The sequence below is a fragment of the Lupinus angustifolius genome, chromosome LG11 (genome assembly GCF_001865875.1).
Source record: "Lupinus angustifolius cultivar Tanjil chromosome LG11, LupAngTanjil_v1.0, whole genome shotgun sequence".
In the NCBI taxonomy this organism is placed as follows: Eukaryota; Viridiplantae; Streptophyta; class Magnoliopsida; order Fabales; family Fabaceae; genus Lupinus; species Lupinus angustifolius.
In genome coordinates, this window is record NC_032019.1 from 14,080,248 (window position 1) to 14,152,336 (window position 72,089).

Genomic DNA, 72,089 nt, shown 5'->3' on the forward strand with positions numbered 1-72,089 from the left:
TTGTGTCAGAGACAATAATACATGATAATATTATTCTTGCACAAGAACTAGTGAGAGGCTATAGACGAAAGGGGATATCTCCTAGGTGCATGATACAAATGGATATCCAAAAAGTCTATGATACAGTTGAATGGGATGCTTTGGAAAGTATAATGATTGAGTTGGGATTCCCACATCAGTTTGTGAGGTGGATTATGACCTGCATGAAAACCATATCCTACAGATACTCTATCAATGGGATACCTTTTGATATACTACAAGCCAAGAGAAGATTGAGGCAGGGAGACCCCCTATCACCTATGCTCTTTGTTATGGTAATGGAATACCTACATAGAGTACTCCAAGAATTGAAATATGATCACAACTTCAACTACCACCCAAAATGTGAACAAATTGGGATAACTAACCTCTGCTTTGCTGATGACTTGTTGTTGTTTTGCAGAGGTGAAGCTTCTCATGAAAAAATTCAATCACTTCTCAGAAAGTACAGGTTTGAAGGCTAGTCCCACAAAATGCAAAGTCTACTTTGGGGGGATTGGCCTACAACTCCAAGAAGCAATCCAACATGCTACATGATTCACAACGGGGACACTCCCCTTCAAATACCTTGGTGTTCCCCTCGACAGTAAGAAATTGACATTGAATATATGCTCTCCTTTAATTGAAAAATCACAGCAAGACTGAAGCAATGGAGCACAAGGCTTCTCAACTATGCAGGTAGACTGCAATTGATAAGGAGTGTACTTTTCTCCATAGCAAACTACTGGATGCAAGTTTTCCCTAGCAAAGAAAGTCCTTTCACACTTAGAAACCAAGTGTAGGATTTTTCTGTGGAGTGGCAGGGATGATAATAGCAGAAAAGCTCCTCTAGCTTGGAGTAAGGATTGTAACCCCAAGCAAGCTGAGGGATTTAACATCATATCTCTCATGGACTAGAATAAGGCCACCATAGCTAAATTGCTTTAGCACCTAGCTTCTAATTAGATAAACTTTGGATCAAATGGGTTCATACCTACTACGTGAAGGATGCAGATCTCAAAACATATAGAATAAGTTCAAACTGCTCCTAGATTCTAAAATCCATACTTAAGAAAATGACTAATATAATGCAATCCATGAGCTGGCTTGAAGCTACTGTGAATGGAATTTTAGCACTAAAAAGATGTACATGGAACTTAGGGGCCCAAAACAACAGGTGAGTTGGAAGAAGATTTTCTACGGCAATACTACAAGACCACAGGCTCACTTCACATTATGGATGGGGTGCCATGACAAGTTACCCACCAAAGATAGACTGCACAAATTTGGGATTTAGACAGATGGTAAATGTGCTTTTTGTGACCTCATGGAGTCAACTGAACATCTATTCTTTCTATGTGCCCACACGTCAAGAATATGGACATATGTGCTAAGATGGATGGAAAATAACCACACACCGGGATGATGGAAGGCTGGACTTCAGTGGGTTGAACAACAAACAAGAGGGAAGAGCATGAAATGCAAACTGATGAAGATCTCCATTACTAAAACTGTGTATGCAATCTGGAATCTGAGGAATGTTTATCTCTTTCATAAACAAAATAACAATTTAGACATTCGGCCTAGTGTTATTAGAGCAATTTGTGATAGAGATACGTTGCATAATGAGCTGAAATTGTACTGTGATAAACTCAACTCTAGTTGATTATAGGGATTATTCTAGTCATTTGGTCTAATAGCCTGGATTGATTGATCGGCTTGTACTTAACCGTTTTGGTAATAGAATTTTCTTCTTGTTCCATTTTTTCAATAATGGGGAAGGACATTTTATTGAAGCTTTTAAAACTTTTGTTGCACCAATGGTTTAATATCTTTTGATGTTTTAACTTTCCCATTTTATTCCAAATCTTTTGATATTTTTGAAGCCCAATATACATTTATATTTTATTTTTCAATTATACCCTTATTTATTAGTCTTATTTTCAACATATATTTCTTCATTTATTTTTAATCTTATTTTTAATATGCATCAAATGTGGCTATTTAGTCCAATTGTACTGAATTTTATATCGTTTAATAAATTTTTAAATGATGTATAACCTGAAATATCAAAAGATATGGAATGAAAGAATATATTTTTCAATTACTCTATCAACTAATAAAAAACACCAAAATCAATCGATGAGTGTGTCCTCATCCAAACCATCATACACCTTCATAATAGAATTTATTTTTTATCTATTAACGTAACAATTTTTCTTCACATCTCATATGATATTGTTGAAATAGTTTGATGATGGATATGATAATATACGATTTTGGGATGAAAGTTGATGTACTTGAATTTAATATAACCTTAATTAAATATAGAACATTTGTATGTTACTATTTTATTTCCACTTTAACTTTTTTGGAGAGTATCTACAACTGCATAATGTTCGTTATGACATTTCTCACGTATTTGTGATAACTAATGACCAACTCCAACAATTAAAAAAATTCAATATATGGATAACATAAAAAATTTTGAAATAATTGACTTTACTTCTTTAGTGATTAAAATTTAGAATTGAATTAATTGCAAGAATGTCCTAAATTGTGAAGTCTACAGTGAATGATTTTGAAAACGAAAATGATAATAACAAATATATTTTTGAGGAAATGAAAACATAAAAATAGAAATTATTTTTTTAAAATGGAAATAAGAAATAGAAATAGAAAACATTTCTTGAAACCAAACACATTCTTACTGTGTGGGTTTGGATTGAGCGTTCAAATAATATTTTCATATTAAGATATTACTTACCATAATAACAAATTGACTTATTTTTCTAGTTTATCAACAATTTGAGAAATAGGATATAACTTTTTTTGTCAGTATTCAACCATTTCTAGCTCAAAAAAAGGATCCTTACATCAAAGTAACATAAAGCATAAATTATTTATTGCAAAAAGCATCATATCTAGACGAGTGGTCATGATAACTTAGTATTTTAGGATCTAATTTCCTGTAATATAGTTACTTATAGTGATATCCTAATTTGCCTACTTCCTTACTCGCCAAGGCAGAACATAAGAAACAACACTATTGCCAAGGCTTTGAACACGACCAAGGCTTCGAAGAGGTTTGACTGTTGAGATGGCTTCTTTCATAATGGGATCCAATTTGATTACCCAATAGGAAAATCAACCTAATCTAAGTAAGAACAATAGTGGAATGACAAAAGGACCAATAATGATTGGTTATAGTCATATGACGTAGTTTATGATATTGCACATGCTCGCCTAAACCAATGGAAGTCCAAAGTACACGCAACTAGCAATGTGAAACTGGAGTCTTTCTATTAAACATCAGGGCTTTGAGTTCTATTCTAAAAGTGATCTCTTTCAAGGGGCATAGACATAACAACATTGGAGAAGAAGGTTACTATAAGAGTTTGAAAGAAAGCTAGGGTTAAAGGGCTTGATCCAATTTAACACTAGAATAAAATTAAATACTAAGAGGGTTAAGTACACAGTGTATGTAGCTAGTCCTATAGAATACGAGTTCAATACCATACTTGGTACGAGATAGAGAATGAGTGTAAGACTCTTTGCAAGAAAGGTAAAGGGGACAACTAAATCTGAAATGAAAGTTATAAATCATCCGGTGCCGAAAGAAAATGCTTTATAAGAAAAAATCCACTACTTACACTTATCTTTATAAACTAACTTGAGTTTGCCAAGGGACTACCAAACAAACCCTTAATGTCATGCTTTGTCAGCTCTTCGTTGGTTGGGCTACCCCCTTTGGTAAATGAATTTCAGGTACTTCCATTCGTAAGTTTGAAAGCATTATATAACTTTCACTATTTCAAAAGGAACCATTATAAGGGGAATTTGTGTTTTTTATACTTATTTTATTTTTAGACCGCTTGTGGAAAAGTGCTAAAAAACATGTCATCGATTGAGTTGAAGGAAAAGTACTTTTATTTATGACTTATAAAGTGCTCATATTTTATATTTTACAACTATTTTAAACCACTTTAAATTTGTTTTCTCTAAATGTTTCTTCTAATATACCTATTGTCATAAGGCAATAATTTTATTTCAATTCTTGATTATATCAAAGTTCTAATACAAAAGAAATACTAAAAGATGAGAACTTAGTTTAAGGCAACCAATGTGCTAATCGATTCATACGTTTATACATTCGCAACTATTATAAGTTTCATGCCTTTTTCAAAATGATTTCATACATTGGCATATCACTTCCTTGATATGCTAAATGAATTTTGGACAAGATTAGTTGCAAAAAATTTACACATAAACTTATAAATTAACTATTAGTAAATATTGTCGTAGTAACATAGATTAGGATAATCTTATCTTCTATTAGTACTCATTTTAGTTGGGAATTCTAGTACTTCCACATGATTTACACATTAAATATTTCTCGAAACATATAATTATTATCAAGTTAGTTATTGAAGGAATGAAAAATAATTACTAAGTTTTGAAAGCTTAAATCATTAAAGAACAACCACTTTAAATTTGGAGAGATTCTAATTATTTTCTTTAGTCTCCATGTCATGCTAAATAATTTTCTAGATGAGTAATATTCGATTTTATATTTGCAATTTTTTCATTTACTAATTTGATTCACAAAAAGTAAAAATCTAAATAGTACTTAAATACTATAAATAATATTCATTAATAAATTTTAAAGTGTCCAAAAAATTTATCCATAAAAATATTAAAACAACTAATTTATTTTATATTTAATATTTTTGTGTTTTTCCAATGTTTTATAAATCTTTTAGAGTCCAAAATAGAATGAAAAGTTTGATATAATAGTAAATAGTTTTTTCCACGAAGGACGGAAAGGTAAAAGTACCCAGTTTTTGTTGAGTTCAAAATTGAAGCAGAACAGTGAGATTCAGAGCAAAGTGAAAACGCAAGAGTGAGTCCTCTTCACTGTGTATTTCCAAATCATAGAGATTACAGTTACTACCCTTAGCAATGGGACCACCACCCAAGACGGCGGCGCGTGCGATTTCGCAAGAAGCATTCGACGAAGTTGTGAAGGAGAACATCGACGATCTCGGTATGGACCCCACCGAGGCTCTCCAAGACGCCATTGAAACCCTCACTCTCCAAGGCGTCGATCTCTCCGGTTTCTCTCTTTTCCTTTTTCCTTTCAAATGTTCAATGAATGCATTTGTTTCTGATTTCGTTGTTCATTTCGATGTTAAGATAAGTCCATATCGGATGAGAATATGACCGCACCCATGCTTATAAGGCGACAACGCTCACTTATGAGCTCACTTTTGGAATTGAGTTAGGTCTAGCAATTCTAATATATTGAATGAGTGCATTTCGTTGTCCATTTCTTTATTAAGATAAGTCCATATCGGATGAAAATATGATCGAACCAATGCATATAATGCTTAGACAACACTCATCCTAAGAGCTTTCTTTTGGATTTGAGTTAGGCCTAGAAATTGTAATATATTGAATGAGTACATCTGATTATGATTTCGTTGTTCATTTCTATTGTCATTCATAATAATGTTTTAGGTATTGTCACATGCGTTCCTGGTGACGGCAACGTGAAGGACAACCCTGTCATACAGAGTTTGGATAGATTGAAGCAAATTGACTCTGAATCCGAGGTTCCGATTGGTGGTGAGGTTTTGGATGAGGTGGTGGAGTTGTTTAATAAGTTGAATGAGTTGTGTGCTGCCCAAGGATCTGGTAATGTGAATGCCAATGTGGCTATTGCGACGAAGAATGGTGCGGTCGAGTTGGTTTGCTCTCTTTGTTCCAAGATAGTTAGTGGTAGTGAGGTTGCTCTTGTTTCGAGTTTAAATGTTGTGGCATTATTGCTTCATGGTGAGATTTTTGTATCAAAGTTATTTGGGTGTGTGGTAAACGAAAATATACCCTCTCATGTGCTTTTACATTATAAGGTCATGTACCATAGAGAATGGACAACGGTTAGCATTTGTGAAACATTTCAAAACTTGATGAAATAACAGTTAGGTTATTTGAAAGTTTCAAATTGCAGTTGAGTTGCGATTGCAGAAATTGCAAGCATCGTGTTGTGGATTGTGACCGTAGCTGTTCGAAATTGTGATTTAAAATTTGTTTTATAACCTGGTGCAGTGTAATGTGGTCTGATGTGCCCTCAATGCAGTGTGATGTAGTTGCAGTGGCCACCACAACCACAATATTGTGGCTGCATTAAACGATGTTGTCCGCAATTTGAAACTTGTCATATGTTTGACGTTCTTTATAAATAGAAGAGGATATCGTCTGTAAAAATGGGACACTTGTTCTATCTTGCTCTATTTGCCTCACAAATGCTACCAGAAGTTATAAAATAATTCACAAATCATGACTAGATCCACTATTCAATCCATGTCTATCTCTTCTCACATGACCGTTATGTTAGAAAGCACATGTGAGGATGCTTTTCCATGTCAAATACAATTTTGTGAGCTGACTTTTGAGTTTATATGTTTTTCTTTCTTTATATAATTGTCTTGCAGATCTTCACAGTACAGGGACTTTTCAGACTTGTAACGGACCACAGATTGTAATTCGTTTCCTTAATGATAACAAGCAGAACTTATACATCTTAAATAGTGGATTTGGGGTTGTGGCTTCAGCTGCAACTGGTAATGAGATTGTCAAGGAGTCATTCATGGAGTTGAAAGTTGGTGAGCTAATTATGGAGATAATGTCCATACATAAAAACATGGGAATTCAGAGTTTATATGATGCTATTCGTGTACTATTAACACCGGATGACAATCGAGTTGTAGCTTCTCAAGTAAGTTAAGGGTTCTTGAATATGCATGTCAGCATGTGTTTATATAAATTGAAAAAATAAAAGTGTAACCCACACAGGGAGAAGTAAAGGATGTGGATTTGGAAACTTAGTTTTGTTAATACTGAAGAGGATTTTCCCCAAATCTAAATGTGGTCTTTCTAAAATTGTAGAATTAAATTTTTCAGCTATGTGTACATCATCATTGCAAGAATGGATGTATTCCATTTTCAGGTATATGGTTATGCACGGAAATTTGCAAAGATTGGAATTGCAGAAGCCCTTGTGGAATCTCTGCATTTAGGACTCAGCTCACCTGACCTAGTTTCAGCATGCATCTCTTTAAAGGCCATTGCTGTAAATGTAAGTGAACTAAAACCTTATCCTACATCAAGTATATGCAATAGAGTTTGATAAAATCATGGGAAATGACCATTGGATCAAAAATAATTTAGTCAGATAGTTTCATGGGAAATAACCATTGAAAGTCCAAATGTTTTTATGCTGCATTTCTCTGTATGATGCCAAAGGTAGACATGCTGCAGTGGTTGCTACTTGCCATTCCTTTTCTTGATTCCAATTTCAGATGACCTTGGTGGCAACTTTTTGGAGGCATCCTTCTGAGATATCCTTCTCCCTGTAGAGAAAATGGTTGACCATAACAGTGGAGTAGTGGACACATTAGTGGGAAAATAACCGTAGGACAATGTTGTGATACTTTCCTATGTATCTTTATATAGGACAATGTCATGCAATTTGCAAGATTCGTCAATGAGAATGGCTCAACCTCTAGCTTTTATTTTTGTTTCCTGTAGATTTTTAATGTTTTTCAAGATTTAGAGTTGGTATGTTGTGCCAGGCTTACTAGCATCAATGAATTGAAAAACAAATGAACACATTGTCTTGTGTTTTCTCATTTGAGTATTTATACTATATATTTCAGGATGAAATATGTAAATCAATTGCTGAAAAGGGTGGTATAGATGCGATACTTAGATGCATAGATGACAGTGGTGAGCAAGGCAACAAAGCTGTGGCCAAAGTTTGTTGCTCATTACTTTCAAAGGTATGAGTTGAAAATATTTCTCTAAACAGCAGCACAGGCCTCCTGGAGACCTTTACTATTTAACTTCTCTAAGCGAATTATACGGTTTTCAGCTGTTAGTGGTTCTCTGTCAGGATTGAGTTCTCTTTTTCTGCCATTTTGATGGTTGTTATTCTACCCTTTTATTTAGGCTGATGTTTTCTCTGAATATGATAGTATTTTTAAATAAAAAGTATGACTAGGACCTGACTGCTGTATTCATGTCCTAGACGTCCCTGCATCTTTTACTGTTCCATTTAAGATTAAATGTTCAAGTCTTGTTAGTTTATTACCCACTTGCTAAGCAAAATGTAGCTGATGAAAATTTCTGAGCTGCCATAAAATCTGGAATAAGCAGGGAAACATTTCATATATTTTCCATCTATCCATTATTACCTTTCTTGTGACTTGAACAATTTGGTCGCCACTACTAAGTTGGCTTTAACTTTCTCATTGTTGTCTTCCAATGCATAATTGTTTCATGTATTTCCAATCCAACCAATATTACCTTTCTCATGACTTGAACAATTTGACATCCAATACTACTTTGACTTCCATTTCTCATTCTTGTCCTACAGTACATAAATGTAAATATTTATAATATGATGTGAATCATTTCATACTTCAGTATCGTGGGTAAATATGAAATAACCTTCAACAATTGCTTGAAGGTTCAAACAGAGACTGTTCTCCACTATATTTGCCTTCAAACTAAAAAGATATTGTCAGCCTAAGCATGGCATCATTTTTTAGATTTTTTTAAAGTTGAATGACCCCTTTGGTATGTTTCATTGATCAGGTTGCAGGAAGTGATGCGAACAAGAGTGCAATTGTTGAGACGGGTGGTATGGATAAGCTAATCAAACTTTCCGCCAGATTTTCTGATGACCCTTCTGTTATACAGGAGGTGAGAACCTTTAATTATGTGTGGGCTTGTAAAGTAGTTCAAACTATCTTTCTAAAACATCTTGTTCCAGGGAAAGTGATTTTCATTTCCAAATTGATTTCATGATTTTTTATTCAATTATGACTTATTAGGATTACCATTTGTTCTAGTAATTCAAATGATGGCATTAACTAATCTGACAAAAGAGCGGTCTGATGCACAAGGCTCCCACCTAGTGGGGTTTAAAGAGAGCAAATGTATGCAACCTTACCCTTACAAGTGAAGAGGTTGTTCTAAGATTTGAGCCAATGACCTCCAAGTTACAAGACAAACAATCTTACTGTCCATTAACTAATTTGTCACTTGCATTTAAAATTTAGGAATGCCAATGACCTTGTTAGTAAAGTTGTTACACAAGATGAGATTAGAAATGAATGTATTAGGGGAAAAGTCGGAGTAGCTCGCTTTAGGTGGTTTGGACATGTGTAGAATAGATCGTTAGAGGCCACTCTAAGAAGAATAGATCAAATTGAAGTTAGTACTTAATACAATTCCTAGAGGAAGGAGGCCAGGAAAAACTATAAGCTAAATAACGCATATGTAGGTGGCTCAACATTAGGATTGGGTTAGGTCTGATATCATAATAGAATAATTGGACCTAACTTCACCCCAAAAGTTAGTCTCTTGCTGATATATTCATATGATGTTGGACTTAACACCCCCTTTAGGACCAAAACTAGATATTTGGAGAGGAAAGTTTCTATAACTAATCATATACCATATTAGAACAAATTACTTAGCTCCACCCTAAAAGCTGAAGCTGTTAGATGAAGGTACACACATGGCTCTACATCTCTAACATGTGCAAGAGCCTCTTGGGATTGAAGCATGGATAAGACATAGGCCTACCCACCTTGTGCTGAAATTCAAGTTTTTGTTGTATCCAGGATTTACCTATTAAATTATTGATATGCTTGTTTTCCGTTCAGTTTTGTATTCGTGCATCTTGTACCCTGTACCTGTTCTCATTTTATTGGTTTTATTTGTGGGTCAGGTTATGGCTATTATTTCTGTGCTTTCATTAAGATCCCCAGAAAATGCAGCCCGTGCCATTGAAGCTGGTGCTGGTGACCTTGCTATTCGAGCTATGCAGAAATTTCCTGCAGCACACCAGATGCAAAGAAACTCCTGTCTCATGATCAGAAATCTCGTAGCGAGAAATCCAGAGAACAGGTAAGTTTATATTTTGTGGTGAAACACTAGAAGTTTAGTCAAACAATGCAAGGCATTCCCACTTTCATTTTCTTTTTGTAGTTTTTGGATCTTTACCTTCTTGCATATATTTTAGAGTAAAAATCTATTTTGGTCCCTCAAAAAAATTTATGTGACAATTTTGTCCCTGAAAATTGAAAAACACAAAATGGTCTCCAAAAATATCAAACGTGAGTCAAATTAGTCATTTTTAACATATTTTATGACCCTTGACCGAAACTATTTTGACTCACATTCGTAATTTTTAAGTACTAGTTTGGAGTTTTAATTTTCTGAGGATCAAATTGGTATGCAAGAAATTTTACCCACTTATACACTTTGTATTGGACAGAACTATTCTGCTTAATAATGGAATTGAGAAATACATAAGGAAGGCCAAGCAAACACATGGAAACTGTAAGGAAGCTGCCACAGATGCACTGAGGGATTTGGGTGTTGATGGTTACAACTTGTAGCTGATTTTTGACTTGTGATGTTTTTCAATGTAATCAATGTTCTTTGGTTTCTTCACAATATTGAGTGAGTCTATAACCTAAGTACACTTTCATCATCTCTAGTAGAACAATGGCTCTGCTGATTTCGTTGTAAAAACTGAGGCTAAACCCAAGAATATTGAGTGTCATTGCTGCGTCAGATATCCAATATTTATAACTTATAAGCCAGAAATATTATTTATGTTGCATGTAAATTTCATATTACTTTCTCTTTATCATGGGCACCCAAGCCACGTAAGATTATTCGAACAGAAAGGGAAATAAAAGTATGCATATATTTATTATTTAATTCTTTAAAAAGTTGATGTGCTAATCATAAATGATGATGTTCTGAATCATCCGAGCTTTAAATAGGATAGGGATGTATATGGATATCTCCTAACACTCAATTTCCTAGGGTGCTAATACTAAAATCACTTAAATTATAGCATCAAATTTTATATCCAATGGGTTATATAAATTACTGGGAAAATTATTTGGATGCTAGTGCTGATTGACATTAGGTGCTAAGAAGGCTATATAAGTTCATATGATTTAGAAGTGCTTCTCACCAAACACTAGGCAGTGCAAGATTAAAAAGATCTTAAGGGATAAAAGTGACAGCATTGATGCTCTTTTTTTCTAGTTCTTTCATCCTTGAGTCAGACTAAGTTTGACAATGTCATCAATAGAAAGTTCTATATCTTAAGAGACTTGGGATTCGTTTTCAGTATGAAGATTTAGTATCATAAGACAAATGCTTGAGCAATAAAAAATCTTTCAACATTTCCATCAGCAAATTTTCAATCCCTTTGGACCCCCTTCAGCTCAGTCTTGTTCTGAATGAGTCATTAGAAACTATTGCTGAGTCACCTGAAATAGATTATAGATGATTCTATAGATGTATTCTGATTAAACAATGCCATCAATCAGCAGAGCAACACAAATATGATAGAATATCTTTGACTTTGTTGTTTGTACAAATTATTTTCCCTAGGCAAGAGAGATGAGGAAGACTGCAGCTTTTCTATGAATGTTTTTTTATATTTTATTTTAGATGGTTAAGATTTTAAGTGTCATCACTTGTAGTGGATAATTCACAGTTCCCATTTAAAGAAATAAACTGCTGAAAAGAACAATCACCAGGATCACAGAATGTAGAATAGTGTGCAGAGTAATCACAAGTTATAAAGAACAGGGAAATTAGGTTGTACACATTATCAGTCATTCATGGAGTAATAATAGTTATTGACTATTAAGTAAAAGTACTTCATATAAATGATGGATAATGTGTCGTAAGTGTAAAAAAGTTTACACTGTCAATGCAAAGTGTTAAAACTAGAAAATTTTAACTTAATAAGCTGAACAACATTATTTTTAATATCTTTTTGCACATTAACCGGATAATACAATAAAGTCCCTACTCTCTCATTCTCTATGCATTGGAAATTTAAAATGAACAACTGGGGTATTTCATAGGGATGGTTACCACTTACCACATAATATTCAAGAAACCTTCATTTGCACCCATAGTAGCCACTTCAGCAAAAAGAACCACTGTAGTACAGAAATCAAACTTGTTCTCCAGCCAGAGGTGTAAAAGCATAATCTAGTCAGGCAAGCGCACCTAAGATAAGCTTCTCCAAACCATGGCCATCAACATGGTATCACCCCTTTTTTCGTCAATCTGAATCACTATTGAAGCTAATGTTTTCAGTTTCTCTTGAATCCTGCTCCAATGTTTGATCACCGACTTCAGGAAAATCATTTACATCTAAAATATACGGTTCAACCAGTTTCCAGAACCGAGCCGAATTGCTTCCCAGAATACCAATCCAAAATAGCTTCCCTTTCCTCTTGACTTTACAATCCATGGACATGTCTTTAAACTTTTTTACAATGCTCTCCACACCCTCAGGACTTCCCTTTATCTTCAGCAAAATATCCCCAGATGAACTTCGACGCCCCCCATACATATACCAGTATGCAAGAACACACGGTGACAACCACCTGTGGACAAGTTTTGGAATTGTAGGTTGGCCTTTTGACCAAAACTGATCTGCATAAAAGCCAAAAGTAGAGCTTGCAATGGTACAAAACTTATCTGGTATGTTCTCACTGTCATTGCTTGGCTTACAAGTAGGATGCAGCCACTCATAAAACTGGCGATGTACATTACTTTTAAGGACATTATGGGTGTCAGAATTACTATCAAATTCAAATCGGATACTATGATTCTTCCTTCGGTCATCAGAATCAATATTCAATCCACCTAAAAGCAACCCAATTAAGATTTCCCTCTGCTCCTTGGTTAGCTTCAGGCTTATTGGTTTTTTAATAATTTTCCTGCTCAAGCTCAGGATGAGGTCAAGCTTTTCCATTAATGGGGTTTCAATTTCATACTTTTTTTGGCACATAAAGTTATAGATCTTCTCTGCCTTTAAGTGATTTCCAGAAGACAGGTATCCACTTAAGATGATGTTACACGTTCGAGCACTAACACCAATAGTCCCATCCCGATTCATTTGGTTAAAGATATCCTCAGCCTTGTCAAGGTTACCAACTTTCACCAAAGAATCCAAATATATACTATATACAGTACTATTAGGACGAAATTTCTCAAGGCACTGGGAGAACGCTTCTTCCAATTTATCATGTAATTCCAAATTGAAGTACATGTTTAGTAAATAAACATACGATGGTCTAAGGGGCTGCAGACCACTCTTGACAAAATCTGTCATGATTGATTCTGCAAATTCCAATTCTCGTGCTTTGCATAGTACCTCTATAATTTGATTATATGCTGCAGCATTTGCTTGCCCTAGTTTCTCCTCCATCTCCCTAAATATCTCTAAAGACTTCATAGGCATGCCAACCTTCGAGTAGACATCCATTCTATACACAAAAGCCTGCGATGGGGGATCACTTTCAAACCGGAGAAGTTTGAACCAAATTTTCTCTGCTTCCTCCACATCCCCCTCCCTTGCACAAGCTCTCAAGATGGATACTAGCACCTCTCTGCCCTCCCGAATTCCAGCACGTAGCATCTCTTCCCTCAATTCTGCAATCCTTTCTTTATCTATGGAATCCTGATAGCTATGTAGCCAAATGAGCCCCCCATAAATATCTTTATGTACATCAAGTCCAGTTGTAACCAGATGATGATATATAAATTCAGCTTGCTTAAGGTAATGCTTTGATGAGATCCCTGGGTTGCTGACAATAGCTTTGAAGAGGGAATTATGCAAGCTAAGACGGGGCTGGTAACCACCCAACTGAATCATACGATTGTAAATGCTGCATGCTTCATCCAAACATCCTTGAACAGGAGCACTAAGATAAGCAACAATTAATATATGGAATGTTGACTCACTAGGAACACGACCTTGATTGATAATATCATCAAATACCTCACGGCACTTTGAAAACTTCCTCTCTTTCCCCATGTAATCTGCTAGCTTTGTAGCAAGAGCAAAATCAAAACGATACCAACTTTGTTGCATCATCCACTTGTATACCTTCAGAGAGTACAAGAATAAATTTATTTGAGAACAAAATCCAGCTTATGGTAATATTTTGTAGAATGTGCTACTTAAGTAACCAAGCAAATAAATAATTACAGCCAAATGCCAATTCCAAGTAGTAGACAATACATGGAGTAAACAACCAAACCTTAGGACGGAGGTAGTACTGATTTGATAACACAACATTTCTAGGTAAAAAAGAAACTCCAGGGTCGATAACAGTGTGTAACTATCAAAACAGTAGCTTTATGTCATCCACTATTCCCCATCCAAGTTTATAATATCCATTACAAGAACATATTAAGTTTCCATGCTATTATGCCTCCATTCATGAAGCTTAAAAATTACAGGCAATCAACTAATAAATATTACTAAAAGTATTATGTGAAGCTGATTCTATACTTTGTAAGGTATGAACTGTTTTGTATGAAATGTAATCATATAAAATTGAGTGATCAAAGAACTGCGATCAACCCTTAGTTTCATAGGACTGCCACTTAATTAAAAATGTGTGTTTCATGAAATTTTCAATCAACATTGTCAATTAACAATCCACACTATTCCATTTCCATTGGCTCCCTTTCTTCCATCCACATTAAAGCATTTCATACATGACAAAATGTAGATTCCTTATGGCTATTCCATAACTATGAAGATGGACACTTCAAAATTTTCTTTGTATGAATGACACATATCTATATCAGGCACTTTTGAATACTCCTAACTGTATGTTACACTTTTTTACTTTTACTTATCAAATTTTTAAGATTATAGATGGAAATGACACAAATGTTAGAGTTAGATTAAAATGACTCTTATTAAAACATCATTTCTCTTCTAAATTCAAATATTCAATATTTATACTCCTAACTTTCCATCAAATATCATAGCTGTGTCGTGCCCTGTAATTGTGAAAATTTCCTCACTTCCCTGTATCCACGTCGAATGATATTCGTGTTGTTCCATATCGTATCAACGCTTCCTAGTTCTAAAATTTTCCAACAATTAAAGCCTAGGACTCTTATCAAGCAAAAACAATCATAATCAGTCAAATAACAATAACAACAACAAGATGAAATAACCACAATACTAACCCTAAAACCAGACTCATTCTCGCGAATCCGCAAGCAATGAACAACAACATAAGTAGCATCATCCTGCCTCATCCACTTCTTCTGTGCATTGAGTATCCTCACCAGAGTCCCTCCCTTATGTGCCGGCAACTCCTTACACAGCCACGCCACCTTCGACCTCCGCCACTGCTCCGGAAGCTCGCTCAACTCCTTCACCTCCATCTCCGGACTCGGCAGCTTCCTCATTTCCGCCACCGTAGAAACAGAAGACCGGTCAAATTGGAACGCCGCATTATCCTCCGGCAGCTCTAGTTCTTCGAAATCCCAGGCCGGCTGTTCGACTCTGAGAGAGGCGGAGAGTCGGGGGAAATGGAGGAGCGGCGGTGACAGAGTGAGGTGGCGGCGGTTGCGGTTGTGGAAAGTGGAGAGAGAGAGTGTGAGGGAGTGGAAGAGGGTGAATGTTGAAGTGCGCATAGAGAAGGATGAGTTGAAATTAGGAGTTGAGTTTGGGAAAGGATTGGGAGAAAGAAGAAGAACAAAGTCTTCAGTTTTCACTCTTACCTTCATCTTTTGTGCCTATCTCTTTCTTTGGCCTTGGATTTGTGATTCTTAGTTCTATATTATATGAATTTTGTTTTTGTTAATATTAATAAATTGAGTTACCATCATCTGTGTTATTATTGAAATGAAATAATAATAATAATAATAATATAGTAGACATTTTTATCATTTTATATATAATGGAATAACACTTTTATTATTGAAAATATAAGTAAAATCAATTCTCTATGTTAATAAATGGGATCAGTGGTCATAAAAAACAACATAAAAATACAAGAATGTGACATTTTTATCTTTTAGATATAATGATATGATATTTTTATTCTTTATTGCAAATATAAAATCAAGAACTTAGGAGAAAATCCTGATTCTAATAAATTAATATTGTGTTTTAGTCTGGATTCATATTTATAAGATACTTTTTAGAAAGTTTTTTATCCAGATTTAAGTTATTTTATAATATTTGTAATAAATGTATATCTAATTAGTGGAACACCCTCATAATTAGTGAGGCAACAATTCCTGCAGGAACTCAGTTGTCTCTCAACTTGTAATGAATTGAGTAAATTATACGAACACCTCTGAGTTTTAGTGAAATTACACAAACCATTCCTCACTTTTCTACACCTACGCAAAACTCCCCTAGTTTTTTATACTTTTATTACACTGACCGTTCTTGAATAATAAATAAGTGAAACTTTTTAAATAAAAAATGTGATAAATGCAATTAAGTTAAACAAAACATGATATATTGTGTAGACAAGTCTAAATAATATATAAATCAATGTACCTTTATAATTTTTGGTTCGTTACACTATATTATAAGAGTAATTTAAACAACATTTCTTTATAATTGTTGATGCATTTTGTAACAAAAAAATAATAAAGATCTATTGATTTATATATTATTTAGACTTGTCTACACAATATATCATGTTTTGTTTAACTTAATTGCATTTATCACATTTTTTGTTTAAAATATTACACTTATTTCTTATATAGGGGTGGTCAGTGTAATGGAAGTACAAAACTATGGGAGGTTTGTGTAAATTTAGAAAAGTGAGGAGTGATTTATGTAATTTCACTAAAACTCATGGGATGTCAATATAATTTACTCTAATGAATTTGGTTTCGAATTTTTTTATGAATTTCGAATTTTTTTATGAATGTATGTCCACTATAGGATACATAAACATATTTCTTCACGTTTAACATTGTCAAATCCTTTAATTGGTAAAATTCTTTAAATTGATAAAATAAAATTTCAATTGGAATATCATAAAATTAATAACTGGAGCTAATGCTAGAAGAGTATTATGTTGACAACTAATTATTGATTCACTAATTAAGAGGTTGGCAGTATGGAAAGGAAAGCATTTATCTTTGGGAGGTAGAATTACTTTAGTAAACTTCGTTTTTAATGGTTTACCAAATTATTTTTTATCTTTCTATAGGCTACCAAAATGTGCTACGAAAATTATTGTTTCTATTCAAATGAACTTTTTGTGGGATGGGAGTGAAGATCATAGGAAAATTGCATGGGTTAAGTGGTAGCAATTGTGTAAGAGTAAAGAGGAGGGTGGTTTAGGGATTTGACTTGGGATAGGGAGCTCTTTGATTGGGAAACAGATTCAATGCATGATTTTTTTTCCTATTTTGTTGCCTGATATAGTTCTTACGGAAGGAATGATGGATGCTTGGAGGTGGAGGGTGGATGTTCTCAACAAAGTCTTCATATTCTTGATTGTTATCAAATCTTCAAGTTTGTTTTTTGCACCTTGATAATGGAGGAACTACTATTTTCAAGCATATGTGAAATATTAAAGCACCAACAAAGTTATTAGTTTTTAATTGACTGCTTCTTTTGAATAGATTATCCACAAAAAGATAAGCTTATAAAAAAATGGTGTTCAAGCCAATTTGATGGGTACCTTTTATGGCCTGGTACCTTAAAATGTTGGTCATGTCTTTTTTTATTGTACTCAGTCAATGATTATTTGGAATTCAGTGTTGAGTCTCCAATTCATAAATATAGTGTCTTCGTTAAAAACTTATATATTTCAAGTGTTTATTTCAAAATAAAAAGTAATACATGTTTGGGATGATGATATGACTTTCGGTAACATTATCATTATGGTTAGCTCGAAATGTTTCTACTTTAGGAATGAGAATTTAAATATGTTACATGTATTTAATTAAAATTTTCATGTTATTGTATTATATGTATATGTTAACTCTTTTATATGTGGGTTGAATACCCTTTATTATTCTCTTCTAATTCATTCTGGCTTATAAAAAAACCTAAATAAAATATGAATATTGGCTACTAAATAAACACCATAAGGTGTTGCTGTAGTGGAGATTTTACTTTGGTTGTATTCATATAATTGAGGCATGATTCTGTAAGCTTGTGGTGCATATTGATGTCAACATGGGCTTATTAAGAATGTAGTCCAACTAACAAAGAAAACAAATGTATACATTTATGGTGTATCAATTTTATACAATATGGTTACTTCATTCATTATTTATGTTTAATTATTATTGATTTTTCAAATTTAAATAAATGATGAATAATATAATAATTGTATATAAATATTTACATTAACATTGAATAAATATTACACTCATATAAGAATTTTGATAATATTGGATTCAGAAACTGAAATTATTTATGTGGCAGTAAGTCTTTATTCAATATATACATCATTGTGATGAGCATTACTTGCAGTTTAACTAGATAAAGCATAGCATAACTTTCATATAGGGTTATTTCAAAATGCTCATTCTAAACCCTGAAATGATATATCTGAACATTTTCTACATCAAGTTTCACAAAATTACTACGCTTTCTAGTAGTAAAAAAATTGCCCCAATTATAGGGTCTATATTTGGCAGGGTTTTGCTCATTTGTTAGCTCCTCTAAGGGCTCCACCATGGTGTAGTGTGCAGGATTGAGAAAGAATGGAATTGAAAACCTTTCTCTCTCAGAATTCACCATAACTCTGTGCTCAACACTTTCATATGCTTCATTACTCCAAACCTGTGCAAAATCCCATGGTTAGTGTTACATAAACGGGGGACACCTTTTGAGTACTTAGCTTAATTAATCACTTATTCATCAAGTACCAACAATGTGATGGTTTAGTAATAGAGAGTCTCACTAGATTCTCAAAAAAGATCAAAAGGTTTAAGGCTCGATTCCTAGGAGTACTAAAAATATAATCACTAAGTTTTATTTATTTATTTATTTATAATAAATTTAAAAGAACTTATTTTTATAAGCTTTTCTAACAAACTTATTGAATTGAAATAAAGTTAAAAAGAGCTTACAAATGATCTTTGCTATTTTCATAAGCTATTCTCCATAGTTTAAGTAATTTTCTATAAACTATTCTAAATCATTCATTGATTTAACTTTACGTCCGAAACTAATTTATTAAAAGGAGATTGTCTAAATCATATCGAAGATCCACCTATTTCTTTTATTTTTCCTTTTCATTTATGAAATGTTATAGTTGAAAGATGGAATACTCGCAAATTATTTATCAATGAAGTCTCCATATAGACTATAGGACTCGAACTAGGTTAGTATAATACCTGAATTATGTCTCCAACATTGATAATATAAGCATGAGGTGTAGGGTTGACCCGAACCCATTGACCATCAGATTTTCTCTTCACTTCAAGGCCACCAACATCATCTTGAGCAAGGATGGTTAAAACACCAGCATCTTTGTGACGACCAACTCCTAAAGCTAGGTGAGGTGAGGGACAAGGTGGATAATGATTGAACCTTATAAAGCTTGTTTGGTCTTTGAAGAACTCATCAAACCTTTTTGCTGGTAACTTTAAGCTTAGTGCTATAAGCTCCATTAATTTTAGTGCTAGTTTTAGCACGTCTTGAGCATATTCTTCGCATAACTCTCTGTATAATAAAAATGTCATGTCATAATAATATATATGAATCCACTAAAATTCAAGTTTAACTAAGATGATATGATTTGTAACAACGATGAAGAGAAAAATTGGAAACCATGAAAACCTTGATTGAATAGAAAGAATAAAGTTTTTCTGGAAGTGGGAGAATACATTTATATAATTAAAATTATTGAAAAACTGTTTAATCACTCTGTTCAATAACAAAATTAAATATCTGAATTAATTAGTAAATAATGATTATGATTTATGAATAGGCAATCCCGACAACAATGACATTTGCCTGAACTAAAAATATTGACTATAATATATAATTGAAGGAAACTAATATTATAAAAAAAAATAGTTTTATATTTTCACCAAATTTAATCAATATGATTGTTATAATTAATATATTATACAGATATAGGAACTGATTCACCAATTTACCAATTACATATGTCAGAAAAGATATGGTTTTGATAACAAGCCCAAGAAAATTGCACATGATAACTAAATAGGAAAAGCAATCCCCAAAAATCTTTCATTATGAAGAGTTTAAATTCTGCATCTAACTTATTCCCAAAATTAAATACTAATATACTAATATGAATTGTGCATACTCAAACTTATAATGATGAGAAATCTCAATATACATAAATGACTTACTTGAACTGAGGTGGATACTGAGGCCACTGATTGAACCAATGAGTAAGTTCCTTATCATTAAGGTCACATGAAGCAGGAACCAAAATAGGATCCTCCACACCAAAATCAAACACTTCTTTCCAATCTCTAACATTCTTAGTATGTTCTGTATCATAATATCCCAACACTTGCACACCATCTCTTCTCACCTTATTCTTCTCTTCCAAGTTCTGAGCAAAAAACTCTCTTGCAACAGTTTCAATCTTCTGCCTTAGATCAATAGAAGCACCATGATTGATCACTTGAAAGAAGCCCCACTCTTTGCTTGCACTGCCTATTTCTCTAACAAGGCCTTCAATGGAAGATGGGTCATTGTTGGTTTTTGATAAAGAGGAGAGGTCTATTAGAGGGATTCCTTTGGCTTCTATGGTGTGGAGGTTTGGTCTGTGTTCTGGTGCTTGAATGAAAGCTGGATCTACCTCTCCCATGGTTAATTATGGTTTATGATGTGTTCACAAATGGAAGTGTTGGATATCTATGGCTGTTGTAGGTTCAATTATATAGAGAGAAGTTCTTAATACATTTTCATAATAAAATAAATAAAACTTGTTATATAAAATCAATTTATTTGTCTTTTTATACTATAATCAATCATTTTAAGAGTGAAGAAAGGAAGAAAACAGGTGTTTGGAAGCTATATCATAAATATAGGGGTGACTTGTAATTAAATATATTAATTATATTTTTTATTCTTTGCCGGTAGTTATTATCTACTTTATTATTATTTAATAATAAATTTTGCAATAATCGGCACATATAAACATTACTAGCATCTATCTAATCTTATTTATTCTTATACAAAATGTATTTCATAATTCAAAAGGCTTCCTTCTAACATAAAACCAACTTATAAACCAATAGTAACAGTTAATTATTACATTATATGACAATAATAATAATAATAATTAATATAGTAATTCGTTATCTAAATCATATGTGTACATTGAACCTGGACACTCTTTTTGTTAGGATGTGGGGATATTGTTAGAGGTTCTATTTTTTTTATAAACTTATAAGAAGTACTATTACTGGGTGAAAATCCGGAGGTTAAACAAAAGAGGAAGTGATAAAGATGAAAGAATAAAAATGATTTATTATCCAACAAAATCAATCTATAGATCTTTTTACATATGTGACAAAAGTACTTTCCTTATTAATAATTTAGTTTACAAGTAATATATCTTATTTTTTAGTAAAATTTATAAGTTAATTTTGTTGAGCGGATTGAAAATTTGGAAGGGGCATGACGTGTGCTCTTGCATGGCAAACGTTGTCGCTTGTTGAATATTGTAAGTCTGGTGGCAAATAATGATGATTTACTTTATCACTTTATTATCTTTTAGGAGAAGTATATGACATTTCTTTGGGGGATGTTGTTGTTTGTTTCTTGTACGATTTAACTTCTACCCATGTTTTTTTCATTGCAAAATAATTCTCTTATTAACTCATCATACCTTACTAATCATTTTAATCACAAGAAAATTACATATATTATATGATTATAATTTATTTATTAATAATTAGTTTATAAGTTATATTTTCACTTTCTTAATTAGTACGATGATAAAAAACTTGAGAAGTTGATATCCATAAAATACATATAACAAGTACCTGCAATAATTATTTATGAATAAGAACGAGTTTTATAATATCTGTCTCATAAATATATGTATATTATAAATTTATTTTTTAATATAACTTATATATATTATATTTTTTATTATTATTTTGTGATTATATATTATCTATTTAATCATCACTTTTATAATAAATTGAGTGATTTGACTAAAAACATAAATTTATTCTATAAATATCTTATTATTTATATAATATATATTTTTATATATTAATTACTATAAAATATATAAATATATACTAAAATTACTGGATACTTTTTAATATATGGATTGGAAACATACTCTACCCCTTTGCCATCCTATACATATGTCTTACTAAAAATTGAAATATGTTCCTAGCCATAAAAAAGGGGGTGTGACTAAATAGTTGAATGTACAAAAAATCCTCATACATTTCTTCGCCTGAGCTCAGAATTCGTTAAAATGTTTTTAAATGATTTATGAGTTTAATGATGTGCATTTATCATATATCATTTTTACAATATTAATATTAGCTTGTCCAGAAGTATTTTGTGTCTGTCAACCCATTTTTTTACTTTCTAGTATTTAATATTTAATAGTAGTTTGTGGATAGATATTTTGTATCTGTCGACCCACATTATTATTTTATAGTAGATAATTATATCACATTTTTTGTATTGAGTATACATGATATTATAATTTTGTTTGAATATTTAATTATACATGATTTTATAATTTTAGCTATAGTTTAATGTTGAGTGTAGAGTCTCTATATAATATAAATTATTACAAAAGAAGTATCTTCTAAGAAGAATAAGCTTTTAATCTTTGATTTTGATTATATTTTGATACTTATTCAAAAATGAACTTCCCTATTTAGAAAATTGAATCAAAGAAGAAGGAGACATAAATATGTTAATCATATATAGGGATGACAATGGGTATCTAGACCTGTGGGTACCCGTAAAAAATCCTCGCAATAAGTTCAGTATAAGTCCATATTTTGGACTTGCGGATAATTGAGACTCGAGATTTTAAAACACGTTGTTAGACGAGTCTGAGTCTGGGCAATGAGGTACTCATACCCATGAGTACTATGACCAATTATCTCTTCCTATATATATATATATATAATCCATAATGTTATATTATCAATTCATAAATGTGATTGTTATGTTGTTAGTTGATATGTGTAATATAATATTTTGTTGATTCAACAATTTTTACTAAATCAGTTTACATCATAATGTTGAAATAGTCAATTTAGAATGTGTTTAAAACTTTAAATATGTTTATAATTTTTCTCTTGTTGATTACCTAAATAACATTAAGATGGGAGGAAATAAACACGCAATTATATAAATTACTTGTAATTATTTTTAATATTTTTTGAATTTGTGGGTACCTGCAGATTCGCTAAGTATCCAGTGACCCATGTGTAGCATACTTAACGGATATCAGCATAAGTTTGAGGCGGGTCTGAGTTCAAAAATAAAGTATGAGACGAGTCCAGATAATACACTACTCAGACCCATCTATACACATTGTCATCATTAATTATATACAACATCTTGAACCATTTTTGCATCTAATTGTTGCAAAATTATTTGCATTGCATATGTTACAAAATTGAATATATCATGAGTAAATGAAATTGTATTTCAATTACCACCATTTAAGTACATAAACGGAATTTAATGAAATTGTACCTATTCATTTACCATAATACCCTTTCGACATATTTTGTATTTATTAAGTAGTATAAGTAAAGTTGAAAGATAAAAATCACATTTGTTCAATTACTTATATACCTCTTAAATATATTTTGTCTTTATATAATAGTAGTGATAAATTACTTACCATACTTTATTTAAAAATTATTAATTATTAACTCAAAATTGATACTGCCAATGTGAAACAATAAAAGTACACAATTCATTGTTCTCATGATGTATCTCTCTCTTGTTTGTGCGCCCTTGCTTTTATTAAAAACCAAAATGGATTCCCACACTTGGCCTTCTTTTAGTATGCAAGAATTAGAGAGGAAATAAGTTGTGAAAAGAGAAAAAATAAAATTGATACTTTTCTCCCCTTTGGTTTACATGTGAAATAGGGAAGAGAGAATAAAAATTTGTAGAACTCATGCCCAAATTGCTCTCTCCATAAATGCACAGAAAGTAGAAGGGAGAAGAGAAATGATGAGTACGGGCAAAAATACTCGCACTTATCTTATTTTCTTATAAAAACTACTACCTACTATATTAGTTGATTTAATGTAAAAATGTTGTGACAATTGCATTATAATGAACAAGTTTTAATATTTAACATTATAATATTTAATTTAAAATATATTTATTATGTTGAGAAGATATTTTATCATTTATTAACATTATAATATAAATTATTCAATTAGAATAAAATACTTATTTATACCTCTTTATTGTATGTATATTTTTGTCATTCATAGATTTATTTTTATCCCTTTCTTTTCTCTTTCTCTCATACCAAACAATACAAAAATGTACTATAATTCTTCTTTCTCTCTTTCTCACTAATCTCTCTTCTCTCATTTTCTTCCCCTCAACCAAAGAAAGCATTATGAAAATATTTGCATGTCCATATTGAAAAAACACATTTTCATTACAAATTAAGGCGACACTTAATATCCAACAACATGGATCAGCTGTCATTGGATTGGTGGGAGATTATCTTACATGAGTTAAATAGTTCTTCAATTAACTAAATCAAAAAGTAAATAAGTGGAATTGATATCACATGTTGACTTAAAACCTTAAGGTATTAGGTTTATGAGTTTATCCACTTATATATTCTTCAACTCTTTCACTTCTACACAATATGAGACTTCTTTACATTTGGAAAGCCAACATCTTCTCATAAGTGTGAGTTACTCTCTTTCTAGTATCAGATAATACTAGAGCTCAACTCTCTATCTACTTGCATTGCCGTTGGTTTGCCTTGTCATCAACGAACACACTGCATGACCTTTCATCAAGAAACAATTTGTCGCTTCAATACTCGAGACCATTGGCTCTGAAATCACTTCTTAGAAAATCTTCATTTATAAACTAAATTATTCTTTCATGGATAAAGTGAAAGAAACATATAAGTGAATCACTACATCTTGATATAAAACTTTAAGATATTAGGTTTATAAGTCCATCACTTATATATTTTGCAATTCATTCACTTTTATACATGTAAGACGTCCTCAAACTTAGAATGCCAAGAGCTATATATCCAACGTTCTTAGTTAAGTTTCCTTCTTTTCCATAATTAGAAGAAAAAGTTGTACCCTTTGTCAAGTTTTGCGATGATAGTGATAATTTCTGCTCCAACAATTGTAAGTCTTGGTCTCTTTGCTCTTGCTCTAACGTAATGGATTCTTGTGATCTAGATTGAGTGGCACATCTTTCAATTTGGTTATGTTCATGTACTGATTCAGCTATGTTAATAAGCATTGATTGATTGGTATCATTGACTTGTGAAGAATACGAGTTAAACTCTAATCTGCTTTAGTGTGAATAGATAATTCCAAATAGACTAACATATAAATATAAATAGTACTAAGATCACCGTATGTTTCATTCATGTACTAATTTTCTGTTCCGATCTAATGAAAAATGATATATAATAACTTAATTAAAAAGAGAAATTCTAAAACATAAAATAACATTTTTATATTATTTAGAGAAATATAATTGATTAGGGACATGAGATACATGATCCATGTTCTGATAAACACAAAATAACATTTTTCTCATGCTAACGTGTGTCTATATACCTTTAAATGCATCAGTTATTTACTTGGTGAAAATTTTGATGCAAAACAAAAACGGAGTATTTAAGTGTTTGATTGATGATGAATTAATTAGCTCTACTTGTAAGCCTAGGGACTGGAAGAAATCAAATTAGTCTAAATGGATATTCTTGAGAATTCCTCCTTTTGAAATATGTACAGTATTAATGAACTTTTTTTCTTCTTACATCTTCACTATATACTATATAGTTATAAGAAAGGGATGCAATTGAGAGTAAAAGAATAAGTGAATAACTGCTATTTTGAATTCTCTATTGAGGTTATGTAATATACTCTTTATGAAATGTACTTTTTTGTATTGAAGTTATGTATCAAATTCTCAATTGCTACAGCACTTCTTGTTTACAAGTAACTCCAACTAGTCCATGTTAAATGTTGGCTTCTCAAACCACATATACTATACTCTATATTAGGGTCTGTTTGGAGAGTTGTATGAGAAATTAATTGTTGTTGGTAAACATAGCATGGCATCCATAGCTCTAAACCATTGTTTTAAACTATGCACCACAATCCCCTTACGTGGTTGTAATATTCTGGTTTGATGATGCCAATGTGGCCACATTTAAGCTATACCATACCACATCAAGCTACATTGGACCACATCAAATTGAAAAATATTTTTTTTAATTGCACCAAAATAAATTCACACTGCAACAATTACAATCATAATAACAACAATAATCACCACAACGGCAATATAAAACACTGTTATCAACTTTTGATAGTTCTGTTTATGTTCTCAGGTTTTGTAGAAACTACACATTGCTAATAATTGCAAATAGAATTGCATGAGAAAGGAACCAACACATATTTATTCCTTCTGAAATGAAGAAACAAGCACAAGTTGTTATCCTGAGACATAGATGAAATTGAGAATGCAATTCCAAATAGCTAATCCAAAATCCTGAAGTGATGAATTTGGATGTTCTCCACATCACGCTTCTTGAAATCACTACGGTTTCTGTTAGCAAAGAACTTACCCCAGTTGTATTCTCTATATCTTGCAGGGTTTTGCTCAGTTACAAGTTCCTCCACAGGCTTCACCATAACATCATGAGATGGGAAGAAGAAAAATGGAATTGAATACCTTTCTCTCTCAGTGTTCACCACCACCCTGTGCTCCACACTTTCATACTTGTCATTACTCCAAACCTGCAATGGTATTCAACATTCACCATAGCATTCAGATTGAACCAATTTAATCAAATTGACTTTTGTTATTATGCTTTTAAAGTGCCGTTTCGCCAAGACGTTGGTCTAGTGGTATAAAGCCTCATAGATTCCTAGATAAACCAAAAGATCAATAATTCGATTCCTGAGAGTGAAACATGTTGGGAGAGGCAGTTACACACCCTGACTCCGAAATTGATTAGTTCCTTACCCACAAAATGAGGAGATACCTTGATTATACAAAAATAAATTGTTGTTTTGGTTGTCTTTACAACTACATTGCGAACTGGTTTTGCCGCAATTTTATGCTATTATCCATAATTACGGTAAGCACAATATAACTATAATCTATAATCTTCAAGGATAGATCTAGAAAACATTCAAAATGGATAATAATTTGTTATCTCAAACCATGTCTCATACCAATAACAATGAAGAAATAACAGATCAAATAATGAATATTTAATTTTTTAACTGACATAGACATATTTTCATTAGTGTGACATAATTTGAAACATGATTTACGACTACATATCCTTGTTTATATAAGAAGAGTGGAAGTAGATTATAAAATGAACTAAACATACCCACATGAGAAAGAACTAATTGAATCAATTCTATTGCCCTCTATTGATGATTAAAGCATTATATAATAAGAACAAACCTGAACTATATCTCCGACATTGATGATAAATGCATGTGGGGTAGGTTTAACTGGAATCCATTCACCATCTGATTTTCTCTTAACTTGTAAGCCTCCAACATCATCTTGGGCAAGTACAGTTAAAGCACTAGCATCTTTGTGGTGACCAACACCAAGTGCTAGGTCAGGGAATGGGCATGGAGGATAGTGATTGAGCCTCACCATGCTCAATTGGTCCTTAAAGCAGCCATGGAATTGGTCACCAGCCAAACCCAAGCTTAATGAAATCAGTTCCAATAACTTGTATGCTAGCTTTTCAATTTCTTTAGCATACTCCTGTAATGCTTCCCTAATGAAATTAAACAAAATAGTCAATGTAACCATAACTTTTTCATCATTTAAACACAATTATCTCATTTTTGTAGGTTCTCTTGTACCAAATCGTGATTCTTTTGCGAATTGGTTCCTTATAAGGAACAAACTGAATTTTTACATACAGTTTAAGGAATGATTTGGCTCCCTTTAATCTGCACTCATTTATCATTGGATATCTCTCTTATAGGGAAACAAAAGTTGATTCTAACCTACGAGAAACAACACTAGAAGCGACTATTCAAAGAGCTATAAAAACCCTAATGAATATACCCGTAATATACCGGTATTTGACATAGTAAAGTATCACGTACTATATACCCGATTAACCGCACCCATACTAAAGAGAACCACGTATCAGATGATATGTTTTTAAGCTGTGGTCTGCAACTGTAATCGTGAGAGAAATATTGTGATTGTAATAGTCTTTACAACACAAGACGATTACAATTGCAACCACATCCACACTACTGTTAAACTCACCAATTAGGTATAGAATAATCTGCCCAATGCTTTGATTTTGTCCTAGCTGGTCTTGATTTGAGAAATAGAAGTAAATATTGTTTTTTCTCCAATAACTCAATACTTTTGTCTGTAAATATTACATATTTTATTCCATTCATAAATCTATTTTCTTCTCTATCAGTACTTATCTATTTAAATATTAGTACTAGTTATTGTTTATATCTTATGATTTGAATATACTAAGACAATTCATAATTCCATTGATACAAATACAATTACAGCCATATGATCATAATTTAAAATCAAGTGAGAATTGACAATTCATGATTCCATTGATACAAATACAATTGCAACCATATGATCATAATTGCAATCGTAATTGCAACCATAATTTAAAATCAATTCACAGTGCAATAAATAATCATGTGAAATGAAAGTTTATAGATTTTGAATTTTCCTATAGATCATCATCATCAGAGGATTACCTAAAATCATGAGGATATTGTGGCCACTGATTGGTAAGAACCCTTAGCTCCTTATCATGTAACTCATGAGAAGAAGGAATATGTGTTGAATTCTCAACAAGATAATCAAACACTTCTTTCCAATCCTTTACATTCTTGGTATGTTCTCCATCATGATACCCCATAGAATTAACTTCATCTCTTTTCACTTTCTTCTTCTCTTCTATGCTTTGTTTGAAGAACTTGTCTGCAAAAATCTCAACTTTTTCGCTTACTTCAAATGGAACACCATGGTTGATAACTTGAAAGAAACCCCATTTTTCACATGCTTTGCCAATATTTGAAATGAGTTCTTCTTCATTACTTTGTGAGAGGTCAATTACTGGAATTTCACCAGATTCTAATACCTTCAGTTTGGGACGGTGTTCTGTGGATTGTATGAAAGCTGAATCTATGTCACCCATGTCTTGTTTTTTTTTTCTTCTACTTTCTCAACACAGTTTTCTAGGTAAAACTGATTCAGAACTCAAATTTTACTTTGTTTCATGTTACTATGACACTATGTCATATTGTTATAAGGATTTAATATAGTGTAATTGTTTTTTAAAGTGATATCATTTATAGTTCATATCTTAATAAATAATTATTGTTCATATAAAAATAATTTGGTATATATTCTTATGAAAATATAGAGCTAGATTCCTCTCCAGTAACGGAGAGGACAGTGAGGTGAAAATACATATAAAAATAAAAAAAAATAAAGATATTTTTATCATTTTAATTTATACTGAATTACATTTTTATTCTTTTAATTTATACTGAATTCCATTTTTATCCTTAAATATACATTAAAAAAATTAATTGTAAAAAATATAGTATGTTATAACTAAAAGGTGCAATTGACTAATATTAAAAAAAGGATTAAATTGATACTTGTTTTATATTAGATAATTAAATTATAATTTAAAAATAAGATAAATGATCAAAAATAGTATTTTTGACATATTTTTATTTCAATCTTTTTAATTTTATTTTTAGAATTTTGGGTGAGGAAATTAGATTTGAATTTTTACTCAATTGACTTTTAACCATTATAGGTTTCAATTTGTACAGATGGTAGTTCTACTTTTAAATTATTAAATTATAAAAAATGTAGATTAAATAAGAATGAAATTTTATTCTACAATATAGGTAGATGTTCATAAGCTTTTAAATCTATAAAGACTTATAATTTATTTAGAAAACTATAAAGATTAAAATTTAACTATAAAAATCAAATTTAAATATGGTAAAACCTTGTATTAGTTTAACTTAACTTGCATTTTAATTATTTAATTAAATACATTGAACATGGACGATTTTGAAACTGACAAAATAGGAAGGCCAAACAAAATTGCAAGAAGGACAAATCATTTCAATAACATCTTTAATGTGGACCACATCAACATCATGATTCATGATCAGCTTTATCAACAAATGAAAGATTATATTCTAACTATTACCCTCACAACACCACTGAACTTATGACAAATCAGCTTAACAATAATACAAACAATATTTAATTAGTCACAATGGATATGAACTACACCACCAGACTAATAGTAAAATTATTAAGATATTTAATTGGAAGGGCCTTACCAAACTTTCAACCCACCCTAGTTAATTTCAGATTTCACACTTAAAGTCTAGGGATAGTGGGATCTTTAGTCAAAAGGTACAAACAAAAAATTACAACAAAAATCCAATTTGTTCTCTCAAGTATTTGTTGAGGATTTCTTCTGAATGATAATTTGATCTAAAAAATAATAATGGCAATATATAATACCAAAAATGTCTTTAGTAAAATAATTTGGTCCCTCCAAATTTATCATTTACTAAACATTAATATCTAAATCTTTCTTAATAGTTTCGTCTATCATTTTTCGATCTTCCTATAGAAAATGAACTAACATCATTTTAATCTACTCTCTTTATGATGACCTATCGCTCTCCTCCACATATGTCCAAATCACATAAGGTATGATTCTACCATCTTATCTACAATAGAAACTACTCCATCTTTCTCTTAACATATTCATTTATAATCATATATTGTCTAATGTGTTCACTCTCATTGACTTTTTAATATCCAACATTTAGTCTCGTATAACACTACAAGTCTTATAGTTTTGCGATAAAACTTCCTCTTAAGCTTCAGTGATATGTTTTATCGCAAACACTTCGTCATTACAACCCGCTTGAATGATATGTTTTATATTTATGTCAACTTCGTCATTATCTTGTATTATTGATCCAAAATACCTAAATCTAACGAGTTGTTGTATGATATGATCCACAATCTTTACCTTTATAGTAGATTTTGTCTGCCTTTTATTAAACTTAATATACTTTGTCTTATATTCTCTTTTATTTTGACTTATACACGAAAATTATGTGCTTCTAAAGCTTATCCCAACACTACTAGCTTCATATTTAATTTATCTTTCAAGTCCCCAATAAGACCAATATAAAACAATATGAGTTCAGTGTTGACTCTTGGTGTAGTCATATGACAACAGGTAAATCTTCTAAGACTTTATCTCATGTTCACACGCTTGTTTTGACCTCATTGTATATATTCTTGATTTTTCAAATATAGGCAATTCAAACACTTTTATTCTCTAGAGCTTTTCATAATACATCTATAGGCACCTTAGCATATGTCTTCTCCAAAAGAACGAAGACCATGCGCAAGTCTGTTTGCTTCCTTTAGCATCTCTCTGTCAATCGTTGTAGAAAATATATAATCTCCATAGTCGACTTCCCCAACATAAAACCAAATTGATTTTCAGTGATATGTGTCTTTGTCTAGACCTAAACTCAATTGTCATCTCACATGGCTTCATAGTATATATCTCATGAGTTTAATCCTCCAATGATTTGCACAGTTTTATATATCACCATCTTTCTTATAAATAGGAATTAAATATCTCTCTGTCATGAATTTAATCTAACATCTTATACATCATAATTTCATTTTAAAAACATCTAATGCTGTACACTCTTATAACCTTAAAGGTCTCAATAGGTATATTATCTAAGTACAACCACTTTATCATTTTCCATCCTTTTTAAAACTTCTTTCACTTCTAACCCCCAAGTCTACAATGAAATGTATAATTTTGATCATTATCTTTCACATTTAGTCTATTGAAAAGGAATGAGTCAAGTCCCACATTGAAAAGCTTATTAAAATAATTCTTTCATTTTTCTTTAATATATTTGGCATTCACTAAAACTTCTACATATTTTTAAATGTATTTCACTCGATGAAGTCTATTGCCTTTAGCAAGATTATAGACACTTCTTTCAAGGATGAAATCATCCCATGAAAATTTTCGGGACTAAAATTCGATGGGAAAGAAAATTTGAGACCAAATTAGTATTCCTTCAAAAAGTATCACATCAATTACATAACTCTTCAATCTTTTCCAATAACTACGGCAAGTGACAGTTAATATATGCAATTAATAGATTGTAACTCAAGAAAGTAAGAAACTTTTGGATCTTATGCATATCTAACATCTCTTTATATGATTGAGTGATGTGAGAAATTAAAGAATAAAACAGAACATAACGAATCAATTTAACAGGACACATCTGCCCCAGAAAATATTCAAGAGTAAGAGTGAACAGAATAACTTTCAGTCATGAATCTTGGGTTGCAGTAAATTAAGCATAGTTGAGTTGTACCATACCACTTTTGGAAATAAAGTGCGACTATTTATTTACAAAAAGAAATATAAGTCTTCAAGCAGCATTCATGGAGGTTGAAAGGACAACATAAGCTAAAAATTGCACACCATCCTGGATTTTGTGTATGGCTGTGGTTTGATCAGCTCTAAGGTTTTCAGAGAAGGCACTGGCTTTTTCCTGGACTGAAGTCGGGGGAACGGCTGTGTGGGACTCAGCAGAGACACCTTTAATGGCAGCTTGATAGGCTTCAGTTACATCAGAAATGCCTGATAAATGCACAAATAGCAAAGTGATAAGCAGACTCAGTAGTTGTTACTCCCTCTGGTCTCTTCTACAAATAAATTTAATCAGTTTCACACATATTAAGAGAATCAGTTAAGAGTCAATTAATTGCTTTGATTTAATAAAAAAAATACAAACAATTAAAATTATTATTCAGCATGTGATATATGGGAATTTGTTTTAATTTAAAAAATGGTATTTAAAAACTGTGAAAATAATTAAATTTGCTTATATTTGATACCAAAAGAATATTGATGTTTTTTGCTTATAATTGAGACCAGAGAGATACTTAGGTACCTAGGTAACTCTAGGACGCATTTGTTTAGGATTCTCAAAAAAGTGATTTGAAACATTTGTGAGAAGCAGATTTCAGCTTTTCTTTTCCAGATAAAAATCCAACCAAACAAAAGGGGTACTAGTATATAAGGTAAGGAGTAAATTTTTAATCGAAAAAAACACTTTTTTAAGAAAAGCACTAAACAAACGGAGTCCCAGCATATGATTACAATCAATGATAGTAGCAGCAGACAACCAACCTGTAACGAAACTATTCGAAACTGCTTCCACATATCCTATCATTGTTTGGGCATTTGTTCTTATAATCTCAGCTTTTGCAGAAACATCTTCAGGCCACTCTATGTTCACCTTATTCTCATCATCTTCTCCATCCTCAGTTTTGTTGGCACCAGAAATTATGGACTTGCCAAATGTTAGAAGTTGAGACACCGCAAAACAGCACATTTCAGATAATCGCTGAAGAGGGAAAAAAGGAAATTTTGTAGTCACTTTTATTAACAACAAACCTCGTGGTAAAAAGAAAGAAGGAACTTAATAAATAATAAGAATGGTTCAAATTTTGCTAGCAAATTTTCATACATGAACTCCCTCAGAATGAAGAGATTCTAATCTTCCAGCACTTCTCTGAATTATATCATTAACAGGTAGTCCAGTCAAGGCACTTGTGAAACTGCAAAATGAAATATAAGCATCACATTAGGCATCAATGAGGGCTTCCTCATTCTGTGGGGGTAAATGGTAAGCATGCTTATGTAAAGACCACGACTACATTTTTTAACAAGATCAGAAAGTGTAAGGCATAATAAAAGAATACTTTTAGAGTCTGTTCGTGAATTGATTTCTGGAGGGGAATGAATGGAAGATGAGGGTTTGGGAGCCATGAAATATACTTGTGACATGGCTCCCAACCCAAACCTTTCCTTTCCTTCTCCAAAGAATAACTTTCAAACAGACCCTTAGTAGATTGATAGACAAACAGATCTTGTAGAAGTTTAGCTAACTTGTACTAATCCTATGGCTTTAAGTACATTTTTATGTTCCAAACATTCAAAATACTACATTACGTAGATTTTTTGAACTCCTAGTTCCACACCCTTTCAGATAGAACTACAATACTTAGCACATCAGAAATGGAACACTTTAACACTTCGACACTAATAATCAACACATGGGGCCAGTTAAATTACCCTGCAGCCATATCAGCAGCCTTGCTTACACTTGAATCGTGCAAGCTCTTCATCTCATCACTGCTTCCCTCATTTCCTCTCTTTATTGTCTTTCCTTTGTTTGAACTAGCATTGCTTCCATCAATTTCAGAACTCAAATTAAAAAGTTGTTGGATCTCTTTAAGCTTTGCATCATATTCAGACTTTTGCTCTGCTGATAACTTCGCTTTTCTTCTGTTAAATAACAGGGCATAATGACTAGACAATGCCTCCAGTTCCTGAGAGTATCACTTATGACTTATGAGATGATTTTTTAGAACCATAATCTAAACTGCTGCAATTTAATACCATGATAAAGTTACCTCCAACTGCTCTGGACCTCCATAAATGTAAAAGCATCGATCAAAAGTCATTTCCTCTGATAATTGATCCTCATCGTTTTGTTCTTCACCTTCTTTATAAGCCTTATCAACTTCAATTCCAGTTTCACTGATTAATAGGTCCATTGTCTCCTTGCCCACATATTCAAGAACTTGCATTCCCTTCGCAGTAAAAGCTTTTCCCGTCTGAAACATAAATAAAAATAAGCATGTACATATATGATTATTGATAATAAATTATCATCACATGAAGAATGACGAGTTTTCCAAACCTCTAATATGGAAGGTGCATTAGAGCCTGGAGGGTTTGAAGCTGAATTCTCTAGCCTAAAGAACACGACATTATCCAAGTTAATGGCAGTTAAAAGCAAAATGTGTTGTATAATAGGATTATAGGAAGCAGTCATGTCACTTATGGCATTATCTCAGTATGCTAAGATTAAGCCCTAGTTCAGTGACTTGTATCAGATAGGTAAGGTTGCTGTTAGATTGCAACAGATACTAAGAACAAAATGCAAGAAAGCAGAAACATGCCATGGCTTCAAATATAAAATCATAAACATAAAAAACTAAAGAAATTTAAAATATAACTCATGAAAGTAGTGCCAGCATTACAGGAAAATTAGTATATCTGGAGCCTTTTGGCATAATAGCAGTGACAGTGACAAAACAATATCAAAAGGGCAGCCCAGTGCACGAGGTCCCACCAGGTGGGGTATGGGGAGGAGATGTACAATATTTAATTCTAAAAGCATCTAGGAAGAATACCCAACCTGGTAGTGGCACATTAACATAGAAGCATGCAGGTTAACATTTCACCTAATGGAGGACAACAAGCCTCCAGCAGCAAAACCCAAAGCCAATAAATAAAGACAGGCAAAGAAAATGAGGGGCGTTTGGACATTCTTGTTTGTATTTACTGAAACCTGACAAAATATATTGGATGGCTTGTGTCATTTTTTGCTTAGCAATCCAGAGGTTATTTTAGCATAGAAACAGTGCAGATAGCTGCATATCCACAGTCCACGCATGATAGGAACTGAAGTTCTCCAACTAATATTAATCCAACAAACAGGAGCCCAGCTCCTTACAACAAAAGGAAGTCCTCTGGAAAACCAGAGACAGCTAACACAAACGATAGAACAATAAGGATCAGCAATGATGCAGTTATTCCCATGCTAAAGGCCATGCTACAACTTATCCCAAATTCAAGATACCCCCTCCTGTTCTCTACAACCTACCTATATACCCGTTGCTTCGCCCACTCATCTTATGCCACAGGTGCATCCTGTTACATTCTCTCTCTCTCTTCCAACTGATTCCTCCGCTCCTATTCACATGAGTCAATGGCCCATCAAGACCCGTTAGCGCCTTTAAACACATCAAAATGCCTTGCTAAGCATATAAGTGAAGCACAAGAACTGTTAGTGCACCACTTAATGCTACACTATGGTGGTCGGAATAGCCCACTATTCACAACTATATTGAACTCATGCATGACTAAAATTTGCACATGTAGAAGAACGGCATATTGTAATTATAACTGAAATAACATTTATCACTTTGAATTGTAGAAATATTTTCTATATGAAGCAGATTTATGTCATTTCACCAATGCAAGGCTTAAAAGATGCACCAGTATGTCTCTACTCCTTTATCTGCGACTAGGTAGCACAGCCGAATAATAACCATAGAAGAAGCTAACCATCACTTACAGGGGCAGTTCTCTTCTATATAGTTTAAGTACAAAGAATAAACACATATGGACTGGAGGAGGGAGAAGGTTAAACAAAGAAGTCCCCAGTACCTTTGGAGTCAAGTGGGAAACTATACATCAAAGCATACAAACCCTAAGTGGAAGTAACATTGTTCAATGGCTAACCCAACCAAAAACTTTTGTTTTCAGTTACTTCTATGAGGATTTCTTAGCCTCTGCTTTTATAATCTTCTTTCTTTTCTCTACTAAAGTTTATTCTTTTATCCCAAAAAAAGTATAACTTCTAATATTTATGTACACTTGTACAGAAAAGGGTCACTTACTTAACAATAAAGTGGGATTAGTGGCTTATAGGTCCTTTTCGAAAGTGAAACACATGTTTGTTCATGTAATTCTCAATAAAAGATTGCACAATACACTAGTAACATGATTTTGAATACCATAACTGTTTATTTCCATCAACATATCTAGAAATCTCCATCAGGAGAATGATCAGTGACTACAGTAACATGGCAACTCCGAAGAAGATTGAAGTAACAAAAAATCATTTGAAGGTAATAATCAAACCTGTGAACCCAATCACTGCCCCCCTTCCATGCACTTCCCAAAGCACTCCATGCTCCAGAAGCAAAATTCTCCACAGAATGATCAATAACCTTCAAACCCTGCAAACATTAAGGAGCTCAAGTATAAGTGCTTAATCCATAAAATACATACCAGTAAATGCATAAAATTAACATCTAGACATACAGAATATTATTTTCCCCAAATACAATTGCAGGATGACATTAACCATGAACACTGTTGATTGTAGTGTACGAAGCATAGATACTGACATGTGGTTAGGGGTACTGGCAAGACCCCAAATCCCAATTCTATTTCCTACTCACGAACTGTGTCTTCTCACTGGCTAGGTGAGAGAGGGTGGCCTGACAGTGAAAAACATTGTGGATTACTTAGGGCAAGTGGTAATGGCAACTAAGTAATTGAACTTGGGTAATAGGTTACTGGGTTTACCACTATTTTTTATTTTAAAGCTTAAATGCTAATTGAGTTTTTTAATTAAAAATCGACAAGTTCCACTGTGTCCAACATGTCCCCTCTGTGTCCTACTGTGCCCGAGCTGTGTCCAAGGTGGTAAAATTCTAATCTGACACTTACGGACAAGTATGACACATTTACCATACGTGTATCATTGTGTGTGTGACACAGACATGGCACCAAAATGGTATACATTCTTCATAGACTATAATTCATCAGGAGAATTGAGACATAACCAGACCTTTCGAGGCAAGATGACACCTATTAAAGCATAGGCTAGAAGTTGAATTAAGAACGACCTTCAATCACCAATCAGCAGAAAATATATCAACGTAAAAGATAAGAAGAAAGGATAGTGAACAGGAAATTTTGAATATTAATTAATTCTTTCCAAAGATATGTGAATGAACCCACATAGTATATGCAGACAAAAATGCTGAACCACTTTTATATGAAAAATCCATTTAAGGTTTAACATCAAGATCACAAATTAATCCCCAATGCTTGCCTGGCTAAGTATTGAATCATCGCTAGCTTTCTCCAATCTTTCCAAAGCAGCTTTTCGCCGTTTGTCATCCTCATCTCCATTTTCCTTTTCAGCTGGAGATCCTTCACCCCCGTTGTCCTCTTTGGAAGATTCTGAATCTTCAGCATTAATTTTCAATTCTGCAATGCTCTTTGATGCTGTCTCAGCAACTGCAGCGGCCTGCATTTTGAAAGCAGGATGAATTGGCAAATGCTTACAATTAGAGGCAAAGGCAAATCAAGAAAAAACTCTAAATAAAGCCATTAAAAAGAACATAGATTTAAATGGCCTTTTTGAATGCTTTCTTTCTGACCAAACACAACAGCATGTTTGACCCATGTATACGACCTGAGAAAGGGCTTCAGTTGTTGAGGAAGCAAAGATGCAAAACAATAACACATAGATACTACACAACATAGACAAGAGGATGCACCCAATTTTAAAGATTATAGAACATGACAATCTATGATTTAAGATACAAAAGTGAAATAAATAAACATGAAAACTCATATCAAATCGGCGCGTTGGTTTTAAAAGTTAGCCTGAGTCAATGTACACATAGCAAAATGTTAACAGTAACACTTAACATTTATCCAATTATTGTAACATTTCCATCCATAACTGCCTTAAAATTATAAGAAGTGTATGTAAATAATTATATAATACAATTAAGAGTGTCCCAAAATGCCCAAAGTTTCCGGTACCCAATGCATACAGACCCAACAACTATTTTGAAGCACCCATGATTCATTACTTAACCCAAATCCCAAAGACAAATGCAAAATTTTCCACCTCTTCAATTCCCACATGTCCATTGTAACTCTTACCAATCATAACCCTTAAATAGTGTTCCTCAAAATAATCTACACACTATAAAACCCTACATTGAGATTCAACACTGACGAAATCCACTATCAAAGAAATCATAGTAACACTGAATTGTCACCGAAACTTAACTGTAACCACAAATCAAAAACTACTTCACAAAATTAAAATGAAAAGGAATAAAGAAGCATTCATTTCGAACCGTACATTGCGAGAGATCTCTTCCGCGGCGACAGTGGCAGCTTTCTGAAGATCGGTGAGAAATGAAAGCGGAGATAAGCCCCAGCCGCCCCAATATCCGGCGGTAGCCGGAGATTTGGGGTCTAGTTGTTGTTTAACTTCGTCGCCGTCGTCGTCGTTTTTCTTGTTCAGGGACTGCGTTTTGTCATCCATTTCCTTTTTCGGAGATTGAAGTTGGAATATTCTTTAGATCAGTTTGTGAAATCAAAGTAGTTAATGAAATTATTGTTCATTCTCCAAAAACATTAGATTTCGATCTGATATTGCAATATTTGTAAGCAAATCGAATGAAATGCAAGGGTCCTCTTAACCTATTCAATTCAGAGATATATATAATACTAAATGTATATCAATTTTATATATTATTATTATCCCTCTTATTAATCACGAATTTCGTGTATGCCAGTGAATATTGCATGATACTACATATTCAATTTTTTATATATTTCATTTTTTAGAATTAGAATGTATTTGTTGTGTTTGGTATATTTTATATTATATTTTTTGTATGTTTATGATAATGATTAATTTAAGGTAAGATATGTGGTTAATTAATGTGTTGGTAGTGGTTGCTTAGGATTATATGATTTTTTTGAAAAAATTAAATAATGTTAAAGGTAAAATCGGAAGTGAAAATTACACCATGGGAAAAAGTTATTTCAAGTTTTAGCTTTATATATAACTAGCGTGTTGACATGCACTGTCATGTCTGTCAACCCGCTTTCCTATCATTTGTAATGTATAGTTTATATTTGATAAATTCAAATATAATTTTTTGCGCCAAATTTACGGTTGAATTTATTCAATTAGTCTAATATTCAATTTTTTAAATACGCTTTTAAAATAAGAAGATAATAAGAAAATAATATTATATGATTTTTTGGTAGAAATAAAAAGATATTGAGGGGTTATTTTGGGAAAACACAAACATCATGATGTAATTTGTGTTTTCCCTTTATTAATAGTATATAGATATATAGATATAGATATAGATAGTATAGATATAAATGTTTATTTAATTATCAATTGACTCTCATGGTAATATATTTATGTATTATGTATAAATTTTTAAATTAGAAATAAATATTATATTAATCATTTTATAGTTATTTTTAATTGTCTTTTGACCACAAATTTCAGAATTTGATTTGATTTATATTTTTAACTGTCTTTTTACCACAAATTTCAGAATTGGATTTGATTTATAAGAGAAATTAATATTACCTAATGTATTTTAATAAATGTTTTGTATAGAAGGAAAATTTTAACAGGCTAATATATTCTTAATTACAAATTAATAAAGTATTAGTCTAATAATAAAAGATCAATTAAGTTAGATTTAGAGAGATTAAAGATCAAATGTATTATTCTAATAGTAATATTTGTTGAAATGACAGTTATGCATTCTAAAAGGGTTAATTTTTCACCATTAAGGTGAATATATATAAGATATTAGCAACAATATCCTTAATTAGAAATAACAATTATTGAAGGATGTGTTTGAAACAATATACAAGGTAAACTCACTCGTAAATCTAGGTGTAAACTTTATTGATGGGAAAAACCACTCATTTAGCAACAAGACGTTGATATAATGGTGTAAGGTCTCACTAGTTAGTTCTCAAGGATATCCAAAAGGTCAAGAGTTCGACTACTGTGAGCAATATTTGTTGGGAGGGATATAAGAATTTCTTATTTTGTTACCGCAATCATTCATTATTAATTTATCAATCATTATTAAATCTTAAATAAAAGTATTAAACATTATTCTATCCCGGTCATGACTGGACAATTATACATCCGTCCCGACCATAGCATTCATTACCCCACATAATCACGGTTGCCCGCCACAATGGACCCACTTGTAATGGAAGCTATAAATGCTCCTGACACAACATTAACATCTCTGACCCACCATTTAATGCACCTCTGACCCACCATTTAATGCGCCTTTGACTCGCCTCCAATGTCACATAGTAGATCGCCTGCCACGCCGCCTGCATATTCCACATGTGCCCGACAATTCGACAAAAGTAGATTCATAGGACAAGAAAGGACGACCTGGATACGTTCTTTATGCCCGTTAGATGCTGACCAATGACCAGATGTCATCTCATCATTCCCTAAGCTCTATAAATAGGAGATCATACAAGGACTATATTTAATTCTCATTCCCTCATTTATTGCGACAATTATTGCTCTAACTTCTCTCTTATTTACTCCCTTTATCTCTCTAGAATATTCCACTGACTTGATCGTTGGAGAACCTTTTTAGGTACCTCCCCGGTGGGTCTAGACGATAATCTGACCAAATTACCTAATCTCCTACATCCTGTCGGACATACTCTATATACCATCCATCCTCGGCTTCCGATCATCCACTCTTAACAGTAAAAAGCATTGTCACCGTCTATGGCTTACCTACAAAATGGTGAATCACTCAACCCGAATCATGACACCCCTTCCATTGAACCCCCAGCAATAGTACAACCATCTCACCAGGCTAGCCAAAGTCATCCTCTAAACACCACCAGAAGCACCCACTACCCAACAACTCATCCACATGATCCAAACTCAAGGCCAAATTATCCAACAACAAGCCCAAATACTAGTCGAACTTCACCAGCATAGACCAGAAGCCAATAATGGACCCTCGCAGCCAGTTGCCGATGAACACTCCGCTGAATCTGTCGAAACGTCTAGGCTAATAGCCCCCCAAACACGAAAACTACTCAGATAACCCAGCCTCCCAACCACAACTCCTCACGAGCAAGACATCCTTTCATAGAGACCATCATGTCTTCCCCACTCCCTAAACACCTTACCCGACCCAACAACATCGACAAGTACGATGGAACAAGTGACCCACTAGCATTTAGATGCCTTTGAAGCCTCAATGCTCTTCCATGGGGCCACCGACCCCATCATGTGTCGAGCATTTCCCCTCATTCTGAAATGTGCTGCCTTGTAGTGGTTTACTCAGCTCACACCAAATAGTATCGATCAATGGGCCACCATCGCCAACGGAATCAACATCCTCTTCATAGCAAGCAAAAAGCAACATTGCTCTTCCTACACCCTGTCCGGTATACGGTAGGAGTCCCATGAGCCCCTCCGAGCTTACCTAGACAGATTCAAATCAGAGGCCATGAAAGTTTGCACCCTGAGCCCTGAGGTGGTGATGCATATTTTAGTGACAGGCTTGCAGGATGGCCTCTTCAGACAGGAATTGGCTAAATATTCAGACCTCACAATGGAAGAACTTCGATCTAACGCTCAACAATTCATCAATCTGGAAGAAACACATCCTAACCGCCCATCCACCGAGCATAGAGAATACCAACTCCCCTCACGGGAAGCCAAACGCCCAAAAACACACGAACACGCTCAAGAGGATCCACCACGACAGCCCAAAAAACCTAAATACACCTCCTACACCCCCTCAATGCTAGCCGTACTAGAATTCCCAAGCTGTGCAGGAAATTAGGGACCTAAGACTGCTCCAAATATTGTGACTTCCACACCTTCTTTGGCATGTAATAGAAGAGTGTACCCAGTTGATGGACAATATCGAAGACCTGATTCAAGTTGGGCACCTCTGGAAATTTATTGCCTGGACTCGCCAAGAGTGATCACCACCTCTACGTCAATCCAGTCCTCCTCGGAGACGTTTCCCCCCAAAAAATCAACAAGAACATCCTCCGAATAGAGACTGGAGAGACCACTATCGCTGCAACAATAGGCGATAATGGAGTCTGGTGGACATCAACACCATATCTAGCGGATTCGCTGCTGGTGGTACATCCAGGGCAGCCTAGAAAAGGTATGCACAGGAAGTCATACAATCAACTATCCACAAACCCCGCCAGTATCAGGGTCACCAGGCATCACCCCCGATCTCTTTTGACGATCGTGATTATGAAGGCGTCGTCCGGGTCATGACGACGCCCTAGTCATCACCGCCAAAATGAATAATAAAAATGTGGGATGTTTGTTTGTTGACCAAGGCAGTTCAGCGGACATCATGTTTTAAGATCTATTCACAAAGATGGAACTCAAAGACAGGGTCCTGTTGTCGTATGATGGACAACTTGTCGGTTTCACTGGACAAGGAATCACCCCCCCCCCCGGAGCTATGTTGATATATGGTTGACTATCAGAGAACAATCTCTAACCCGGACAATTCAAGCAAAGTTCCTGGTTATCGATTATGCCTCAGCTTACAACGCCATACTCGACCGACCAACGCTAAACCATCTCGAAGCAATAGTCTCCGGGTATGCACGGTTAGGGGAGACCAACAGAGTGCAAGAAGTTGCTATTAGATGAGTCTTCAACATAACCACACTTCAATACGGGCACCACCCCCAAAAAAAAAAATACCAGGGCATGTACTTAGTGGAGCTAGATGTCAGGGTAGACGTAGAAGACCTACGCCCTCGGTCCGAAGGAGAAAAAACCTCCCTTCGACTTGGTCCCTTAAAAGAGAATCTGGTATATATTGGTTGTACTCTCGACGAAGCTCAAAGATCCAAGCTGATCAAGTACTTGAAAGCCAACAAGAATCTTTTTGCCTTGTCCGCTGCTGATATGCCCGGAATCAACCCCTTAGTTGCCTGCCATCGACTCATGACAAATCCTGGGGCAAGGCCGGTGGCCCAAAAGAAAAGAAAGATAGGCACCGAAAGAACAACTGAGGTTACTCAGAAGATCTCAGAACTGCTAGAGGTCGGCTTTATCCGAGAAATAGCGTATACCACCTGGTTGTCAGACGTTGTGCTAGTCAGAAAACCATATCGGAAGTGGCGGATGTGTGTGGATTATACAGACTTGAACAAAGTATGCCCAAATGATCCATACCCCCTCCCAAACATTGAACATCTTGTGGACAATTCCTCCACGTACCAATTTATGTCATTTATGGAAGCTTATTCTGGATCTAATCAAATCCCCCTGTATCCCCAAAATCAAGACAAGACTGCCTTCATCACACCTAAGGTGGCTTACTGTTTCACAGTCATGCCATTCGGCCTGAAAAATGCAGGAGCCACATATCAGAGAATGATGAACACCATTTTCGGAGATCAGATTGGAAAAAATATGAAGGTCTATATGGACGATATGATCGCCAAGAGTCTACCAATGGAAGATCATGTGACTATCTTGAATGCCATCTTTGCTCGATTGCGCAAGTTTAATATGCATCTCAACCCAAAAAAGTGTACATTTGGAGTCGAAGCCGACAAGTTCTTAGGATTTCTGTTAATAAGTCGGGATATTGAGGCCAACCCAAGATCAGTTAAGGAAGTCCAGCAACTTAATGGGCGGTGGCGGCCTTGGCTAGGTTTCTTCCGGCATCCGCCAAACATTCCATCCCCTTGTTCCATCTCTTAAAAAAGAGCAACACTTTTACTTGGTCGGAAGATTGTGAAGCAGTTTTCCAAACTTTCAAACAATACTTGGCTACTCCTCCCGTGCTTTCTAAGCATGCACCTATTGAGACATTGTATGTCTACTTAGCGGTAACAGACGGGGTCGTAGTAATCGCTCTAACCAAAAAGAGAAAAGATGGTAAACACCCAGTGTACTTCACCAGCAAGGCATTACAAGGCCCAAAGCTCAGGTATCAGAATTTGGAAAAGGTCGCATACGCCATGTTGATGGAAACAAGACGGTTACGACAGTATTCTCAATCTCACCCTATGGTGGTCAGAACCAATCAACCTATCCGCCAGATTTTGCACAAGCCTGAGCTAGTCTAGCAGATGATTTCTTAGTCTATGGAACTGTCACAATTTGATATATGGTACGAGCCCAGAACGGGTATTAAAAGCCAAGTCCTGTCAGACTTCATCGTTTAGTTGACCACACAACCAAGTAGTTCCAAGCAAATATGGACTATCTATGTTGACAGATCATCCAATCCCCGGGGCAGCGGAGCGGGCGTCTTATTAGACAATGGTCAGGGGATGACCATTGAGCACTCACTAACATTCACCTTTCCTACATCAAATAATCAAGAAGAATATGAAGCGTGCATTGCCGGTTTGCAGTTGGCCAGAGAAATTGGGGAAGAAAAGGTCTCCATATGCAGTGATTCCCAACTCGTAGTCTCTCAGATTACGGATGCCTATCAGACAAAAGACATGTTACTCGGAAAATACCTAACCAAGGTTAAGGAATTGATGGGCAAGTTTGAAATGGCCCCCATCCAACATGTCCCAAGGTAGCAGAATATTCGGGCAGACATTTTGTCCAAATTAGCAAGCACAAAGAGCCCGGGTAACAATAAATTGGTGGTTCAAGGGACAATCCTACAACCAAGTGTCATGGCCATCGAGCAAATACAGATCCCAGATGACTGGACCGATCCAATCATCAGGTACTTATCCAACAGCGACTTGCTAGCAGATCAGAAAGACGGACAAAGATTCCTCAGGTATACTTCGTGGTTCACCATAGTCCAAGGTTGCTTGTATTGCTGGGGCTTTGCTACTCCCATGCTTAAATGTCTCGGCCCCGATTGGGCTAGGTATTTCCTCCAAGAAATCCACGAAGGGAGTTGCGGTCATCACCTCAGCGCAACATCGCTCACCAAGAAGATACTCCGGGCCGAATTTTACTGGCCGACCATGGAAAAAGATGCCTCCGAGTTTACCAAGAAATGCAAACCCTGCAATTATTTGCTGACCTCCACAAGGCCCCGCCTGAAGAGCTAACAACAACAATGGCACCATAACCATTTTGCTGATGGATTATGGACATTTTAGGATCATTTCCAGCTACAACCGGACAAATTAAATTCCTAGTAGTGGTAGTCGATTATTTTACTAAATGGATCGAAGCTGAACCCTTATCCAGTAGCACGATGGCCAATATTCGGAAGTTTACCTGGAGAAATATTATAACACGGTTCGGGATACCCACGACAATTGTCACTGATAACAAAACTCAATTTTATAACCGAAAGTTCAGAGAACTGTTGTCAGGCCCTCACATCAAGCAAATCTTCACCTCAGTTGAGCATCCTCAGACAAATGGTCAAGCAAAAACAGCTAACAAAGTCCTCCTCTGTAGGATAAAAAGAAGATTGCAAGAAGCCAATGGAGCATGGCCAGAGCAGTTGCATCATGTCCTCTGGGCTTACCGTACAACTCCTCACTCCACCATCGGGGAATCACCTTTTAACCTTACTTACGGGTCCGAGGCTATGATCACAGTGGAGATTGGCGAACCCACCTAGCAGACAATACACTTTGATGAAGCTGCCAACTCGACCATTTTGAGACACAACTTGGACTGGATTGAAGAGAAGAGAGACCGACGCCTTTGATGATAGAGACCAGGGGACATAAAGATCGGCGAGCCCCCAAGAAAGACCTCTAAATTATCGAAACTAGATTCCCCGCCGGTCATAATTAAAAGAAAAACGAAGAACAAGAAGGGAATATGAATTAGCGGTTGAAAAAAAGCTTGAAGGAAAGAAGAATTTTAGATAGAGAAAATACACACAGATTCAGTGGATGATCGAAAACTTGGCAAGAAGATAACGAAGAATATGGGAAGAAGGAACCCCTAATTATAGGAAATACCCAACCTCAGATCTCCCTAGAAGCCGAGCTTAAAATGTGAATCTGCGCGTTCAAAATCACTCGATAACAATCTAATGGTAGCACAGAAACCCAGACGATGGAACTAAAACGAGTAGACGCGTCGGTTGAACACCCACGATCACCAAAAAGAAAACTACTATTCCCCTACGTGTCAGCCTAGAAACAGGTAGCCATCATGACCTATCCCTATACCTAAACCATTCCCGACCATAACCGGTATATCTCCAATCCACTCTTATGGTCCACTAGCTCGGTCATCCCTAACCAGCCTAGTAGACTAAGGGCAACTGTTCTATTCCGGTCATAACCATGCAATTATCCATCTGTCTCAAGCATATTATTCATTACCCCACATAATCCTTGTTGCCCGCCTCAAGTGGACCCACTTGTAGCGGAAGCTATAAGTGCTGCTGACACAATATTAACACCTCTGACCCACCATCTAATGCACCTCTGACCCACCATTTAATGCGCCTCTGACTCGCCTCTAATATCAGATAGCAGACCGCCTGCCATGCTATCTATACCATTCGAGCTAAAATTGATTATTGTTTCTATCAAGTTCGAACTATTTATGGGATATTAGGGATCAAAGTTTGGATATTTGTAAATTAATTTTATTTATCTTTAAGATTTCATGTTTTGATAAAATAGAAAAAAATTCTAATTTATAATTTTTTATTAAAAACAATCCAAATTTTTTATAAGATTGAATAAATTCGATTAATCATTTTATTTTGATATTGATAGAATTTCTATGCTTAGTGTGTGACTCGTTATTATTTTAGGGTGGTTAGAATTCAAGAAAAAAAGAAACACCAACTCGTAGAATGAATTAATTAATAACGAAATAACAACCAACTCATCGCTTTGTATTATCTTGATCTAACGAACTAGTCAAAATAAATATATAAAAAAGATAGAATATATTGGAAATAGAATTATAACAATTGAAATATTGCATTGCATAAAAAAAGGAAAAAAAGCGAATCTGATTATGAGTTTTAAAGCAATAAGAATATACAGATAAATGAAGGGTTGAAAGAAAGAGAGAAAAATAATATCAATGATATAAAATTCTAATATGTCAACAGTAACATATTGAAAAACTCTTGGTTCATGATCTATAAATATTAATCTATTTATATTTATAAAATGATGATGATAACAATGTTTCACATATTTTGAAGAGTAAAACAATTTGGTTATTCCTCCATAAATTATTTGGTCTGGGCACGACCTTTAACCAATGTTTAGGGTAGTGTTGGATCAACACAACAAAAGTTTTAAATTATAATTACACTATCAACTATTTTTTATTTTTAATTACCCTTTAAATTTTAATTATAATAAAATTTATTCATACATAAAGATAATGTTAAATTAAAAGTAATGAAATTTTTTAACCCATATATTTTTTAATCTCAATTGTTAATTTATTTTATATATAACAATATTATTGTAGTGGTCACTTTTAACTCCAAATTTTATTTATTTTCTTATTCTCAATCAATTTTATATTTTGATGGTGATTTCTTCTGGATAATAATGATTACCATGCATGTTGCATTACTACTATCGTAAGTTTAATTGCAACAATTTCTTTGTTATTTATGAGTAATATAATAACATATTTATATACGAACCAAATTCACTAATTGATAAAATTTAAGAGATAATTATAAAGAAAAAACATTTTATGGTACTTACTTGTACAAAACATAAAATTTAGGGAGGCTTTATGCACTTTTCCCAAATTTTTAGTTTAAAGTGATAGTATTTTTATTTGTGTACCAAAAAAGTGAGTATTTTTATTTGTATGTATAAAAAAAGTGATAGTTTTAATAAAAGTATAAATTGGGAAACTTTATAGGGTGTAATATTTATATACTATCAGTGTAAATATTTATATACAACTAGTACATTATCTACCATTTGTATTATTTTTATTGAAAAGTTAATAATGAATAAATATAAATGATGAATAATACAATAATTAAAAACTATTACCGTGTGATCGAGTACATATATTATTTTCTCATACTTATATTTATGTTGTTGTATATAAATCAGTGTTGTTAAAATCGTACCGATTATCAAACTGGTCAGGGTACTGGTATAGTGGTATATTGGTTCAGTAATTAAACTACATGCCGGTTAAACCGGACATACCTACTTATATATATATATAAACCTATAACAAAAAAATTTCAAATAGGTAGATACTCAAATTTATAATCTATATTCATAATCTACTGAAAATTCACATAAACAAATAAATTGAAGTCTTTAACAAATTCAAAGTCTAAATTACAAAACATATATCAATCCAAAAGTACAACTTAACAACCGCAAAATATAAATAAATGACACAAGCTCACAACTCACTCTACCAAACAAATAAATTTGGAGTTTTAACATTTAACACCAATGAGTCAAAGTTGTCTCATATTGATATTATATTTTGCACTAAATCATATCTTCAGACAGTACTCCAAGATTAACAAATGTCACTAAGATTACACACAAATGTTAGGAACCAAAAGGTGTAATCTAAGTATGCATTGGAAGCATGTGCCTTAAAGTGTTGAAGAAATGTTGGAAAGATGGGTCACCTTGTAATGAGTTTTTAAGTTTTTTTTCAAAAAAATATATGTGTATAAACCGGCCAGTTTAGTCAAATACCGACCAGTTCACCAGTTTTGACTGATTTTGATACTTGGCTGGTTCAACATCTGTACCATACTGGTTAGGGATCCGGTTCAACCAGTCAATACGGTATAGTTTTTACATCACTGGTATAAACATAGAGGAACCTGCCTTCCTAACAGTAGTAAATAGAAATGCAGTCACTTGCCGTTCAACTTGTACATGAATCAATACAAATCACAAGCTTCCCTAAGAAAAATATTGTTCTTTATTAAGAAATTAAAGTAATAAGTTTGAGTAAATTATAAGCCAGGTCCTAATTAAGTTAAATCCTAGTATATTCATACTAGTCACTAAAACAGAAAAATGAAGTTACATTCAGTGTTATAAAAATCGGTTCGTGCCGGCTGGTTCAACCGATAAACCGGTCTCAATACCGGTATGGTAAAGTAATTATAGCAGTCATGCAATCATACCGGCTAAAACCGGCTAAAACCGGTCATACTGGCCAATTTTCAATTGAACCGTACCGGTCATATCGGCCAGTTTTTATTTAAAATTAAATTTTTAATGAAATTGAAAAAATATTGATTTTTTATTGATTTTTCAAATACATTATATTTTTATATCTAATTTTGCCGGTATGCGGTTTAGTTAGTGAACCACTGGTTGAACCACTATACCACTGTACTAGTACTCTAATTGGTTTGATGACCGGTACAGTATTAACAACCCACTCATTACATTAAACTCAAACTATCACAAAATGAAAGGAATAGGGAATAAAAAAAATTGAGTAACTACAAATAGACATGTGAAAATGGACGAGTATGTTCGAGCTGACTTGCCAAAGCCCAAAAACTCATAGGGCTCGAGTATTTTGTTAGATATTTTTTTATTAAATTATAATATTTTATTTTGAACCGATAAGACTATTTTAAAATCGGATTCGGTGTGGACTTATAGACAACATTCAATATACCCATTTTTCATTTTTTGTTTGTTTTGGAGACCTTTAGCTAGGTAAATAAGCCTTAAGTGGAATGTTATTTTCCAACATGATGATATTATGAACTTATAAAAAATAAACAGTAATTATTGGCATTATGATTTTTGGAAAAAAAAGAGTAATGTCTATACATAAATATTTATACATTACAATGATATTTTGAATTATAGTTATCTTCTGACATTGAGTTTATTTTGAACTCGAGATTATACTACCATTACTAAAAAGTGAAGCAATATGATATCATTCTTGAAAGTGTCTATGAGTTTATATATTAAAGTGAATTTCACAAATTATATTGTGTTAAGAATAAGAGTCTAACGAAAATGAAAGATTTAATAAATGAGTTATATTAAAATTATATAAGTAGACTTTAAATCATATCTTAACTCAATGTAAGATATCATATCTATGAGTTTGGTTAAATTAGGCATAACAAGTCTGTTAACAAAAATTGTATATTAATATAAAATCATATATTTTATTTAAAGAGATAGATTAAAAACTATTAAAACTTAAATAGTTATTTGTTAATGTTATTGGGTTGACCCGCTACAACCTCCGGTCCACTTAGGGCGAGTTTAGATTGTATTTAACATATGTGGGTTAGCCCAAATCCATCTGATAGACATATTTGATATGTTTAACAACGAATAAGAACTAAGTGATCATAAAATTTCATTAAAATTGCATTAGAACTCACGAATGTGGAGTCTATCTTTGCATAAATGTTATTGAGACTATAGAAAAAATAAAGAAAAAGATTTTATTGATATTATGCTCTTCCAGTTTAGTATCCAACAATTGATGGTGGAGGAGGTGATCGATATTCAGATCCAAATATTGGTGGTAAGATGATGTCATCGTCCCATGTTGGCACTGATGGTGGAGTTGGGGTATGGACTGGTGGAGGAGAAGAGTGAACGGGTGGTGGTGGTGAGTAGACTGAGGTTGGTGGTGGTGGAGAGTGGACTGGTGGTGGAGGAGAATGAACTGGTGGTGGTGGTGAGGACAAAAGGGGTGGAGGAGGAGAATGAACTGGTGGAGGTGGTGATGACACAATGAGTGGAGGGGAATGAACTGGTGGAGGTGGAGAGTAGACTGGAGGAGGTGGTGAGGAAACAGGGGGTGGAGGAGAGTGAACTGGTGGTGGTGGTGGTGGAGAGTGGACAGGGGGTGGTGGAGAGTGGACTGTTGGTGGTGGAGAGAGGACTGATGGTGTTGGAGAGTGGACAGGGGGTGAAGGAGAGTGGATTGTTGGTGGTGGAGAGAGGACTGATGGTGTTGGAGAGTGGACTGGTGGTGGAGGAGAGTGGACTGGTGGTAGTGGAGAGTGGACTGGTGGTGGAGGAGAGTTGACTGGTGGTGGCGGAGAGTGGACTGGTGGTGGCGGAGAGTGGACAGGTGGTGGAGGAGAGTGGACAGGTGGTGGAGGAGAGTGGACTGGTGGTGGTGGAGACTGAACTGGGGGTAGAGGAGACTGAACAACGGGTGGAGGAGACTGAACTGGGGGTAGAGGAGACTGAACTGAGGGTGATGGAGACTGAACTGGAGGTGGTGGAGAGAGGACATATGTAGGAGGTGTTTGAACAATTATAGGAGGAGGTGACACTGGTGAAAGTGATGGTGGGATATCTTCAACGGGTGGGAGAAATGGAGATGGGTTTGCCTTTGGTGCTGGAGGTGATTCAATTTTTGGGGTTGGTATTAGCTCTGTCTCAGGTGTTGGTGGTGGCTCAGCCTTTGGTGTAGGTGAGGAAGGAGTTGGCTTTGGTGTTGAAGGGAAATTAGCACCATTGCCACCACCACATTGCTTACTACAATCTATAGGGCGAGTAAGCACAGGTAAGCAATCCTTATATTTCTTTTGATTCTTCCTTCCTGGCAAACAATTTTTTGAGTCATCAAAAGCAATATTTGATTTGGAAGATGCTAAACAAGTTTGAGCTTCTCCGTTGAAATAATTGTTAGAGAATGTGAAATTGCTCAACAAAGGTAGCTGACAAATATTGTTAGACACATATCCACTTAGCTTGTTATGTGCAATGTCTATGACTTCCACATTCTTCAAACTTGCCAAGTTTGGTAAAGTCCCAACAAACCCATTGCTGCTAACATCCAAAAGATTTAAGTTTTCAAGAAATCCAATCTCTTGTGGAAAACAACCTCCAAGGTCATTACCTAAGAAAATAACCTCATTCAAATTCTTCATGTTTCCAATTGATTTTGGAATGCAACCTGTGAAATTGTTGTTAGCAAATACCACAACTGATGCATTGGATTTCCCTAGAGTTTCTGGGATAGCGCATGTGAAACGATTGTTATTCAAGAATATTGCATCAAGATCCTTATCAAATAACTCTTGTGGTAAACATCCTTCAAAGTCATTGTATCTGATATCCAAATACTTCAAGTTTTTCCATTTGAGGACCACAGAAGGAAAAATACCAACGAAACGGTTGTTGCTAACATCAAACTCATGCATAAGAGTGAGATTCTCAAAGCTATTTGGGATAATTCCACAGAACCTATTGGAGTTAATGTGGAAAAGTGCAATATCTTTCAAGAGACCTAACTCTTCTGGAAGGTGCCCAGCAATGTCTGCATCGTTAAGATCAATACCAGCTACAACATTCAACTTAGGATCATCAAGAGCTTCAGCACAAAACACACCATTATAGGAACAAACATCCTCGCCAACCCAATTACCAGTTGTATTAAAAGGATCAGAGTAGATAGACTCTTTCAATGCTTGAAGAGCAACATACGCATTTTTTAGTCTCTCATTGGAAACAATCTTAGTTTCATTAAAATCATTTCCAACTCTTGGAGGATCAGCACCAAAAGTTTCGGGCTCGGGTTGTGGCGCAACATCAGCAAATTGTGGGAGTGTTGTTGGAGGATATACACCAAAAGTTTCAGGTTTAGGTTGTGGTGCAAATGAACCATCATCTACAAATTGGTCAGTAACATCACCAAATGCAAAATGTTTTCTTGAATAACTACCTTCTTCATGAGGGAACCTAAAATGAGCATAGGAAATGGTTGAAATGGAAGAGACAATAACAGAAAATAACAAAAAGCAACCTAAGGCCTTGTTAGAACAAGGATAAGCCATTATTGACCACCTTGGTTGGCCCAAGGTTGCTAATTGAGACAAGAAAAGAAACAAAGAAAGGGTGTGTTATATTGAAGGAGAGACATAGTTTGTTGGTTGACAACAATTATGGGATGGTAGAAAATAGTTTATATCTTGTTTTAGTTCCGAATACTATGGATTCTCTTTGAGCTAGTCACAAATTTTGGTGTGCCTCAAGTTTCTAGATATATTTAGAGAGAATATAAGTTGTAATATGGTAAGATAAACTTGTATAAATAAAACAACTTAGGTGATAATCAATGATTGATTGACTTGGTCTTTCTTCAACAAACTAAGTACTAATTTTGCATGTCTTGCAAATTCTATATCACTATATTAGCATTCACGTGATAAGCAAGGAAGGTCTATATATTTTTAGAGTGGAACAAATAAAAGAATTATATTATATAATTATTTATCCTTCATTGGCATGACATTATAATATTAACTACTAAAGTATAAGAAGCGGTGTATTATATCAGATAAAAAACAAGAAAAGTATTATGATATTTTGAATTATTAATACAATATGCCAGAAGAACATTAAGAAAACAAAATGAATAGATTACTGAGTAGAAGTGAATACCATTTTTTATTATAAAAAAGACAGTGAAATGGTTATAACCTACATGTTTAAAGCTTAAAAGAAACAAGTTTATTATATGAACGTATTCTAGTAGTAGCTAGCAAGCTTGTAAAATTATTACATATATAAGTTGGAGCTATAGACTTATAAACTTTTTCATCCATCATCTAATATTTAATATGAAATTTTACACTTAAATATATTTAACAAGTTTGTCCTTAAATATGAGTACCACACTCTTACTGGTCCACCTCTTCTTTTAAGTCAATCATGTTTCAATCAAATCATCACATTTAATATCACTTGTTGGGCCCTTGCTCGGGAAGCACCCAACCACCCGAGAAGCTCATTGTTACCCGATCATGTAAAGAGTTATCATGAGACACCATGTTTTAAACAATTTTTGTTGTTGTATATGAAACTCAAACCCATTATCTCCTTCACTTCATTCCTTGAGTCCTTCACCCTAACTATCATCACCTTATGAGTCCCTACTTATAAACTAATTCATCCATTAACTTATATCAAACATGAGATGTTAATATACTCAATAGCATTTTCCCAACTTACCCTAAAACAATTCTAGTACATGATATGTACATTTTATTTCAAAAACTACTATGAACATAAACATACATTTTGTTATTTTCAATTACATATTTAATAACATTTGAAATTTCATTCCACCAAAAAGAAAAGGAAAGCTAATAAATTTGCATAGATACAACTATGAGGTAAAAATATGTACATTTTATTTCAAAAACAATTCTAGTACATGATATGTACATTTTATTTCAAAAACTACTATGAACATAAACATACATTTTGTTATTTTCAATTACATATTTAATAACATTTGAAAGTTCATTCCACCAAAAAGAAAAGGAAAGCTAATACATTTGCACATATACAACTATGAGGTAAAGGAATCAGACTATTATGAAATAACAAAAAAAAAAATACATGTAATAACATTTATATCGCCATAATTATAGTGAGAAGACATTTTTACCCTTAAAACTAAAAAGAAAAAACATTATTCTTTCCGATACCAGAGAGGAGTCTGTCTTGCGACCAAACTACTACAAATAGGGATAACAAATATTCACACTTTCTAAAATCATTCATGATGTCACTATGCTAGAATTGCAAAACAACAACACCTAAAATTGTCATTCAACAACGCTTTTGGGTGTTGTCTATGTAAGCGTACTAGAATGTAGGATTAGATTTATCAATGCTTCAAGAGCATTGTAGAAGGTGGGCATTCAACATCAACCACTCAAGCGAACATTCTTAAATGTCTACTTTCTTCAATATTTAAAGCAGAACTTTGTGTAATGCATTTCTGTTTTCTTAATTTCATTAAGCCAAATGCCTTGATGATTTATACAAGTTGAAACTCTAATATGATTGGTTGCTTAAGAAATAAGTAACAACAAAAAAGAAGAAGAATTCCTAACCAACTTAACTACTTTAACTAACAAAAGAAAAGAACTAAAAGGAAATTAGAATTGTGGAATTTTATGGCTCATGGTCCTGCTGGTATGGACCAGAGGTGATTCTGATGTGTCATGGCCCATAGCCTTGCTTTTCTGCATCACGGTCAGGTTTAGTGCGCCATGGCCCATAGCCTTGTGCTTCTATGCCATGATCAAGTTTAGTGCATCGTGGCCCATGGTCTTGTCCTTGTGTGCTGCGGTCTTGGCCTAGTGCGCCACAGTCAGGATTGGCTTGCCTGTGCCACATTTGTCTCGATCAATGTTTAGTTGTAAACATGAGAATGAGCAAGGAAGAAAAGAGAATAGAAACTGAATCTAAGAGAAAGTGTAACTAAATTTTGGCAGTTACAAGATATTTTGTATTTCTGAAAAACGTAGGATATACAAGAGAGGAAACTCTTATTTATATAGTTCCAATAAGGGTAAGATTGTTTGGTAAGCAAAATAGCTAAAGCTTAAAGATACAAGAATGAATAAAACTATTCCTTACAAACAAATTACCAAACTTAACTAACACACTATTATTACAAAATAATTGTGTGTTCTAATTAGGGCTGGAAATGAGCTGAACCGACTCGAACCAGAGTTCAGCTCGATAGCGATTGGTCCGACTCAAAACTCGACTCGAGTTCGATACGAGTTATTTGTTAAGCTCGAGTTCGGCTCGATTAAAGTTCGCAAACTGTTCGGCTCAGTTCGAATTGGTTCATTTGGACAACTTAAATAGTTAATTTATTTTTAAAAAATACTACAAAAAGTTTTATACATATAAATATAACCTTGTTTATATATATATNAATAAATATAAAAATAATGCATGAGTCATAATAAATATAAAAAATAGTTTATATATATATATTTATATATCGAGCCAACTCATGAACCTAACGAGTCGAACTGTATGCAACTCAAGTTCGACTCGTTTATTTAACGAACTCAATTTCCAGCTCAAGTTCGGCTCATTTGGTTCATGAACCAAGTTTATCGAGCTAAATAATGAATCGAATTTCGAATGAATACCGAGTTGGTTCGGTTCATTGCTAACCCTAGTTCTAATACAACCCCATAGAAGCCAAAGGTAGATCAACAGTTCAAAGTTGAAGTTGTTTTCTGAGAGTGATGAATCTTGTAGGAGATAATGGTTTAGTGAGCACATATGTAGTTTGAAAATTAGCTGGGATGTGCTTGACTTGTAGTGACTTGTTTTGGATCTTTTCTCTGACAAAAAACAAGTCAAGCTCAATATGCTTAGTCCTTTGATGAAGGACAGGGTTATGAGCCATAGCCACTGTACTAAGATTATCACAGAGAAGAAGAGGAGCAGTATAAGTAAACTGTAATTCAGTGAGGAGAGATTGAACCCACAAAAACTCTTGAGTAAGCAAAGCTAGACTCCTGTATTCAGCCTCAGTACTGGACCTGAAGACAATTTGTTGTTTCTTGGACCACCAGGTGACAAGGTTAGGCCCAACAAATAGACAAGCCCGTGATGTGGATTTTTTATCATCACAATCTGATGTCCAGTCAGCAGCACAGAACCCCTTAAGAACCAAAGGAGATGAAGAAAGAGAAGGTTGTAGATGCAAACCATGGCCTTGAGTGCCATTTAAGTACCTCAAGATTCTTTTCACAACTGTCCAATGCTCTTCTAAAGGAGTAGATAAGAATTGACAGACTTTATTTACTAAGTATGCTAGATCAGATCTTATTATAGTGGCATATTGGAGAGCACCAACTATAGACCTATACAAAGAAGGATTTTCAAAGTAATTGGACCCTTCTTTTGTTAGTTTGCAGTTAGAGAGCATAGGGGAAGACATAGGCTTTGCTCCACTCATATTAGCTCTTTCAATGAGATCCCTGATGTACTTAGATTGTGAGAGAAGTATTGTTTTGTCCTTGAAATATTTAAGTGTGCCAACATCTTTTAAAGCAAAGGCAATGCTAAGATTATCAATTAGAGCCTTGATGTGAGGAAGAGATGATCCTGTGATGATAATATCATCAACATAGACTAAGGCAAACAATCTATAGGTAGTGGACTTGTGATTAAAAAGGGAGTTATCACACTTGCTGGTGCTAAAGCCAAGTTTGATAAAAGTCTCCTTTAGCTTTTCAAACCATTGTCTAGGAGCCTGCTTGAGCCCATACAGAGATTTTCTAAGCTTACATACTAAAGACTTATCCTTGTCTTGAAACCACATAGGTTGTTGCATATAAACTTCTTCATTGAGATGCCCATGAAGGAAGGCATTATTAATGTCAAGTTGTTGAATGGTCCAATGATAAGTGAGAGCCAAGGTGAGTAAAATCCTTACAGTGATAGGTTTTACCACAAGGGAAAAAGTTTCATTATAATCAACACCAAGTTTCTGATGAAACCCCTTGGCCACTAACCGAGCCTTATACCTGTTGATAGAGCCATCTGGGTTTTCTTTCACTCGAAAAACCCACTTACAGCCAATGGCTTGCTTTGTTGGAGGAAGAGGCACTAGAGACCAAGTATCTAATTTTATAAGGGCATCATATTCATCTTTCATAGCAGAAGCCCAAACAGGATCAACCAAAGCAACCGTAGTTGAAGTAGGCTCAATGTGAGCTAAATAAGATCTAGGGTAAATGGTTTTAAAGATCCCTGACTTAGACCTAGTTTGCATAGGATGAGATGAAGTAGGAACAAAAACTGACTCTCTTGATGTAGTAGTAAGACTAGGATCAGAATTAGTAGACACATGGTCAGTGGTTCGACTAGACTCAGTAGGGACATCAACATTGTTTGGAGGGGACAAATTATTAGACCTAGGTATAGACTCATTGATGTCAGTGTTGACACTATGAGGTATTTGATGAGGAGAGCAATAGGAGACAAGACTGACAAGAGTAGGAACGGAGGGAATGAAGAAGGAAACAAGACTAGGTGTGTGTGAGGGAACAAGAGTAGGGTTATGAAAAATTAAAATATGTTCAGGAGATGTAGTGGTTGTAGGAGTGGATGAAGAAGATTGAAAGGGTGTAGCATAGGGAAATCCATGTTCATTAAATACAACATCTTTGGATATGACAATTTTACCATCACTAGTAAGACACTTGTACCCTTTGTGAGACAATGAATACCATAAGAATGTACATTCAGAGGATCTAAAGTCTGACTTGTGTTTGTTAAAGGGTCTGAGATTGGGAAAGCAAGAACAACCAAAGACTCTTAAGGAGAGGTAGTCTGGACTGGTATAGAAAATAAGTGTATGGGGAGATTGATAAACAAGTTTGGGAGAAGGCATTCTGTTTATTAGGTGAACAACAATAAGAAAAGCATGATCCCAAAACTTCAAAGGAAGACACCCATGAGCAAATAAGGCTAAACCAATCTCTACAATGTGCCTGTGTTTTCTCTCAACTGTCCCATTTTGGTGATGAGTATGAGGACAAGCTACTCTATGAGAAATACCTAACTTGGTCAGATAAGAAGTGCAAGGCCTAAATTCCCCACCCCAATCACTTTGGACAGACTTTACAGTTTTATTGAAATGAGTTTTGACCATTGTAAGGAAGATATCAAACAAAGTGATGGTGTGTGACTTTAATTTTAGCAAATAGATCCAGGTGTGTCTAGTGGCTACATCAACAAGTGAAAAATAATATCTAAAGCCAATGGTGGAGTCAATAGGTGCAGGTCCCCATAGGTCAACATAAAGCAAATCAAAGGGATTGGGATATGTATTAATAGAGTTAGAAGCATGCAATTTATGAGATTTGCCTAGACAACAAGCAGAGCAAAAATCCAAAATACTTTTATTGCAGTGAGAAATTTTACAAGTAGTAAGAACATTAGAAACAACTTTGTCATTGGCATACCCTAACCTACAATGCCAAAGGAAGTAAGTAGATGAACCACTAGTAGTATTGTGTAAAATTTTATTAACAGAGAAAGGAAAAATATGAGTAACTTGTTTCTTAGAGACATCAATAGTGCAAGGTCTTAGACAGATGGAAGGCTGCAGATCATGAATAGCATAGAGTCCTTTTGAAGTGAGAGTTCCTCTTAGCAGAACCTGATTAGTAGCCTGAGATTTGACAAAACAATGGTACTGGTGAAATTCAAAATAAAAAAGATTATCTTGTGCAAATTGTGAGACACTAAGCAAATTTTTGGTAATAGTTGGAACAAGCAGTAAAATTTTTAAGAGATAGAGACACTTGAGGATTAAAAGATGAATAAAACTTGGAATTTCCACAGGAAGAGATAGGGATACTAGAACCATTACCCATATAGATCTGATCTGTAGTGAACTTTTCAGTTGGCTCTTGAACCAGAGCAGGATCAGATGTCAAGTGATTGGTTGCACCGGAGTCAGGATACCACACAGGGGGATTGGTATGGTGACCAGGAGCACCACCAGAAGATGAAGCTGTCATGACATATGGAGAGCCAAAGTGACCTTGAGCAGTAGGGAGAGAAAGTTGAGCACCTGGAGCAAACTGATCATAATGTCCAGGATAAGAGCCCCTACTATGTGGAAATCGAGGTCCAGAGTATGGATTGAAGTTCCTTGGAACATGAGGATAGTAAGGTGATGCATAATTAGGATAGTGTTTGGCCATAGGTGCAGTATAGGAAGAATTATTGTAAGGTGGTAAACCAAAAATAGATGGAGCTTTATAATGATCTGAACCATATGTAGAAGGTGCATAGTAACAATATGAAATGTCATGACCGTACTTGTTATAATATTCACAAAACAGAGAGCTACCTATTGTCCAGCACCACCATGTGCACCAAAACTACCATGTGCACCAAAACTACCATGTGCCTTGCCATGATTACTACGAAAATTACCTCTGAACCTTGGAGCACCATTAAATTGAGATGGAAGTCCTTCATTGCATCCCCTAGGTACAAAAGGTGACATAGGAGACCTAACTGAATAATTTTGCATATGTGAGTTAATAGACGAAGGACAAGAAGGAGAAGTAGCAGCAACGTTAAAAGATAAGACTGTAGAGCATTAATTGAAGGAATGTCATCTTGACTTTTAATAGTGGTAATTAAATTGTGAAATTCTTCAGACAATCCATCAAGAATACAATCAATGTGTTCAACTAGGGTTATAGGAGATCCAATTGAAATCAAAGAATCAACAATTACCTTGATCTTCATGAAATACTCTAAAATCATACTTGAACCTTTAATAATTGACCTTAATTGAGCCCTAAGTTGCCTACCTTTGGCTTTTGTTTGTGCATGGAAATACTCAATGATTTCACGCCAAAGCTAAAATGAGTGTTTGCAACCAACAACTCTAGGTTGCAGATCTGGTGAAAGAGAGTTGAGAAGCCACGAAAGGATCATTTGATCATGTTCTTCCTAGCTTATATATGCTGGATTAACGCGACAGCGAAAATGATCCTCTTCTCGTAGGTATTTTTCTAGAATATCATCACCAGAAACAAACCTAATTGCGTGATTCGATGTGATAACTGCCACAATGAACTGTTTCCATACAAGAAAATTTTGTTTAGTGAGCTTCGTTGATGGAAGAGGAAGAGGAAGAGTGGGGGAAGGAGAAGAAGTGCGCAGAGGAGAAGCCATGGATGGAGGAGGAGATGCCATGGATGGAGGAGGAGAGGCCATGGATGGAGGAGGAGAACTAGGATTTTCAGTGACGTGAGCCATTATAGGCATGATACCATGTAAATGTGAGAATGAGCAAGGAAGAAAAGAGAATAGAAACTGAATCTAAGAGAAAGTGTAACTGAATTTTGGCAGTTACAAGATATTTTGTATTTCTGAAAAACTTAGGAAATGCAAGAGAGGAAACTCTTATTTATAGAGTTCCCAAAAGGGTAACATTGTTTGGTAAGCAAAATAACTAAAACTTAAAGATACAAGAAAGAATAAAACTATTCCTAACAAACAAATTACCAAACTTAGCTAACACATTGTTATTACAAAAAAATCGTGTGTTCTAATATTAGCCCATAGGCGCCACATGCGCCACTGTGATGCATATGATGCGTGGGGGAGCCTTGTGCATGTCTCGGTCAGGTCTGCCTTCTGTGCCTCGGCATGCGTGCTACCTACTTCGGCCATGTTTTCATTTTCCTCGGTCAAGGTACAATTTCTCTTAGCCAAGTGATTTTTCTTCGGTCAAGTGGTCCTTGTGAGCTATGTTCAATATCCTCTGCAAGTTGAAGAGTAAATATTTATGACTCCAAGCTTGGATAGAAGATATGTGCTTTAGTGAGTGTGTGTGTGCAAGCTGCTCCAAAGTGAAAATAAGGAGAAGATGAAATAGCTTTGATTGAAGGTGCTATCTCACAACATGACAATCAATGTCTATGTGTTTGGTCCTTTCATGAAATACAGAATTTGCTGCAATGTGCCTGACTGAGTCATTATCATAGTAGAGCAATGCTGGCTGAGCAAAGGTCACCTGAAAGTTTATGAGAAGGTAGGTGAGCCACTGTATCTCACAGGAAGAAGCAGATAATGCCCTAAACTCTGCCTCTGATGAAGATCTTGCCAATGTTGTTTGCTTTTTGGATTTCCAAGATATCAGTGAGTCACCAAGGAAGGCACAACAACCACTGATTGATTTTGTTGAATCCACACAAGCTGCCCAGTCTGAGTCACTAAATGCTTTGATATGCAAAGAAGAAGAAATAGGATAGAACAATCCTTGGCCATGATTGCCCTTAACATATATGAGCACTCTAGTTAAGGCCTTTTCATGATTAAGAGTGGGTTAGTCATAAATTGGCTTAGTTGTTGAACTGCAAAGCTTATATCAGGCCTTGTGTTAGTTAGGTATAATAATTTGCCTACTAATCTCCTATAACAGGTAGGGTCAGAGTAAGCTGGTGAGTCATTTTGACATAGCTTGGTGGTTCTAACTATGGGTGTAGGAACATATTTTGATGCAAGGAACCCAGTGTCATGTAGGATATGCAAAGCATATTTCCTTTGGCATAGGGTTATACCACTCTTTGTCCTAGCAACTTCTAATCCTAGGAATTATTTCAAAGTGCCTAGGTCTTTAATCTTAAACTGCTTATCAAGATAATGTTTGACTCTCTCAATTTCACTCTTATTATTGCCAGATAGTATTAGATCATCTACATAGATTACGAGAGCAGTGAAAAGGGATCCAAATTTCTTACTGAATAAGGAGTGGTCATGATGAGATTGGATATATTCCAGGGATAATAAAAAATGAGATAGCTTGGTAAACTATTGTCTCACTGCTTGCTTTAGTCCATATAGGGACTTGTGTAACTTGCAAACTTTGTTGGGTTGGCTAGTAACAACTCCTTGTGGTATAGTCATATAGACATCCTCACTAAGGTCATCATGAAGAAATGCATTATTCACATCCAGTTGGTGAATAATCCAATCCTGAGATGAGGCTATGGCAAGAAGAAGCCTCACTATGGTGAGTTTTACAACTGGGGCAAAGGTGTAAAAGTAGTGCATGCCCTCTGTTTGATTGAAACCCTTTGCTACTAACCTAGCCTTATATCTCTCAATAGACCCATCTGACTTATATTTGATTTTTATACACCCATTTGCAGCCAATGGATTTCTTATAAGGGGTAGGTCAACTAGGCTCCAAGTTTTGTTTACCTCAAGAACATTTAGCTCATTATGCATTGCTCCTATCCGATGATGGGAGGTGATGGCGTTATTATATTGTTTTGGCTCATTGTGAGCACTGATGGACAAAATGTGACCTAAGTGTGCAGAGGATATGGAATGATAGGATAGAATAGACGACAATGAATGAGTAACAGTGGAGTTGTTTGTGTTGAATATGTGACAATGGAAATCATTAAGGTAAGTGGGTGGATTCCTAGTGTGATTTGACCTTCTTGGGCTTTGTATGGTTGAAGCATTTTGATCTAGGTCAGTGGTGCCAATGTTAGGTGCAGTGTGGTGTGAGGAAGTTTGCTCAGGTATGGCCTTTGAGTGGCTAGCGCTAGTTTCATTTTGATCAGTGGATATGGGTCTAGGTGTAGTGTGTTGATCGTCTAAGAAGCTGAGATTATTGTCAGCGTTGTTAGGATCAGGATTGGTGTTGTGTTCTATGCTTTTAGAAGGAAACACGTGCTCATAGAATATAACATGTCTAGAGGTAAAAGTCTCTCTGGTTTGTAGGTCAAATAGGACATATCCCTTTGTTCTAGGCCTCTGGCCAAGAAAGATACACTTCCTGGCCCTAGGGTCAAGTTTAGTCCTTTTCTGAACTAAGGTGGAGGCAAAGCACATACACCCAAACACCTTGGTTTCAAGTAGTTTAGGATGCTTGTTATATAAAAGCTCATATGGGGTCTTGTTGTCTAGGACATAGCTAGGTGACCTATTTATTAGGTAGACAACATGTAGGATAGCGCAACACTAGAAGCTCTTAGGGAGACTAGAATGGAAGAGGATGGTTCTGGTTACATTCATTATGTGTCTATGCTTCCTTTCAACAACAGAGTTCTGTTGGGGAGTTTCGACACATGTGGTTTGGTGGATCGTGCCATGTTCCTTAAAGAAGGCAGGCATGTTGAACTCAATTCCATTATCAGTCCTAACAATCTTTATTTGTTTAAGGAATTGAGTTCTAGTCATTTTAACAAAGTCATATACTAGCCATCTACATTCAGCCTTAGATTTCATCAAAAATAACTAGGTCTTCCTAGAATAATCATCAACAACACCTAGAAAATACTTGTGCCAATGTATGCAAGAAATGGCCAAAGGGCCCCATATATCCATATGAACAATGTCAAAAATGTGCATCTCTTATTCATGTTATTAGGAAAAGGTAATTTAGCTTGTTTTCCTAAATGGCAAAAATCACAAATCTTTGATGAATCAAATTTAACATATTCATAAGTCTTGCAAACAGAATTCAATACATCATCAAAAGGATGACCTAATCTATAGTGGCACAAGTCAAAATTGGCAGCTTTACATATGATATTGACATTGTGCTTATTAGCTATGTATTTCTTAAAATCTCTTCTAAGAACATAAAGATTGTTTTTAACCTCAATATGTCCAATCATCCTCGAGGTAGTCATATCTTGAATAGAGCATTTTGAATCATCAAAGGTTAGTGTACAATGCACAGAGTTGGTTAGTTTGTACACTGAAATAAGATTGAACTTAAAACCAGGTATATATAGCACTTATACAATATAAGAGAATTTGACAGACTAATGCTTCCAGAAAATTTTGCCAAAGTGGTTGCACCATTTGGCAGATTAATCATAATAGGCTTGATGGATTGAAAAACATTGAATTCCATTAAGTTGGGGCACACATGATCAGTGGCCCCTGTGTCAAGAATCCAAGTGGAAAGCCTTGTGTGTGTCTCGGTCAGGTCTGCCTTCTGTTCCTCGGTCATACGTGCTACCTGCTTCGGTCATGTTTTCATTTTCCTCGGTCACGGTACAATTTCTCTCGGCCAAGTATGATTTTTATTCGGTCAAGTGGTCCTTGTGAGCTATGTTCAATAACATTCACTCAAGCGAGTATTTTTAAAGCTAACAACAATATTGTTTGATATAATAGTATTATTAATACATCGATTGTTATATCAAATGATTTGCTAGTAATAGTTTTTCAAGTTTGAACGTTTGCTTTAGAAAATGAAATGTTTGTAGGTACAAATACATTTGTGCTTTCAAAAGTTATTAGATGTTAATTGGAATAATCTAATTATTTTAGTTGGTTTATTATTTTAACCTTTTCAATTGAAAGTATTTATTTCTTGTATCATGTATCTATGAACATTGGTATTAAACAATATTATTTATAACATTTTTTTTTTAATATTCATAGCAATGTTATTTTATAATATTCCTCATCATTAGGGTTGATCCTGATATATCTGAGGTCATGTGCATATAAAAAAATACGAGCCCTATATTTATTAAAACAAATTTTATAGACAATTTTTCAAGCGGATTAAGGAAATTGTAGGTAAAAGTTCTTATATTTTTTGTGACAGAGTTTTACGTACAAAATTGATTTTTTTTGGAGAATATCTAAAACTTATTAACACTAAAGGTTGAGCAAAGTATCAATTTATAAATTTTAAATTGTGTTAATTAAAGTTTTAATAATTTTGTCTCTATTATCATGTTTATCAAATGAATTTAAAACAGGCCTATGAAATATACTAAGACTATTATTATATTTATAAAAAATATTAATAAAAAACAACAGAAAAACAAATATATTTGATTAAAATTAAAAAAAAATTGGCCCTTTATCATGGTGGACCCTAGTTAGTAGCACTCACGCCAGGGCCAACCCTGCCTATCATCAGAGGTATGCAAAAGATTAGTTTAAACTTGACCAATATCCCGTTCAACCCAACTTAAGAATGTTGGGTTATGTAGGATTGGATGACTCATTTTAGTTCTTGAATCCAGCTGGCTGAACATAATAAATAATGTTTGATTGCCTTTTATTCATTTGTGATAGATTTTATTTAATTATATCTTGTATTGTTGGTCCAAAAGAAGGATGATACTTGGTGCTTTTGTGTGGACTATCACAACCTAAATGCAATAAAGGATAATGATAATTTTCTCATTTCCACCATTGATCAATTACTTGATGAACTGGGTAATGCAATCATCTTTTCTAAATTGGATTTACGATAAGAATACCATCAAATAAGAGCATACCATGAAGATACTCACAAGATCGCATTCCACACAATTGATGGATATTATAGATTTCTTGTGATGTCATTTGGGCTTACAAATGTTTTATCTATATTTCAAGTAGCAATGAATAATCTGCTATGATTGTACCTTAGGAAATTTGTGTTGGAACTTTTTATGATATTCTAGTTTATAGTACTACCATGCTAGAAAATATTACTCTTCTTAAGCTAATTTTGGAACTGTTATCTACACATTAATTTATGATAAGTTATCTAAATATGATTTTGGGACTAAAAAGTTGGCATATATAGGACACATTTTGTTCGCACAAGGAGTGCAGTCGGACTCACAAGGTTCATGCATTTCAGGAGTTGCCTACTCTGTGGTCATTATCGGCTATATGTGGGTTCTTAGACTAATCGAGTTCTATCTTAGATTTATTTACCATTATACTAATCATGCCACTGCTCTTACTAACCTGTTCAACATAACAATTTTACAAGGTCCAAAATGACTTTTAAGGCCTTTACATAATTAAATAAAATAATAGTAAAAAATTCAATGTTGTCGTTTTCAAATTTCACTGAGGTGTTTGATGTGAAAAGAATGCATTAGCAATAACTATTATGGTTGTGCTATTTCAAGTTGGGAACCTCATTGCTTTCTTGAGTAAAACATTGTCCATCTATATGCAAGTTGCATATGCTTATGTTTGAGAGTTAGTTGCTATAACACACAATTATGAAATGACATTAATACTTGTTAGGATGTTATTTTCGCATTTTTATAGATAGACAAAGTCTCAAGCATATGTTGACTCATGCATTCCAAACAACTCATCAACCTATAATATTACAAGGTTTTCATTATGAATTTTTTATTGACCTAGGAAGGAGAACAAAGTTGCAGATGCACAATCTTATTGTTACACCATGCTATAATAACTCAACCCGGTTCATTTTATATAATGACAAAGGGAAATGAAATGATAGTTAAACTTACTCAGACACAAAAAAGGGACTTTTTCGTTTGAACAACAGGCTGTTGTATTTCAAAAGTCGATGGAACATTCTAAACTTTGCCAAAATGTGTGAGTCTCTAATAGTGGAACTCTGCTATATTTTGGTAGTCGAAAAATAAGGCATGTTGCAACCATTGTCCTTATCTCAACAAGTTTGGGAGGAGATTATTTCCCTCCTCATTTGAAGATACAATGATATGGCTAATAGTGGAACATTTAACAAAGTATGGTTATTTCTTGGCTTTACCCATTCACTTCGTCGTAGTTCACCTAGCCGATCAGTTTACGACAGAGATCAATAGGTTGCATGGCGTTCTAAGGTCCATTATGTCGGACAAAGACAAAATTTTCACATTTAACTTTTAGAAGGATTTTTTCCTTATAAGGTACTAGCATGTACTATAGATCAGCATATCACCTAGAGTCTAACGATCACACACACGCGTGGTTAACCATGGACTAAAGGGTTATCTCTGATGTTTCACAAGTGGACAACCTTGTTAGTGGTTTAAGTTCTTGTACTTAGTCAAACACTAGTATAATACCTCCAAACACTACGCAACAAAATTTTCTCCCTTTTAGTGGCTCTATAAACTACCCCTACCCTCTATCAAAGACTACTTCCTAGGCCACACAAACAAATAAACTATGAGCTATATTCTTCAAGAAAGACAACCATCGTTAAATCAACTTAAAGAAATCATATGAAGAAACAATGTGAAAAACACATGCAAGATTGAACCTATGACATTGAATCTTGGGTTTGGTTGAAGCTAAAACCTTATCTTCACCAATATGTGACTCATTGGGCATCGTAGAAGCTTGCTAAGAGATTCTTCAAACCTTATCAAGTCAAACGCCATATTTGAGTTGTAGTATACGAGCTAGCCTTGCTAGAAGGATCCCAAATACATCCAATTTTTCATGTTTATAATCTCTGACCTTTTTAGCGTAAACCCCCTTACAAAAAAAATAAGAATAAAACAGAAGCATGATGATTTTGAACACCACGACTAGGCATGGGAAACAAGTAGGGGAGGACAAAAGGAATCATTCAACAAAAAAAGGGGGAAGAAGATGTGAGGACTTTAGAGGCCATTGAAAAAATATCTCACACTTTACATCTACAAATACAGAAGCAAGGTTGAAAACTAATTGTGGAGAGTGAGATTACTTGAGAATTAATTTTACTAATAATATATCACTTCTCACATAGTTCAGTAAAGAGGAAATCTTAGTTAGAGGAGCACATGTGGCTAAATCGTGTCCACCTACTAATGGGACCTCAGAAAATGGGCAAATTCAAATTGGTACAACTTTGCGGAAGCCAAATGGTGATAAAAAAATTAAGATAAATTAAAATAGTATATTGTAATAAGACAAAGTTCATGCAAAAGGCTTGTACAATAGACAAATTACACACCCAAGGCCCCTAGTTGGACCTCAACATGTAAACATTGGGCGAGGCAAAAGCTGGCCTTTGCTCCCCATGGGTCCTACATGAGCTGGACAACCACACAGATGTGGACATGTCTGCCTTTAGCGTGTTGAATGCCTGCACACTGGTGGACCTTCCTGTAAAACATGGACAATAGAGTACAATCGTCCTATAATATTATCTACACAGTTCAATGGTCAACGAAATTAATGTTACTCCATCTCAATTGTTGATCTCAGAAGTTTTGAAAATACAAGGGATAGAAGGACAATATGGACATACCCAACCAAATCTATAGACATTAGACCCTCCCAGCGTGGATAAGTCTGACCCAAATTCCATAACCTTAAGGATAATGTCATTTTCTAATGGTAGAGTAATGATATGAGCTTGGTCTCCTTTAAATGAGCAGGTACTAGTATGAAGAAAAAAACATTGAAATAAAGATATTTTCATTAAATAAAATCAAAGGTAAAAAAGTGACTACAAAAAAAAAGATGATTAAATTTTTATAAGCATTTGAAAATGTGAAAGATTTTAATATTTGACTAACTAGTATTTAGACCTATAAAAACAGGTTATCCTAATGAATTTGGACAAGTCCACATAGGGCTTAGGATAAATTGACTAGAGCCAAAAAGTTAGTAATAATTTATTTATGTCAAATTATAATCCGAATATGATCTAATCAAATTTAAAATCGACCTGTGGGTTGTGGTTAACCAACCCATATAACAATACAAAAAAGATTTAAATTTTAAACATTTTAAATTATTTAATATATATATATATATATATTTATTTGTGATACTAATGTCAAACTTTTTTTTTAAGACACTTACTCTTTACTATGTTAGGTCATATTTTATAAAAAGTTAGTAAAAAATGTATTGCTAATATGATGTGTCCAATGTTTTGTCACACATCCAATTTTATAAGTTTATAAAAATATTAAGACAATTTCTAAGTTAACAATGTGGAGTTTAGTCCCAATACAACTTGAAGCATGAAGGCAAAATGATGTATTCCCAATACAGATTCAATTAGTGAAACCTTGCAAGAAAATTAAAATTATGTATGTGGTTGATGAATTGGTTGTAGTTCAATTCAACTATGAGATATTTGTTATGTCTTAAACAATATCATGGCATTTGCAACCAATGTTATGAATGTTTGGTACTGTGTAAGGGTTCCAAAAAAAGATAAAAAATAAGAAAAAATAGGAAGCCTAAATCCGGCAAAGTAAACCTTTCAAGTGTCTAGTTTTAATATGTTGTTCGCAAATTTGTTTTTTAATAAAAGGGACCTAATAAAATATTTATGGAACTGGCTGGCCCATCTTCAAAGGTATTGGGGAGAGAGTAAAATGAACCATATTTATTCAAGACCAAAATATGGGTGCTTCTTAACATTTGTGATACATTGTTAGAAGATAATAAAGTATTTTATCTTAAGACGAAATAAATTATTTTTTCCAACCAGTATAATTATAATACATGTTCTGTTTTTGTAGTGTTTAGAATATTTTTATAAAGAATGATTAAATGAAACACATGTTAAGATTATAATGACGGTAGGAGATAACTTATCTTCTTATAATATGAGATACTTTATTATCTTCTTAAAATGTGTGTAGAATTACAACGTTAAAAACTTCATGTTGAAATTAAAAAAATCAGAGTAAAATTACATGAATTGAATTTAACCATTGGTATGTTTTTTCAGATAAGTTCAGGCAAGAAGTTAGGGGAATTAAGGTTATTTAAATGAGTGAAGTTAAGTAGCATGATGATGTGATTTCAAATGTTTTGTTGGCCAGAATCCAAGTAAAGCTATAAGCCACATAATCAACAATATGCTATCACATGTGCTTTTCAACCAACCATACTCTTCTTACCTTATCCCTTTATTTCTATCACTCCCCATACAAAATCTCTCACCTTCTACAAACACTGTACTTCAACACCAACATCAAAAAATAATAAGGTTCCCTCATTGCACTAATAATATTATTTTCCTTCATTCTCTTTTCCTTGTTTACATAATTATCTAACTCTTCAACATTATCTTACCATTTGCAGAAAATAATGGCCACTGTTTCAGCAACAATTCCAGCCACAATCATTGTTGTGGGAAGCAGCACAAGGAGTAGTAGGAAGATTCATGTGAACAGTATCAAAGGGTTGAATTCTTTTGGTGGCTTGAGGGCTCAGAATAGTGTAACATCACTAGGGCTTCCTGTGTCTACTGAAAAGTCCTTTGCAAGGGTGGTTAGTTCCTTAAAGTACCCATCTAAGGGTAAGTGTGGTAGAGGAGGAGCAGCTTCTTCAACATGTAATGCTGCAGGTGAGATTTTTCAGATTGCAGCTATATTGAATGGGCTTGTACTTGTTGGGGTTGCAATAGGATTTGTTCTTCTGAGAATTGAATCTTCTGTTGAAGAAGCTGCTGAGTGAGAATTTCATAAACTTTATCAGTTGGTGGTTCTTATATATATATGTTTATCAAATAAGAAAAAAACAAATTGTATTTTTGTTTAGTTCTGATGATGTAGAACTAATTTGATTTTGCTTTTCTGAATGCTACCATATGAATTTTTATTTGAAGAGAAATATTTGTACAAAATGTTGTCTGGCTTTTGATTTCAAAACTTTGTGGACTATATATACATTTATTATGGATTTTGATACTTATTGTCTTAAACCATATCTTAAATCATGTTTCAAATCTTGTATCAATAACAATGAAACAAAAAAATAATAATTAATGTTTAAATTTTCTAATTGATATATTTTTATTTGTGTGAGACAATTGTTTAGGACAACATATTCTTGTTACAAATATGTAGCCTAATTATGAAATCAGCTTCAATTGGCATAGCAATTATTATGAAGCAGCCAAATTTTCTTTGCATTTACATTGCAGTACTAAGAGCTGAGAAGTCGTTTGTTTAAAAAGAAAAGAAGAAAAAGAAAGGAAACAAATATTTGTTATTAATGAAACATCCTAAGCAGAAATGATGCATATGGAAAACATTTCTTATGGTTAAAATAGAGTGGGGTGACTATTCCCCTTATTGAAGGAAAATGTTTTATGTGCAATACATTGGTGACAATACACTCTAATTCATAACAAATCTCTAAAAAGAATAGAACAATAGATAGGAAACCAATTTGCACATAAGTCCTAAATCATATTAAAAACTATAATGCACTGAACTCGTTTTATTGATCATATGACCAGGCAAGGTAAGTTCCTTAATTAGGAGAGTTAATTTAAGTAGTCCAATTAATCTATATGTACGTAGGTGCCTCACCTTTGATCAGAAATGATAAGTGGACTAAAATTATCACCCCAAAGCAAATTTCTGGAGTTTTGCTAATTAATTTTTTCATAAATTTCCTAGCACAAAGAGA

General features: G+C 34.1%; 7 protein-coding genes across 13 annotated transcripts in view; 2 read left to right on the forward strand and 5 right to left on the reverse strand.

The window, feature by feature from the left end:
• Positions 1 to 15,710, reverse strand: part of LOC109360614 (pentatricopeptide repeat-containing protein At2g15820, chloroplastic) — a 20,318-nt gene extending 4,608 nt beyond the window's left edge. Inside the window, exons 1-3 of one of the 3 annotated variants that reach the window (XR_002109191.1) lie at positions 15,127 to 15,710; positions 12,001 to 14,026; positions 10,599 to 10,603 (exon numbers count right to left, since the gene is read on the reverse strand). Coding sequence is in view for 2 of the 3 variants with exons in the window: in XM_019605638.1 (XP_019461183.1) it covers positions 12,191 to 14,026; positions 15,127 to 15,672 (2,382 nt within the window). In the remaining variant the exon portion in view is untranslated. Of the gene's footprint in view, positions 1 to 10,598; positions 10,604 to 11,843; positions 14,027 to 15,126 lie in introns of those variants that run through there. The other 2 variants (XM_019605638.1, XM_019605637.1) reach the window with 2 other exon arrangements.
• Positions 4,883 to 10,714, forward strand: LOC109360615 (armadillo repeat-containing protein 6). The gene is made up of 8 exons (XM_019605639.1): positions 4,883 to 5,134; positions 5,539 to 5,853; positions 6,513 to 6,796; positions 7,028 to 7,156; positions 7,737 to 7,859; positions 8,677 to 8,784; positions 9,818 to 9,996; positions 10,367 to 10,714. The coding sequence occupies exons 1-8, from the start codon at positions 4,981 to 4,983 to the stop codon at positions 10,488 to 10,490; spliced, it is 1,416 nt and encodes a 471-aa protein (XP_019461184.1). The 5' UTR covers positions 4,883 to 4,980; the 3' UTR covers positions 10,491 to 10,714.
• LOC109360850 (protein DMR6-LIKE OXYGENASE 1-like) lies at positions 18,301 to 20,777 on the reverse strand. The gene is made up of 3 exons (XM_019606009.1): positions 20,254 to 20,777; positions 19,267 to 19,594; positions 18,301 to 18,709 (listed from the first exon to the last, which is right to left on the reverse strand). The coding sequence occupies exons 1-3, from the start codon at positions 20,718 to 20,720 to the stop codon at positions 18,455 to 18,457; spliced, it is 1,050 nt and encodes a 349-aa protein (XP_019461554.1). The 5' UTR covers positions 20,721 to 20,777; the 3' UTR covers positions 18,301 to 18,454.
• Positions 26,523 to 29,375, reverse strand: LOC109360851 (protein DMR6-LIKE OXYGENASE 2-like). The gene is made up of 3 exons (XM_019606010.1): positions 28,864 to 29,375; positions 27,563 to 27,890; positions 26,523 to 26,880 (listed from the first exon to the last, which is right to left on the reverse strand). The coding sequence occupies exons 1-3, from the start codon at positions 29,304 to 29,306 to the stop codon at positions 26,620 to 26,622; spliced, it is 1,032 nt and encodes a 343-aa protein (XP_019461555.1). The 5' UTR covers positions 29,307 to 29,375; the 3' UTR covers positions 26,523 to 26,619.
• Positions 32,410 to 39,372, reverse strand: LOC109360908. Of its 2 annotated transcripts, XM_019606122.1 has the most exons (10): positions 39,287 to 39,372; positions 39,019 to 39,252; positions 37,969 to 38,166; positions 36,987 to 37,084; positions 34,975 to 35,029; positions 34,685 to 34,888; positions 34,344 to 34,600; positions 33,736 to 33,826; positions 33,396 to 33,612; positions 32,410 to 32,843 (listed from the first exon to the last, which is right to left on the reverse strand). In XM_019606122.1, exons 2-10 carry the CDS (start codon positions 39,202 to 39,204, stop codon positions 32,632 to 32,634), a joined length of 1,518 nt encoding a protein of 505 aa, XP_019461667.1. In that variant the 5' UTR covers positions 39,205 to 39,252; positions 39,287 to 39,372; the 3' UTR covers positions 32,410 to 32,631. The 2 variants fall into 2 exon arrangements, with proteins under 2 accessions (XP_019461667.1, XP_019461666.1); XM_019606121.1 differs by having other exon boundaries at positions 39,019 to 39,356.
• LOC109359259 (pollen-specific leucine-rich repeat extensin-like protein 3) lies at positions 50,974 to 53,655 on the reverse strand. 4 transcript variants are annotated; one of them, XM_019603854.1, is made up of 2 exons: positions 51,867 to 53,655; positions 50,974 to 51,781 (listed from the first exon to the last, which is right to left on the reverse strand). In XM_019603854.1, exons 1-2 carry the CDS (start codon positions 53,438 to 53,440, stop codon positions 51,037 to 51,039), a joined length of 2,319 nt encoding a protein of 772 aa, XP_019459399.1. In that variant the 5' UTR covers positions 53,441 to 53,655; the 3' UTR covers positions 50,974 to 51,036. The 4 variants fall into 4 exon arrangements, with proteins under 4 accessions (XP_019459399.1, XP_019459401.1, XP_019459400.1 ...); XM_019603856.1 differs by having other exon boundaries at positions 51,064 to 51,318; positions 51,364 to 53,653; XM_019603855.1 differs by having other exon boundaries at positions 51,064 to 52,021; positions 52,052 to 53,651.
• LOC109359201 lies at positions 70,507 to 71,212 on the forward strand. Its single transcript, XM_019603773.1, has 2 exons — positions 70,507 to 70,659; positions 70,755 to 71,212. The coding sequence occupies exon 2, from the start codon at positions 70,761 to 70,763 to the stop codon at positions 71,127 to 71,129; it is 369 nt and encodes a 122-aa protein (XP_019459318.1). The 5' UTR covers positions 70,507 to 70,659; positions 70,755 to 70,760; the 3' UTR covers positions 71,130 to 71,212.

Bases quoted from the DNA above. Each gene is read 5' to 3' on its own strand.
- LOC109360615 (XM_019605639.1), top strand. From the start codon at position 4,981: ATGGGACCACCACCCAAGACGGCGGCGCGTGCGATTTCGCAAGAAGCA. The intron at 7,157-7,736 runs GTAAGTGAACTA...TATATATTTCAG, and splicing joins TAAAGGCCATTGCTGTAAAT to GATGAAATATGTAAATCAAT. The intron at 9,997-10,366 runs GTAAGTTTATAT...TGTATTGGACAG, and splicing joins GCGAGAAATCCAGAGAACAG to AACTATTCTGCTTAATAATG.
- LOC109360850 (XM_019606009.1), bottom strand. From the start codon at position 20,720: ATGGGAGAGGTAGATCCAGCTTTCATTCAAGCACCAGAACACAGACCA. The intron at 19,595-20,253 runs GTAAGTCATTTA...TTTATTATACAG, and splicing joins CAGTATCCACCTCAGTTCAA to AGAGTTATGCGAAGAATATG. The intron at 18,710-19,266 runs GTATTATACTAA...GATTTTGCACAG, and splicing joins ATGTTGGAGACATAATTCAG to GTTTGGAGTAATGAAGCATA.
- LOC109360851 (XM_019606010.1), bottom strand. From the start codon at position 29,306: ATGGGTGACATAGATTCAGCTTTCATACAATCCACAGAACACCGTCCC. The intron at 27,891-28,863 runs GTAATCCTCTGA...TAATTTCATTAG, and splicing joins CAATATCCTCATGATTTTAG to GGAAGCATTACAGGAGTATG. The intron at 26,881-27,562 runs GTTTGTTCTTAT...ATACCATTGCAG, and splicing joins ATGTCGGAGATATAGTTCAG to GTTTGGAGTAATGACAAGTA.
- LOC109360908 (XM_019606122.1), bottom strand. From the start codon at position 39,204: ATGGATGACAAAACGCAGTCCCTGAACAAGAAAAACGACGACGACGGC. The intron at 34,889-34,974 runs GTTTGGAAAACT...TTTATGTTTCAG, and splicing joins ATGCACCTTCCATATTAGAG to ACGGGAAAAGCTTTTACTGC. The intron at 33,827-34,343 runs GTAATTTAACTG...TTCATTTTGCAG, and splicing joins GCTGCTGATATGGCTGCAGG to TTTCACAAGTGCCTTGACTG.
- LOC109359259 (XM_019603853.1), bottom strand. From the start codon at position 53,440: ATGGCTTATCCTTGTTCTAACAAGGCCTTAGGTTGCTTTTTGTTATTT.
- LOC109359201 (XM_019603773.1), top strand. From the start codon at position 70,761: ATGGCCACTGTTTCAGCAACAATTCCAGCCACAATCATTGTTGTGGGA.